The sequence below is a fragment of the Ostrea edulis genome, chromosome 7 (assembly GCF_947568905.1).
Source record: "Ostrea edulis chromosome 7, xbOstEdul1.1, whole genome shotgun sequence".
Lineage (NCBI taxonomy): Eukaryota > Metazoa > Mollusca > Bivalvia > Ostreida > Ostreidae > Ostrea > Ostrea edulis.
Window position 1 is genome coordinate 76,461,914 of NC_079170.1, and position 72,089 is coordinate 76,534,002.

A 72,089-nucleotide genomic window follows, 5' to 3' on the forward strand; every position below is an offset into this window, starting at 1 on the left:
TTAGACTGCATGTTCTAAAAATAGATTTTGCGTTGGGGGATATTTTTCTATATATCCTTGTGGGTTAGAAATTTTTTGTTGTTGTTGTTGTTTTTTATGATAATAATATCATTTTGAACATTTCTGTGAAGTTTAGACTACATGGTTTATGGGTCGAAATATAGATGACCCATAAACCACCTAAGGATCCCACAACGTGAGTCTGAGATACGCAATATATCCCACAACACGCCTCTTGTATAACTATATATATATATATATATATATATATATATATATATATATATATGAATACATGAGATGCAAGGTGAAGTTAACGAACAGTGATCAATCTCATAACTCTCATAAGCAATACAAAACAGATAGTTGGGCAAACACGGACCCCTGGACACACCAGAGGTGGGATCAGGTGCCTAGGAGGAGTAAGCATCCTCTGTTGACCGGTCACACCCGCCGTGCCGTGAGCCCTATATCCTGATCAGGTAAACGGAATTATCCGCAGTCAAAATCAGTGTACCAAGAACGGCTTAATAATCGGTATGAAACATGTCAGACAACATTTGACACAATGCGAGGTTTTATCGACGAACTAGATCGTTATAACGTCCATAGAATTTGCGAAATGCTGACTTCAATCGAGACTGTTGAAACCCCTGTACCACCAACGTGTTTGTCAGTAGCTTACCTCGATTTAAAAACTGACTATACGCAGAGCAAGCTCTTGCAGATCGAATCAGTTGAGATATATGAATACCATATGCAGGCGATAATGGAATATTGCTACATAGATATGGGAAGCTGACGATGGAGAAACTGAAATCACCCCGTTTGGCATACAGTTGAGTTGTAAGTTTAAAGTCTACTTTCAATAGAATATCCAAGTATGAAGCAGAAGTGGACGACTCTGTGGTGTCCTCTATTTCCAGCTCACAGGGATATATCAAATCGACATATGAATGAAAGCTTTTATTGTTAATAGACAAAACGTCATCGATACATCTAAATGTCGAATTGAATGCCACAGCGAGAGATTTTTTTCTTCTCGCGTAGAAGTTTTTGTATAAATTCTGCTTCATAGGAATATAGAAACAGGTCATCTAACAAAGAAGCACAATTCGTGCCCATTGAAATTCCAACAGAATGTTGGAAGACTGATCACCAAAGACCACGGAGATATTGTCAATGAGGAACTCTAGCATATTTTTTATTTCAACTTCAGAGTATTTGTGCGTGGAATCAGAGTGTGTTTAACAAAGTAAGTTTTGAATGACTGATCACTAGATATGAATATTTCCGTTTTTGTTGAAGAAGCAACTGTATATGATGTCAAAAAGTTTAGTCTTTAATTTAACGTGAGGAAATGCATTTTAATGTAATTAACACAACGAATACATAAAACAGTTCAGTGTGGTAGGCAAACAACATAGATACATAAACAATGTAATAGATGAGCAATGTGAATACATAAAACAGTTCAGTGTAATACATGACAAATGTGAATACTTAACAATTCAGTGTAATACATGAGAAATGTGAATACATAACAGTTCATTGTAATATATGAGAAATGTGAATACATAACAATTCAGTGTAATATATGAGAAATGTGAATAACGATAAACAAGTCGATGGACAAGTGAAGATAACGAAACAGTAATCCATCTAAGGACTCCTTTAAAGAATACAGAATTAAAGAAAGGATAAACACAGACCCTTGGACAAAGTTCAGAATCGGGAGCAAATGTCTGTGAGGAGAAAACATTCCCTATTGGCCATTTACTCCCACCGTACGTCATATATCTGTATCAGATAAACGGAGTAATCTGTAGTCAAAATTAGTATGGAAAGCATGACCTAACAGTTGGTATGAAACATGCCAGACAATGTTCAATCCTTGTGTTTGTATATTACATCATTATAAAGACCATTTAATTTGCTAAGTTCCAAATGTATAGTATGATACTATTGACACCCCTGTAATACCAACTTTCTTAAATAAACTTTTGTCAGTAGCCTGCTATGATTTGAAAAAAAATATTAATCATATGCATAATGTGTTCTTGCGTATCTAATCAGTTACGAGACATAAACACCATATGCAGGCGATACTGGGATATTGCTACATAAATAGGGGAAGCTGACGATAGAGAATCTGAAGTCATCCCGTTGGTCATCAAGTTGAGTTGTTAGGTTGCTGCTGAAATTTTTGTTCAATAGATATATAAATATGAAGCAAATATAGAAGACTCAAGTTCGCCGGGATATAGCGAATAGACATAATGTAAAACACAACAGAGTTCAGTGGAATACACGGGTTGAATGAATACATAAAATAATTCAGTGCAAGACGCGAGCAATGTGAGTATATAAAACGGTTCACCGTACAACATGAAATCTAGGCTTCTCATCTAAATATAAACAAAGAATGAACACATTTGAGTTTTTGAAATAATCCCGTTAGATTTTTTTTTATTTACCTAATAATAGATCAAAATATCAATATCATGTGCAGTGTATGCATGTAAGTAATATGTCATTAGAAATTGTATAACCAAGATTTATACAGCGAAACATAACGTGCAAATTGCCCATAAGGTCCACCAATCCTTTTCAGAGTTTCGCCAGAACACTTCAGAACGAGGTCAGACTTCAAGCAATTCAAAATATGGCAACAACTACACTGTCAATCAGCGTTATTCACAGACAAGCCTCGATTTTGTGTAAACTTACATGAAGGCTGGAAACACTTTCGGCCAACAGATAGAAAATTCTACACTGTTATGATTCCTTGATAGAGAAGACAGTAGAGTCTTGATAGCTTGGGTAAGAATTAGTCTTGACTTTAAGGCATACAACACGCTATTCATATTTACATATACATTTATTTTTTTTCTGAATAAGATGAAGATATTGATTAAAGTTAATTATTCATCATATAATCATAAAATACACCATAACACGTGCATATAATTATCTAAATAAAAAAAAATACATTGCTATATATACGGCAATGCTAGTCCACATCGTTCAAGTGGCACATTATTGGATTTGTAGCAACTTTGTAGGATGTTAGAAAAATCTCGTTTTAGCAGTTTATACGTCATACAGATATTTTGGACGCCCTCCCCTGTATCAGGTTCTGATCTGAGAGATTTTGGAGACTTCGACATTGCCGATAGGGGTATGTCATTTCTAAAGTTGTTAGTGAACTAAGACCCGGATGAGAAAGCCTTTTGGAGCCGTAATTTGGTTGTAGAATGTTATACACGTGGCTGTAGTCGTATTCACTGTTGCTTCTTTGATTACAATCACACGGAGGTATGTGCTCTATATCTGCATCGAGTGTAGTTTGACCTGGACTGCTCTGTTCGCGACCCTAAAACATAACACCTAAATATCACTAATGAATTATTATGACCTTTATTTTGAAATATGTACTAAGAAATACATTATATTTCTAACAGCATATATCTATATAAAGTACGGTATTTAATGCCATAAATCGGACTTCATTCTTACCTTTAATATTTCGTTTGAAGCTTCGTCAATTTCTGCGTAAAGTTGAGAAGTTAAAGATACTGATGATGTTTTAGATTTATGTCTTTTGGTCGTCTTGTCCTTTCTGAAAATTTGAAAACAACCGACACTCATATCCTGTGTTCAACATACTAGTTTATGTGGTTACTGTATTTGGAAATAATTGTATCAATGAATGGTGAAGATAAAGAACAGTGAATAATCCCATAACTCCCACAAATAATGCAAATAAAGAGTTGGGTAACAACGAGCACCTGGGATTGATTGCTTTTCTCTTTATCAAGGAACACTTTTCTAGAGTGGTGATTTTGAGAGAGTAGACAGGGGATGCTTAATCCTCCTAGGCACCTGATCCCATCTATGGTGTGTCCAGGGATCTGTGTTTGCCTAACTATGCAAGGTGAATATAACGAACAGTGATCAATCTCATAACTCCTATAACTATCTATTTTATATTGCTCATTAGAGTTATGAGTTTGATCACTGTTCGTTGTCTTCACCCTTCAGACCATATTTGAAATAGTTGCCTATTTAGCATTGATAGGAACTCGCCCGTTTCTCCAACATAGTGGTTTTAATGGGTCTGATGCCATTTTATTCCTAGATTAGTCAAAAACTCTTGTATTTCATTAAGGAATATCTGATTTCCTTACACAGGCTCAATACATGACCTACACACGATTGACCTTTCAACTTGACAAAGCCTATACATTCAAAAGAAATAATTACAGTTACAAACCATACCTGCGTTAGATAGTCGTTAAATGCATGTATAAACATTTTAGAATGATTACTATATCATGAGAAATTCTATTCTGCATCGCGATGACCTTGATGTACAGATGTACTGTATCTTTATGACTGTTAGTGATTTGTAGTGACCACCACGTTGTAATTTGGCTATAAGTAATACTAAACGGGAATGCAGTCAATATGTAAGTAATACAAAACGGGTGTGCAGTCAATATATAAGTAATACTAAAGAGGTGTATAGTCAATATGAAAGGTGAAGATAACGAACGGTGATCAATCTGATAACCCCTATCAGGAATACAAAATAGATAGTTGGGCAAACACGGATCCCTGGACACACCAGAGGTGGGATCAGGTGCCTAGGGGGAGTAAACATACCCTGTCGACCGGTCACACCCGCCTTGAGCCCTATATCCTGATCAGGTAAACGGAGTCATCCGTAGTCAAAATCAGTGTGCCAAGAACGGCCTAAAAATCTGTATGAAACACGTCAGACAGCATTGACCTAATGCTGATGTCAATCGTTATAACGACCATAAAACTTGCGAAATGCTGACTTCAATCGAGACTGTTGAAACCCCTGTAGCATTAACCTGTTTGTCAGTAGCTTGCCTCGATTTAAAATTGACCATACACAGAAGAAGCTCTTGCGTATCGAATGAGTTGAGAGATATAGACAACATATGCAGGTGATAATGGAATATTGCTACATAAATATGTGAAGTCGACGATGGAGAAGCTGAAATCATCCCGTTTGTCATACCGTTGAGTTGTCAGTTTGCCATTAATGTCTACTTTCAATAAAATATAATTATGAAGCAGAAGTGGACGACTCTGTGGTGTGTATTATTTCGAGCTCACAGGGATATATCGAATCGAGATTTGAATGAAAGTTATTGTTGCTAATAGACAAAACGTCGTCGATATTTTAAATGTCAAATTGAATACCACAGCAATATATTTTTCTTCTCACGTAGAAGGTTTGAATAAATTCTGCTTCATATGAATATAGAACTAACATAAGTAATACTCAAGATGTGTGCAGTGAATATATAAGTAATAGTATAGATGTGTACAGTCAATATAAAGGTAATACTAAATAGTTGTGCAGTCAATATAAAGGTAATACTAAAGAGGTGTATAGTCAATATAAAAGTAATATCAAATAGGTGTACAACCGATATATCAGTAATACTAAACAGGTGTACAGTCAATATGTACTTGTAAGTAATATTAAATAGGTTTACAGTCAATTTATAGGATACCAACCTCGCACACTTGCACAAAAGTTTGGAATGTTCATTCACAATTTGTATCAAAATACAATATGCGCCATGTAAATAGCAAGGAGCTAATTATCTTACATATGAATAGTTTTAAATCCGAATCTGCATACGTTAACGCGCGTTAGCATGCTTGAAAAACTTATTGATGACAACTGTGAAATAACAATGACATGACACCCATTAACAGAAACTGAATTACCAAAGCAGTGACAATCAATTGTACGGGTGAAAATTGACAACACAAAATGGAGAATATCATGGTAAGGGTGTGTTTGAAATGAAGGGTGTATTTCACTGCAGATAATAGTGTTGTAAAAAGAGAGTACGAATATGACCAATAAAATCAATGCCAACCTATATGATCTTTGTCGTGTTTTTATTAACGCTTGGAATAAACTTTCAAATGTTGGCGATCATTTGTCTATGATTAATATAGTTAATTAGTGGGAGGACCAAAGGTTAGTATTGAAGTCTATAGGAAATGAATTGTTACGATTTTCCCGTGGACGCATATTGATTAAATGACGGAAGTGGGCATTCTATTTTCCTGAGATTCTTCATTCACAGGTAGGCCCTATTTGATTCTAATCCTGCTATATACAAATTATGAATATCACAAACCTGTAGCATGAACAGCATACTCCGATCAGGAACCCCATTATTCCGCTCAACAGTAAAACCCCAGTACAGGCGAGCATGATTTCCTCTAAGAATAGATTTCACGTATTACAAGTATAGTTATACTGTGTTAATATTTAAAATCCAATTTATAAGAACAACAGAGACAGAATATTCAAAATGAAAGGTGAAGATGATGAACATTGATCAATCTCATAACTCTTATAGACAATACAAAATAGATAGTTGGGCAAATACGGATACAAAATTAAACGCCTTATATCCAAATAACTGTACTTGTTTTGAAATCATATTTAGAAAATATCTACCTTTCCAATGGTTCCAAATTGTTTCCAGTGATGTCATTGTCTCTAACGCAGGGTGTTTGTCTAGGACGTTTTCGTTAGAGTTGGGAGGGCATTTGTAAATTTGCAATTTACATTTCAGGACGACGCAAATGGACTGTTCATGTAAAATTACACATAACAGAGTACCAAACCTTCTCTGCACGTTAACGAATACTTGACAGCTTTTCCCAGCACCACACTCGTCTATGATGTCAAAAACCTTCTTTACATTCTCTGTAAAATGTGATCATTCAGCAATATATTACTGTGTTTTCTTTTACAAACTATGTAAAATCTTTTTTGTAAAGTATATTAATGATTTGCATTAAAATTGAAGATGTGTTTGCTTATATAAATTCCCCGTATATGTAGTATACACACCATTGTCTGTACTGGTGTTATATCCAACAAGTAATATTGTGATCGATTTATTCGGACTTGATATACTGCAATGTCAACTAGGGTATTAATTTATGTCAGTACGTGATAATGATAGGTAAGTAAAATATTGAGAAAAATCAGGGATCTAGTTCTGGGCTGAGTTTTACTAAACTTCGTAAGATACGAGAAAAGATACTAACGTACGAATTTCGTACACTCGTACTTAAGATAAGATGCATCTGTTTTACAAAGACATTCGTAACTCTCAACAATTTTCTTAAGATATGGAAAGATCGTAAGTTACGATATCGGAAATCTTTTCTATTGGAGGTACAAACTTTCTTAGTTACGAATGCTGCGCAAGCGCATAAACTAGTTTCGCTTTTACTTTCGCGTTATACAAAAACAATATCGTCTGCGGATAGCAATAATGGACGGGAGGGCTGTTGACGTCGTGGTGAAGAAGAGAAAGCCAAATTGGTCGGAGAGGGAGCTGATCGTACTATCAGAGGCGGTACTTCCGCGCTATCGGATGCTCAAGGCCGAGTTTTCCCCTTCAATCATATCCGAGAAGAAATCGGAGCTGTGGAAGGTGATAACGGATGAGTAAGAACCTAATATCATGTTAAAGTATAGAACTACATTTTTATACAGGAGAAAACCGTTAGATCGATTTCATTTGTTAAACAATTTTACCCCTAATGAATTCAAATAACACTGAATTATAGCATGCTATCTTGTGTTGGGTGTATGTTATGTTTATGTAGGTACAGATATATATATATAAATTTATCTCTCCTTCGTTTTGCGGGAATATAATTGTATGTTTAACATAGTAAATTGAATTCCCAATTCCATAAGTTCAATAAAACTGTTGTGCACCCCCCCCATCTTGTGCCCTTAAATTACACACATTCTGGTTTACACAAATAGATTTTCTGATTTTCAAGCTACGATACAATGCTCACTGGGGTTAAACTGTCTTTTAAAAAGTAGCATCAGTAATAAGTGTTGGTCAACTTGTAATGGGGGGAGGGGTGTGTGTGTAGAGAACATTAGGCTATAATTACTGTACAGTTGAGCTATATACATGTAGGTTGTTTATAAGTAAATATTGAATGGATATTAAAGCTAGCTTTGGAATGGTGTATTTGCTTACTTTAAAGTGAATACTGTTTAAATCCCTAACTTATAATTTTCATTTTGCCTTTATTTAAGTATTTCTTTTGTTTGTGTGCGAGTTTGACCTTATTTCAACTTTATCTCTAGAGAAATTCACTTGAATACTTATTTGTATTCTGTATATATATTTATAATGTTTATAACATACATTCTAATGCCAAATTAAAGTAAAAAAATGGCTGGATTGATAGGTGGAGCTTAGACAGATATAGATCTACATAGATCTATATCAAATACAATTATAATGGTACTTACCCCAACCTTTCAGTACTTAGTAAGTAATGCATCAGTTGATTCCAAGAATAGTTGAAACTGGTTTAGGTAGACACCAACATAAAGATTATGATATACATATATAGGGAGAGAGTTACAGATCTCCTGCAGACGACAGTTTTCTTTTTAAACAAAAACTTACCCCCCTTTGATCAGTGAGTAGGTGACATTTGAATTTATACCTTGGTTAAAAAGTTCCGGGGCAAATAATCCCAGGATTAGTTTTACTTGGGTCCAATTGAAAATGCAGGTGTGTGATCCTATACTTGTTAATCAGCCATATTGTGATTTTCAATTTGGCACATGAGTGTAAGTTGTATTAGAAAGTTTGGAAATGGTAGCCTTGAGAAATGAATTAAATATTTGTATTTTTATTGCAGGGTCAATGCAGAATCATTTATCAACAGAACGGTGGAAAAAGTAAAGAAAAAGTGGGCAGATATGCAAAGCTTGACCAAGAAGAAGGAGTCTGAGAGAAGGCGGGCAATGAAACTGACTGGTGGAGGCCCCCCTTCTGGGATCTACTTTAAGGAATGGGAGAATCTGGTAAATATTGAAATGATAAAATACCTAAATAGGAACTGGGAGTTATGTGGGTTTTTTTTTAATTCCTGAAACAGGACACTGGCAAGAGAGTTATCTTTAAAAATCATTTATAAGTGTAAAACTTGTATAATTTCAAAATTCAATTATGCAAAGTGAATTATTCTTATTGAAAGCTTTCACTCTCATTCTTGATTGGTATTCACATTTTAAAACAGGTATGATTCATAAAATAACTGCTTCTTTTAAACATTGGTAGAAATTGTTTATTTAATATATTTGGGTGTTTTTTTTAACTCAGGGATATATGGCTTGAATACATATAATTGAATAAGCATTGTTTAAATAAAATATATTATGAAATATCATAATCTGCCAAATTTTATAGACAATATTAGTTATTTAAAAGTTCATTTTTGTGGGCTGTAATGGGTATTGAATTGCAATGAGAATTCAAGATACATGTATACAACTAATACATGTACATTACAAAATCGAGGACATGCACATATAGTGATTTGTGATTGACCATGCTGTGATTTGTTTGTTGTATAATTTTTTGTTTCCTGTGTGCTATATAATACTAATAGTTATATATATTTTTTATTGAAGGTGTTGCAGTCACTTTCAGATGTGGCCATAGAGGGGATAGACAGTGGAGTTGACACTGCAGACTGTTGTAAATATCATTTATTGAATTTGGGATGTCTCTGGGCTGGGCTGGGAATTTCCCATGTCTATATTAAATCTTGATCATGGCTAGTATATGAATCCTTTTTTATTATGTAAATACAGTGTCAAAAGTCACTTGCAGTATAGCCATTACAAATGACTCGGAATTAAAGTAAACCTCTTTTTAAATTGCTTTGGTAAGAGGGACATACATATTTCATGTTACATTACCATAAGTATAATGAAACACATCTATTTGATTTGCAGCAATGAAAACATCACTACCAACTGGTCTGATAATTACAGAGATACCAGGCTGTGACGTACGTCAGTCTGCCTTGACACCGGATGAGCTCAATTCCACACCAAGTAAGTAAACTACTAGTACTCAGTCATGAATATTCATAAAAATAATTACAACTCAAAACAGCTGAGCAATTGAAGAATCAATCTGATTTGAGTGAGCAATGTGACCTCTTTTTACGATCTACAGTTAATTTTTACTGAATAATCATTATAATTTATTCCTTAACAGTAGGAAGTGGAACCTGTATAGACCTGTCAGTGGATGTTGCAAGTAAGTTTTTAATATACGTGCCAACCCACTGAACTACTCAGTAAGGCAAGAATTATTTAAATGAATAGACAAATATTGTTGATATTTATATTTTCATCCATCTTTTAAAATGAAGTCGGCCATTATGACGATGTAGAGTACTTCCTTAAACTCTTAAATTGGAACTTTAATAAATAAATGAAATATAAGAAATTTAGTCTTAATAATAAAATGCAGCATTTCCATACAACTATGATTTTCACAGTAAGCTGTATTTTCTCTAACTCACTGTGATAGATGAACACTAAAACACACATTGGTTTTGAATACCTAAATGATATCTTTCTATTTTATAACTTGTATTACAGAAGGAAATGAATGTAGACCTAGGGTGAACAAGAAAAGCACAAAGGAACAGAAACATGGTGAGTAGTTCTGAAGGAATAATGATCAAAGTTGTGTATCTTAAAAAAAATTACGTTAGAGATGATTTTCAATGAGATAGTTTTGCTTCCTCAAATACTATGTACATTGTTTGTTTTGAATTTGGCATTTAGGAGAGTACAGCCCTGAAATCCAATACTTGTCCATGGAGAAGGAGAAAATGGAGAAGCTGGAAACATACCGGAAGAGAAAGCTGGAAATCATGGAGGAAATGCTGAAACTACAACAACAAAGTACAGCAGCTCTAGAGAGAATCTCCGAGTCATTGCAGCCTGGTGGAAGATCACCACCTTTTTCATTGTCTCCTGTAATTAAGTTCTGAGTTGACCTGTCTTCATTAACATCATATGTCTCATCTTAATTTTAATCATATAATTTGATATCGTTTTATATCATTTACCGGGATAATTTATTAATTTTTATGCATTGTATGTTGTACTTTGCTGTTGTAATTTCATTACTTGCAACACACACACATTTGCCTTCAGGATTTTCTATAGTTTTCAAAGGTAATATATTGGATAAATCTTTAAAAATCTTCTTCTGAAGAACTACAATTAATATGATATTAAGCATATTAATATACAATCATTTCCAGATAGTGTGGACTTTTGTATATGTCTCTGATCATAAATGTGCTTTGTATGTTAATGCCCCATGTGGGTGAGATGGGGGCCTCGTTCGAAGATAAAAGTTTTACATAAAAATACATATAATATTTGAAACTTTTTCTATCATTAGGATCATTGATTTTATATATTGATGTGCAATCATTTCTGTGTATTTGAATAGGATCAGTCTGTTCAGGGAATACAAGCTTTACGAAATAATATGTATCAAATTACAATATATTTACTTGGCTTTAGAACACATTGCAGTCAATATTTGTGAACAGGGCAAAGACTACACCCTGTCTCTCATAATAAAATGTCATAAATCGGTTCTATTTCTTTTTAATCAAAGCTCCTGTGCTATAGATTCTAGAGTGTATTGATGCCATGTGCGGACCAAAAAGTTTAAGATCTATTCAATTTTAACGATTCTTTGAGTCCCATTGGATACTTACATCACTCAAATTTATCAACACCAGTATATCATTTTAATTCTACGATAAATAAGACCACTGACATATAAGTTTGTTCAAGAAGCAGACAATCTGAAAGTGAAAAGAAGTACCAGGAAAATGGTCAGAATGCTGTATGCGGCCCCCAGACCCCCCCAGCCTATTGTGAGTAACCTTCAGATATTAACTTCCTTTTTATCTTTTTTTCATTGCGAAATAAGGTCCGAGTATGGAGATTAGAATTACTGGAACTTTGGAAACAAGTAGTAAAACTAAGCATTTCCATGTATTAAAAAATGTCTCATGATCTCACTTGCAAAGAGTAGAGGTTGTGAAAAGTACGTAAATTATCAAGTGCTATACACCCCCCCCCCCTTGGACAAATTCCTGGATCCGCCTATATATATATATATATATATATATATATAACAAATAATTATAATCTGTGAAAAATGGTAGGGGCGGGCCACACACACACACACACACACACACACACACACACACACACACACACACACATATATATATATATATATAATTAAAGCAAGTTCATCTTCAACGTTTAAATATATATAAAGAAATCATTATAACATAATTGTATGAAAATAGTTGTTTTCTTTAATCCAATCCTCGGCAGATTCAGAAACTCCATTCCACACGATCGGAAAAATATTAAGCTTTCCTTTAAGAATGTTGATGGCCTCCGTGACATAACTGAAATAATAAGTTAGTCTTTAGGACATGGCGACGTGAATGCATTTTCTTAAACATGAATTTGGTTAATAGAATTGTAATGGTTGCGCTTTGAAATATTATTACCTTTAAAATCTCTGGACAATCCTCATTCTAACTGTGGCAGCATCACTGTTGTCATTTGCAAATTGACGATGCATGGTTGGATCCGCAGTCTCTGGTTCTGCAATTTCCATCAAGGGAACATTCCTTTCAATAGCGAGGTTGTGTAGCCGCATGGTACATTCAATTATTCTTGCGCATTTCGATGGTTTGTACGGTAAACAACCACCTGTCTTGTGTAGGCACCTTAGAGGATTCAAAATTTATATATCCTTAATTTGTGAGGTAAATAAAGTGCATGTATTCCATGAAGAAACAATGTTTGCATGTACCTGAAACGGGCTTTCAGTACACCAAATGTCCTTTCAATGACATTTCTCGTCCTGCAGTGTGCTGTATTGTACCGCTCTTCTTGGCCAGTTCTGGGGTTGTTGATTGGGGTCATCAGTCATTCCTTTAAGGGGTATCCCGAATCCCCTAATAACCAACCTCCATCAGGCAGATTGGACACGCACTCCGGCAAATAACTGTTGTTCAGGGTGTAGGCATCATGTGTCGATCCTGGAAATTTGCATACAGCATTTGTAAATCTGTAAAGAGAGCGGAAAACTTGTTACTTTATATAAAATCAAGATGCGTTTGTGAAACACTATGGCACCCCCGATGGCAACAGTATCAAACAATTTCAGACACACAGAAGCAATAACACCCCCTATAGTCACAGGAGACATAATAAAGTAGAATTGTGCGCATTAAAAAATATGTAATTCTCGGTTGATTTTATTTGTCATATAAAACATTTGTTCTGCGTATACATACCTTAAATCTGGCTTCACAACAGCCTGTACATTTATAGAATGAAAACCCTTTCTACAAATGTATAGGTGCTCATCATCTGATGTCATTCCCCGGATAGGAATCTGTGTTCCGTCAATGGCACCTGTAGTGAAATTTAAACTGAATATAAAAATTATTAAGTACCAGGAAATATTGCTGCAAAAATGGGGGACCCGTATCACAGCAGGTGTGGCATGATAAAGATACCCTCCTGCTCAAAGGCCATAAGCGCCGAGCATAGGCCTAAATTTCACCGGCTATGGTGGCGTCTCCATATGAGTGAAATATTCTCAAGGGGGCGTTAAACAATATAATCCTAGACACTAGATCCGCCAGTGAGAAGAAAGCGATTGAGAAATTAATAGTCAAGTCCTTGCTTAATTCCGAACTTGGGTGAGAAATGGTAAACTCTAAAATTTGCTATGTGCTTCCAATTGCATGCTATAAAAATACCCCGGCTACATTACACACCTACTACATTGGGGAAACCAGCGATTTTGTAAAAATCTGTCTTGATGTTCTTGATATCCTCTGAAGCAGTGGGGAGCTTGATATTTTTCAGCGTGTTGCAAATTGCATCAATTACACGATGAACAATTATACACCCTGATGACTTCGAGATTCCGTGAATATCAGCTACTTCTGAAAGGTAGTCTCCTTTTGCTAGGAATCGGAGACACGTCAACACCTGAAATGAAAGGAAGTATAAGTTATAAAACAGTTTTATCATGTTATCGTTACCCGGCCCCTACCATGCTCACTATTTAGTATTAAAACTATATGTACAAAAAATTGGAAATCATCAACAAAGTAGTTCTCTCTCTCTCTCTCTCTCTCTCTCTCTCTCTCTCTCTCTCTCTGGTGACCATAATTGATAAATGCAAATTGCATTCGATCTGTGGGCATGCCATTATTGCATTCACCGACATTCAGTCTAAATCTAGCATTTGCTTAGTTTTACTGATGTAAACACGTGAAATGTGTTATATCCAGAACATTGTAATACAGTTGTCTCAAACACCCCCCCCCCTCCCGCAACCCCCAACAATGATTTAATAATTCGAAGATCAGACAGAATTCATTTTTTCAATTTGCTACTCAACTACCAACTTCCCCCTCCCCTGACTGGTGTATGAAAACGGCTTTTAAAAAAACCCAAAACCAACAGGTAGCCTAAATATTGTTTAACATCAATAGTTTTATGCTTTATACTACTTGTATTTAAAAATGTATCAACGTAATGGACATCCCAACTATTGAAATGTAGTGATATAACGTACCCATTACCCATTATTACAGAAAAGGAACGAATTTTGCAAAAAGAAAATAAATGCGAGTTATTAAAGGCCTCTGCATATTTTAAATATTTCATGCGTATATCCATGGCGTCATCATAAAATATTACGTCATTTTCATGTAAATGGGGTTTATAAGGTGTGTAGATTAAAAACAAAATTAAGTATAGAATGAAAGTTGAAAAAGTGAAACAAAATTCAGCATTATATAGTATATAACGTCCTTCGTTCCTTCTTTTTGTAAAGAGTGGTTAACTTTTTTAGGCTTACATGAACCAAGGGAAATAACTTTCAAATCATGAATAACATAGATCTAGTTACGCCCCGTTTGTTTACTCTTCGTTTTGAATTTTGGAACAACTGTGTGACAAGGAAATTCTCTGGCGGCATATAAATTACACGTCATATCCAGGATATATTTGAAGGTTATTCAATGAATTAACTGTAAGTTAGTTGTTTCTTTATATGTATTACAGCATGTAGTGTACTTTGAAACTTATGTGGTCACTATGCAATTTCATCAGTTCATCCAGAATTGCCTCTGGTCATTGTTTTCCCCCGTTTCATATATCCCCCGCCCCCCCCCCCCAAATTTTTTTTTACCTGAATGTGAGCAGGAATAGAGTAGGATCTTCTTGTGTTAGGCTGAATAAGGTCCTTTACATCATCTGTCAGCTGGAGTATGACGAATCTCGGAAATCTATATCGTTCCACCAGTTCTATGTCTGTCAAAGTATCGAGAACTTGGCTTCTGTCCCTAAAAATGCGATTACGACGCGGCGATCTTCTCTCGTCAGCATTCAGAATATCACGAAATAATATTAAAGCAGCCATATTTATTTACATTTACAAGAATATCTTAATTTAAGAAAGCCCATAAGCTGTCGTAGAGTTACGATGATTTTTTTCAACGTAACTTAAGTTAAGAAGTTTAGTAAAACAGATTTCCATCGTATCTTACGCTTACGATCGAAATCGTATCTTACGAAGTTTAGTAAAACTTAGCCCTGAAACACAACAAATGACTGCTATAAACTACTTACTGTGTGTTTTCATCCTTATGGACAAAAACGGAACAAGAATACTTTTCGATTCCACCTATAATAGTCGGAATATATCTTTTATTGGATGATATATACATCAGCACAAAATTTATGTCTAAACAAATTTTAATCATTGAGGCAAGTGTTTTTTTTTTTTATCAATCTCACCTTTCTGAAGAATTTCAATTCTTTTACTCTTGTTGTAACCACTGGTATCGGCCTGTTGAATTTTGTTGCTATTTGTTAAGGTCCGTGAACAATCAAAATCCTTGGAAATATCATATTTACAGACTGATTTAATTCCCCGAGTTTGTGGTGACTTCTGATCGCATCCAACTGTAACACATAGTTCAGGATCATTTCTCCCTCCACACGTGCAGATATGTTGAGAATCCGGAGTGTGTTGTCCTCTTACGAACTCACATTCCCTGTTCTTTACGCATTTCCAAACATCCATTGCTTTTTGTCCTAATTTTCATAAAAATGCACAATCAAACAGCTGTGCTTAAGACTCGATTAAGAGCACGAGGCTACAATTAAGGCACACATTTTAAGAAATATGCCTTTCGCACAGTGATAATCTTCAAGATTGTGATCATAAACAAGTGTAAAATTTTCCTTTTTGATATTTTTGTAATTTATATGAATAGTTTAACATTAATTCTCTGCAAAGAACAACAAGTTAATGTAGGGGTCATCGATATGTCTATGTGATCAATTCAGTAGCATTCAAGATTTTTCAAAATGATGCTACCGATATTATTAACTCAAAATAACACAGGTTTCCTTACCAATACATCATGAAAACTAGCAGTCAACCATGTTAGGTCAGATGAATCTGATTTCACACAAATCAGTCTTATTGCATGTATAACGATTTATAATCTATCATTATTCTTATGAATTACTGTCTCTGTTATGTATCCATGACTCTGTGATGGATATTTCATACTTCCTGTTTATGTTATGTATCCATGACTCTGTGATAGATATTTCATACTTCCTGTCTCTGTTATGTATCCATGACTCTGTGATGGATATTTCATACTTACTGTCTCTGTTATGTATCCGTGACTCTGTGATGGATATTTCATACTTACTGTCTATGTTATGTATCCGTGACTCTGTGATGGATATTTCATATTTACTGTCTCTGCTATTGATCCATGACTCTGTGATGGATATTTCATACTTACTGTCTCTGCTATTGATCCATGACTCTGTGATGGATATTTCATACTTACTGTCTCTGCTATTGATCCATGACTCTGTGATGGATATTTCATACTTACTGTCTCTGTTATGTATCCGTGACTTTGTGATGGATATTTCATACTTACTGTCTCTGTTATTGATCAATGACTCTGTGATGGATATTTCATACTTACTGTCTCTGTTATGTATCCATGACTTTGTGATGGATATTTCATACTTACTGTCTCTGTTATGTATCCATGACTCTGTGATGGATATTTCATACTTTCTTCCGTGTGTATTGTCACTGCCAGATACTTCCCTGTCCGAGGATAAAATCAAACATTTTTTTTTTCTTCATTTTTTAAATAAATAAATTTAGCTGCTTACAACATCAGTCTCGGATTCTAATTATCTTCATTACCTTAGAATGATAGCCATCATTTTATACATTCATGTACATCAGAATTGTCGATGGTGGTTCAGTAACACACATGTTATTTTGTCGTATAAATTGAAAAATGGAGACAACATATACATTCTAAACAATTTTTGAAGTGAAAAATAAAATCATATTTCTGGCATGCTATGTAACAATTTCGAAGACATTAAAAAGGAACAATGTTTGGATCGAGATGATGAGAAAAATAAATGTCATAGCATATCATGGTCATTTATCGCTCAACGTCTATCGTTTCTCTGATAGAGAATACAAATTTAACAGCAGAAACAGACCCCTAAATACACCAGATCAAGCGCCTAGAAGGAGTAAACAGGTGGCAACAGAGTCGAGTTATCTACCTTGATCAAGTACATGTAGGAATCCTTAGTCAAAATAAGTAGGTAAAAATGGTCTAATAATTTTTAATAAACATGTGAGGCAGCATTCAAAATAATAACAGATTGTATTTGTAAAATAACAGTCCATTGTACCGACTGTATGATTTGCAATATTAAGAATTCAAACGGCACCCCGGTAACATCAACTTATTTGTCTGTATCTTACCTCGATTAAAAAAAATTATCATATGCAGAAGAAGCTTTTGGGAATCGAATCCGTTGAGAAACATAGATACCGTATGCAGGTGGTAATGGAATATCGTTACTTAGACATAGAAATTTGACGCTCGGGAATCTGAAGTCATCTCGTTTGCAATAAAGATGCATTGGTTACTTGCCTTTAACATTTATGCTATCCGGATTTGAAGCAGATATAGAAGACTTTGTGGCGTCTCTTATTTTGAGTTCACTGGGATATATCGAATCGACATATGTGTGTGTGTATATATATATATATATATATATATATATATATATATATATATATATATATATATATATATATCTATCTATCTATCTATAAGCACTGAAAAGGCCACGGCACTGTTGGTTATATAAAACTCAATGAACAAGGTACGAGTGTGTATATAAACAGGCCCAAAATTATTCCCGTTTTAAATTTGTCTTAAATTAAGCTTGATTTGTGTTTTAAGTAAGTTAAATATATGCCAAGTATACTGTCTCAACTTAAATCAAAGTGTTTGCTTATTTGATAGCATTATTACGTCATTAATAGCACTTTATATCAATATATATTGATATATATGTTTCGTGGCCTTTTCAGTGCTTATATATATATATATATATATATATATATATATATATATATATATATATATAACAGGGGATGCTTACTCCTCCTAGGCACCTGATTCCACCTCTGGTGTGTCCAGGGGTCCGTGTTTGCCCAACTATCTATTTTGTATTGCTTGTAGGAGTTATGAGATTGATCACTGTTCGTTATCTTCACCTTGCATATCTATCTATCTAACTATCTGTATATCTATCCATCGATCTATCGATTTATCTATCTATCTATATATCTATCTATCTATCTATCTATCTATCTATCTATCTATCTATCTATATATATATATATATATACATGTAAGTCAAGAAACACATCGATATTAGCGCTTTCGGCTTTAATGCTTCCTCAGATAATTAAAAAATGAAATACAATGGCTAAGTACCGTCAACATAATTATCATGAGGTAAGTAATTTTCGTTTGTGACGTCATAATATAATAATATATTTGTTTTCTTTTTTACGTAGATTAGAATTTTGATAGTATGACAGTAATTTCAAGAGATACTTACTTATATTCAGTTTTCCTATTTAGAAAATAACTTCGATTACAAAGTTGATCAATGAGATCGATTTTGTCACATTTGGTCATGACTGCAACAGTCGACATCAACAATAACTCCACTACAAGCATAGCGATTTTCAAAAGAATATTTCTTTCAAACATACACACAAAATGTCGCTGAAACTTTGTATTCAGTATTACTTCCGCCTTATTGAGAGTTAATTTGTTCACTCTTTTGTTGCATCGGCCCTCGTTATTTGCAGGAAATGATTGAAAGAGGAAGGATGCGAATTCTATTGAATTACCAAACTGAACGACTTCAATGGTCATTTAGATATTCAGAGGTGTTACACGAGACAACACACCATCAGTATAATTTTCTACATGAATATAACGTATTGACAAGTGCAGATTGTATTATAAGTGCATATATATATATATATATATATATATATATATATATATATATATATGAAATCATGTTTAGATAGACCAATGGTATATAATTATCTGCATTAGGGAGACCGCAGGATTAGGGGGAAAAAATCTGGTCTCCCTAATATTTTAGCATCGTGCAGGTGCCAACTCACTGTACTTTCAAGGATAAATCTTATGTAGTAGTATCTTTAGATTGTACTTTCATAGAATGCGTTATCAGGAGTAGGCGCTTTCAGGTTTTAAGGACAGAAAATAAATTTTAATTATAGACTTTGTATATTGAAAAATAAAGTAAACCTGCCTTAGGGAGACCATCAAAAATCGTTGTGAAAAATCAAAAATCGACTATATATTTTATTTTCGGTTTTTGAACATTGTTTCTATGACTAATAGGCACATATCTGGACACTTGCTTTATTTAAAATTTTATTATTTAAAAACTTTAAATTTTGTTGTTCGATGAGATTTTCATTTTCACGATTCCGAAATTAACGCTCGGGCTCGGAGTTTTGTGTTCCGTATCCAGTCACATTGAGCGGAAAATGGCGAATTTATCTTACGGGAAGCGCATGGTAAGTTTACAAGGATAAACAAATCAACTATTATTTTTTTTATAGTGCAGATTAAAACACAGCTATATTTCTGTCGGCTTTAATAAGTATCAATGCGTTCAATGATTAGCTTTTCAAAAAAGCTTGCTGTCTTTTAGCCAAATTTTAAATATGCAATCCAAAGCAACTCTTCAAGAGCAGTAATAATTATATAATGTTTTCATTATGCATAACTCCACGGTTTTTTTTTTTTTTTTTTTTTGTACGTTTCACCAAATCCAGAAATCTCAAGTTTATAGCTAGCACAGCAAGCGTTTATGGTAACGCGAGAAAATTCGGGATGAGGTCAGTACTATGACACAAAAGTTGAACATAGTCTTATATAGGAAAAGATCTCAGATGTATCTGACTGTAGATAAACACTATTGTTTCCTTTTTTATTATAATATTTTCCAAATCATTAGTTGATTAAATGAAAATTGATATTGATTAAATTCGTTATTCATTATTAAGGTTCTAAGTTCTAACTCTGCACCCAAAATAATCATACATATGTATAATACTTGAGTTACATGTATACTTAGTTATACTTACTCCATATTTAGTGTATTATTTTACATACATACATGTTAATCCTACACAATATGTATAGGAATGTTCGCCGAAGTGTACTGCGACGTCACGATTCAGGCATGTGTGTAAACTGGTTGGCAGAACCAAAGATTGATAATGGCACTTAGTATGAAGAAGTCTACCGATAACGATATTTTATCAACATATGCGAACTCTTTGTCAGAAGAAGCGAAAAGGAGATATACGGTAAAGTTGCTGTACAACCGTGGTACCTGTTCTCTGCATGATCCTTACCATTTAACGTGAATTGGAGCCAAAGCCCAGGTACCTGGCCAGATCTGACGTTCGGTGATATTTACCTGTACCTGATCGACACACCATCTTTGTTTACAAAAGAGTCTATGAAGGCCTACAAATCATTAGATGCTTACAAGTATGGGACAATATAAATGCATAATTACGATAGTTGTTCTTGTAAATAATTCCTAATGGAATTCATGACTAACGTACTAGTACAGAAGATGTCCGCTGGTTCCCATGATTTACCACTGATGTGTTGACGCTTAATTGCAGATATCCAGAGCTCTCTTCTTGATTCTTGCTTCTTGGGTATGCGGTAAAAGCTTTTCGGACTACTCTTATCAAATTTATTAGCACAGCCTATTACACAACATGACACAACCATCGTTTTGCTCGTGTTTACTCAGCATTCGGCCATTAAACTTTCAAATGTTTTGCCAACCAGTAAGTCACGTGACTGATTTCTGACGTCACGGCGAAAATCCCTATTTATAGAATATTATAATTATGTATGTCAGTTGTATATCGTATGTAGTTATGGTTATAACCTTAAGCAACTGATATCAGATTAAGGGCATACACAACAGTTTTTTCCTACAATGAGATTTTCTTTAAAATTACACCATGTATCATTGAAGATATGAACATTAGATATATGCAAAGAAAATTACCTCATAATGCGCGATTTACAGAGCTATGGGGCCGCCATAAGGGGGTGTTTTTGAAAATACATGAAAAACAGTTTAATCATGTTAATGTTAAATAAAAACTTAAATTTCTTGCAAAGTAAAAGTCAGAACTGCCTTGTTTGAGGTTCATTGTTGAGAGCATTCATTAAATTTAATTTCTTGTAAAAAAATCATTGTGAACTGAATTTCCAATTTTTATGGGGTAAAATTGCAGTTTTTATCATTATTTATACCCTTTTATACAATACATAATCATGATAATGGCAAATTAAAATTTTTCCTCATGATGACAATTTGTTCATAATTTCATATGCTGGAAATGATAATACACGTATATTTATGCTCTTTTCAAAACATGGGGTCAATGCGCTTGTTGTTTTTTTTAGATATTTGGCATTATTTAACACTTTTTTCATCTTATTTTTGCCCATGCCAATGAATGGCGCGTTATTTGGCGGACGGCAGCATTGCCATTTACATGCAATTATGATGTACGTTCCCTGCTTTTATTAAATCACTGTGACATTAAAAATGAACTATGATGTTTACCTAGATTGTTACACGCTGGCGTTTGTTTACATGCCTGTTATGGCTTTGATTGTCCATATATTGTGACGCCATGGCCTTAGTGATAGCAAAACAGAGTTATTTCCCCCTGTAACTATTGTGTATGCCTTTAAGTGGACTCATCTGTACTTTTTCAGTTAAAAGGTGGACTTGAAAGTCAAGGCATTTTGCAAAAGGTGGGTACAATCTTGCATTAAAAGATGATTCCAATGTTCAATCACTTTCATTCTTTGACACCAGAGATATTGTAACTTTTTCTGTCAACTCGTCATTATGTGGGGGTGGGGATATGGTACATGTAATGTAAACAAAGAAAGGAGGCTAACACAAATGCAGAGCCCCCCCCCCCCCACCACCACACACACACAATTCGCAACATGTTTTTCACAGTATGGATAATTAAATATGTATTACTATATATAGATCTCTTTAGCAAGGCCCTTCTTTGAAACTGTATACATGTACATCTCCTTTCAATATTCAACATTTATCTCGGGGGGGGGGGTATTGTGATTGGTCAGCAGGTTGGGCAAGTGATTTTTGACATAGCTACTTGAACTTGGGCAAGTGCATTAAAATTGTATTTGTCAGTCCTTGTGACACTTTTTTGTCAACTTTCCTATGCACTCTGACTCTGCACCCATATGAATGAAATGATACAATTCATGTCATGACCTACCCTCTAGGTCATATCTTTAAGGTCACTAGATCATTTTTTGTTAATTTCTTGTGTGTTCTATATCTCCAACTTATTTAGGATATTTAAAACTTATGTCAACACGATGTGTCATGACTTGCACTATAATCTACAGACCCTGAAACGTGCTACTACACCAGTTGCACGGTACGGTTCGGTACGCTTTATGAACGGTACGGTTCGTTTCTTGCACGGTACGGTACGCTTCTTGAACGGTACGGTTCGCTTCTTGCACGGTACAGTTTGCTAAAAATAGCTGCACGCTTTGTGAACGGTTTGCACGTTTTATTAATGAAGTGGGCGTGGCCTGAACGCTTTGACTTCGTATAAATTGTACGTTTCGATAGTTTGTTTTCACTCGATCGGTCTTATTCGGCTCTTTGATTATCGGCTGCAGGATTTGTGGTTGTGTTAGAATGTGCACATGGGGAAATGAGATGTTATTTTTGATTGCTTCGATGGAATAATTCCATATTGATAACGTACATAAAAGTTATGAATAAAAGTTTTTAGAATTTGCTTAAGTCTAAGTCTTAATGGTTGTTATTACGTTTCAGTTTGTTTTTCATTTCTCATCAGACATTTATTAATTTACGATTTTATAAGAAGTTGTTACATGAACTGCTCCCCGACATGGGCGTGCGTAAGTGTAAAAACAAAGCGTATTAAGTTTCCGGATATAAATTACAGTGCCTAAATTGGAAAAGTTTTTAAGAAGAAGTGAATTTTGTTTTGAATACACTAAAGTCGCAAATGACACAATGATTATTTTCTGCACTTCACATTTATTGTGATTTATCATCGGCATTATGAAAGATCCAGGATATCTGCACGTGAAGTTTGTACATCCTTTTTTGTCAGCATTCAGTCATTCATAATTAATAATGTTAGATATCTGTTGCATTTGTCTTTGAATCAAATAAAATGATGATAATACATATATATTCCTATCCTTTATCACGCGAAGTCCGATTTTCATTTCCCTGACTTTATTTTTGATTACTGAAAATTGAATTAAAAAAATTAACAGAAAAGTAAGGCAAGTGTATAGTTTGCAATAAAAATGTTTCATATACCTTTTCTATATATTGTTGAAATACTTGAAAATGCTGAAATGAATAATTTTTTGCGTCCGATTTGATGCTTTGCATCAATTTAACTTGTTTACATTCTTTTACACATGTATGTATCTATTTATTTCTCTGTCGATGTAATTAAAAATTGTTTATTAGTGTATTTAATAAATCCGCCAATCTACATCTATCTATATGGGTCGTTATCAATGTAGAAGAGAAAAAGATATGTCAAAATTATTGCTAATAAAGTAATGAAAATATTACAGTGTAGAACGTGACAATTTTTCTAATCGGTCTAGAAATTTCTCATATGATTCAGACACTGTACGTAGGAAAGTACATATTGAATACAACAGTAGACAACCATTCGTCTCATAGCGAATTAGAAATCTTCTAACACTTTGCCGCATAGTTTTGAAATCGTACTTTGTTTTAAGCATCTCGGTGATTTTCACAGTTGATAACCCAGCTTCGTGATGTTTGAGGATAATGCTTCGAATAGCCAGCGATAGTCTACGACCTCCTTTCCCATCGGGCGCCATTGTGAAAATAATATACTGTGGCTGAAAAAGTGGGTCACGTGACATAAATTGCACGCTTTCTGCACGATACGGTACGCTTTCGGGCTTTTGGGGGCGGGGTTTGCATAATATTATCCTGCACTCTTTCTGCACGGTACGGTACGCTTTTTGAACGATACGGTTCGTTTCTTGAACGGGACGGTACGTTTCTTGAACGGTATGGTTCGTTTCTTGCACAGAACGGTTCGGTTCGTTTTTAAGGTGTAGTAGCACGTTTCAGGGTCTGTACTTTGAGACAGTGCACACCTTTTTATATCCCAATTTATTGAGTGACTTTCTTGAGATATTAAAAGATGGTTAGATGACCAAGTGTTGACTGATATATGATGTTTTCATTTTATGTTTTTATTTGTAACAGAAAGTAAAACGCCTGAAGCCTGAGGAAGATGCCAAATGGTGGTGTCAGGCTGGTCTTGACAAAGATGGGTTCAAAGTAAAATATATATCTGACTATAAAGGTGAGTTTAAACCATATTTATATCATCTTTGCTTGCTCATTTGTTCCTATATTCCTACAAGGCTGAATTCATGCAGGAACAACTCCGCATAAGAAACAAGATCTTAGCCTCAAAATCTAATCTAACGTTCAGATACATAGATGACGTCTTATCTACATGTATTAACCAGTTTTCACGAAAAACTTTGTAAAGCACAGGCCCTTCGGGCTTCCCAGTATAATAATTGTGCAAGCCCGAACAATATTTTGCAGGCCCAAAATGTTTTTTTTCTAATTTGACCTCTTGTTATCTGATTCTACTCTATAGACACATGCACAGTTCTACTGTAGGAAAATACAGGTCAAGATGATCATAGTTAGAGAACAACTGACATTAAAAGGATTATATTATTTTTCAACATATTAATCCAGTATATGCGAAAGTTTTTGGACCACACAGGACATTCGGTCCTGTGTAATCAATGAACACACCGGACCGAACCAAATTTTGTCAGACCGAAAAACCTAATGTAAAAAAGTGAAACATGTGAAAATGCAAAACCAAGGGAATCTTATTTATTATACTAGTAATACTATACCAGGAATCCCTCCCGTATAATACTTTAGACAGTCCATGCGGTTTTAATCAATTCATTTACGTATTTGGATGTGTGCTATTTTTTTTTTACTTATAACAAACTCCGCATCAAAATAGTAAAGCTCAAAACCGGACATTGAGACATCGGACATTCTGGTCCGGTGTAAAAAATGATGCATCGGACCTGAGGCACTGCACATCGGTCAGGTCCGACGGTCCGATGTCTTTCGCATAGACTGATTAATCTCGCAGATACATCAGCAGCTTATGTTCAACTCTGTTTTGTATACACCACGTACAAAACATTTTGTTTTCTCCAGAATCATTTAAATGTTAGCCAAGGCCCACCCTCGCAGTGTTCGAAATTGGTTTAAAACTTGGTATAGACCACAGGTCTATGCCAAGATAAAATGACTTAGACCTCATCGAATTGGCATAGACCATAACATTGAAAAAATAATAACACAAATTTAAAACATTTTCATTTACTTCTAATATACTTAGAAAGTGTATTTTCTTTCCATTTCTGTAATATCCTTTCCTCATAATGTTTATCAGACATCGACTGACCATGCAAGGCCCTCTTGGATACTTTATTGCTTTAAATCTAGAAAATTGGCATAGACAATTTGGTCTATCTCAATTACAGTTGGCATAGACCAGTGCCATTTGACATAGACTCGGTCTATCGGTCTATGGTTAATTTCGAACACTGCCCTCGGTCCAATGGGGCATGAATTTTCGTTTTTTTTCTCCTCGTACGACAGGGTTTTTTTATCGGATGGTTGTGATTCTGAAATACGCTTGGGTGGTTTTGAATTTCCCGGACGAGCCCCCTCCCTATACTTCAGAAAAGGCAGCATGGTTGATAATTTTTCTATGCGAAATTTGACTACTAAGTCATGACATTTAGTCTGAGTCAATCTCACGCTTTATTTGTAATATATACAGAACATATAAGAAAACATTTACAGGCCCACCGGACTCCAGGGTTTAATATTTTAAGAAGCCTGATCCCGATTTTACTGGCCTCGGGCATCGGGCCGCTGGTTAACGTTGAAGACTGATTAACAATGATACTGTTTCTAAGTATCTGCATATCATTTATCCTCCTGAACTTGAGATTAACTCAACTACATGTATGGAGTCGCATTGTTCTGCCTCATATTTAGACCTTTTTTTTTTAATTTGACAGGCAAGGAAAATTAAACACGAAGATATATGATAAACGTGATGATTACAATTTCCCTATTGTCAACTTTCCACACTTGTCAAGCAACATTCCATCTTTTCCCGCGTACGGTGTATTTGTTTCCCAGTTGATTCGCTACGCTAGACATGCTAGAGGAAGCTCTTTGTATAAAGACTTCTTGAACAAATCTGTGTTGCTTGCCAAAAAACTGTTGACACAGGGATACCAAATGCCCAAGCTTATATCATCAATGAAAAAGTTCTATGGGCGACACCACAAACTCGTTAACAGATACAGCATCAGTGTTTCAAAATTGTCTCGTGATATACTCTGCGCTACATAACTAATTTTTCTGGTCTCTTACCTGATTTGACTTTGAGAAATGCATGACGAGTGACACATGTGGAGCACTCACTCATGAAGTGCTCACTCTTCTGGAACACCTGGCCTCACCCAGGATGATTCTAGGGTTCATGCGTTTCCTTGCTTTTTGTGTGTTTTTATGTGTCGATCGTATTTATTTTCAATTTTGTCCCTGGTCTTTCCATTTTGATTGCCACATTGGTACCTTTTCTTGAATATACTTTAAATAGAGATATTTTTAGGAGGTTTTTAGAAGGTTTGAAATAAGAATTTATGCTTGCTTGTGCTATTATAAATGCTCACCTACATGTAGTAGATTTTGAAAAATCATATTGATATTTTTTGGCACTATTGTGTGTTTGACCCATCAACTCAGACACACATAAGCTTGTAATTGCATGGTATTGTACATGTATGTGATCCTAATAAGTACTTGTATCACCAAATATTGAATCACTGAAATTGAGTGCAAATGAGAAAGAAATGTTATTGCTATACATACAGTGTACTGTTTACTTTAGGTGAACTAATGCTGAGTTGCTTGTGCTCTATTTGTATGAATGCACTTGTTCTTGCATTATGCAGGATTTGGTGTATTTGCCGAAAAAGACTTCAGAGCAGGGGATTTTCTTCTAGAATATGTTGGAGAAATAATTACTGAAGAAGAGGCATTTGAAAGGCAGAGAAAATGTGATGAAAATAATTTTTTTTTTTACAAGAACAAAGGAAAAAGTATGTGGTAAGTTTTATACATGAATGATGGTAGACATCAGAAAGTGTTTTGTTTTCAGTTTGCAAAGCTCATTGTTGTTTTCTAAATTAAACGACATGTATATGTAAGAACATTATTGATCTTTATTTGGTTAATGCATAATTGAAATAGTTTTTTGTACCGGACTTGAGAAAGTCGGGGTAATATGATACCTGTACATGTATTTGCTTTGTGCCTGACTGTCTGTCAGCGTGTGTGCCTACTTGCTTATTGCGTGTCTGCCTGATAGTTTTTTATACGCCCGTCGAAGACGGGACGTATTATGGTATGGCGTCGTCCGTCTGTCTGTCCGGACCTTGTGGGCAGGATACAGACTGAACCATAAGCCCTAGGACTTTACAACTTGGTACATTTGATCACCATGATGAGAGGAAGATGCCTATTGTTTTTCATGGTCAAAGGTCAAGGTCGTAGTATCACTTTTTAGGAAAACCTTGTGGGCAGGATACAAACCGAACCGTAAGCTCCAGGATATTATAACTTGGTATATTTGATCATCATGATGAGAGGAAGGTGCCTATTGTTTTTCAAAGTCAGAGGTCAAGGTTCTAAGGCTATCCCTCTTTATATCTTGATATCCATTTCTACAAGCATAATAATGAATTAACTCACAGAGGACAGTGCTAACTTCACTAAAATATGAATCCCACTAAAATATGTTTTCCTTGAGCAAAATCTACGGGCGTATTATGCCACATTGGCGTTGCTCTTGTTGGTTTATTTTTCCTCAACTATTTTGTGCAGGATGTTCATACTGTGTACATACTTTGTTACATGTAATACTCTGTCTCATACCAAAATTAGGTCACTGCCTTTTGTATTTTGACCTTAACCAATTAAAGAAATTGGGTTTGGGGGAAATATCTCCTCAACTAGTTCAATCAGGATATTCATATTTGGTACATGAGTAGGTGTATTGTGTAATATACCATAGTGTTCAATCTAAAGCAATTTAGCATGGCGCGGTGTCATGCCCTTTTCCTGATGCCATGCCCTTTTTTTCCGGCGCCATGCCCTTTTTCTCATTCAAACCTATTGACAACAGAGCGCCATTTATTTCTTTTTGGTAAAAGTAATCTTAAAACTACATTAGACCACTGGTCGTCTCTAACGAAAAAAGAAAGATATAACGAGTTAAGTTCATTCTATGAAATTTAAATTGAGGGAATTTTACATGACCTAAAGTTATGAAATAATGCCCCCCTCCCCCCTATATACTAGTTTTTTCTGAATCTGTGTAATTTTATTTTTGGAAGGCAAGTACATGAAGATGCATATAACACTTTCTCAAAAAGAGAAAGTATATACATGTAGGATGTATTGCAAAGTTATATATATTACTAAATATTGTTGCCTTTAAAATCAAATAATTATGATAACAAAGTGCCTTAAAAATCCGAAAATTGCATAACGTGTGCCCTTTTAAGGCAAAATTTTGTGTGCCTTTTTTCTTTCTATACCAAAAGTAGGTCACCGCCACCTATATTTCCATTGTTTTTTTTTTTTTTACAGAGTTTACAGCCCTTGACACTTAGAATATCTCCAGAATAGTAGATTAATTTTTTCATCGCAACTCCTCTTCAATGGTTTGAGGGAAAATGTTTTGAAACTTTGTAAAAAGTAAAGGCATGATATGAAGATGCACATGGAGGAGGGGCATTATGGTCCATTGTTTTTAATTTTTTTAAAGAGTTACAACCCTTACCACTTTCAATTTTAGTCAAAATATAGGTTAATCTCATAACTTTGCCATTTCTGCTGACTTGCTACCACTTTGAGATACATCTATTTGTCATTTTCAGTATTGATGCTTCAACTCAAGATCATATATGCCAGTATGTCAATGATGGGAACAAGATGGCTAATGCTGTCATGAAACTTTTGACTTTTGAGAGGCCTTGTCTATGCTTGTTTGCTGTCAGAGATATTCAAGAGAAAGAAGAAATACTGTATAACTATGGAGATACTCAGAATCTCTGGTGGAGAAATAAGGTACAGATATTGAAGAAAGCATAATAATTTCTCAATCTACTGTGATTGACTTGATCCATGATATCAAATGTTCAATGAACTGGATTAAATTTCTTTAGATATAAAGTTATATAATGATTTACCCTTGAATTGAGGCATTAATACAAATTTGAAATTTGATAACCATGAAGATGAATAGTTTCAGTTTACATTGTATTTTGAGTTTTTCACCTCTCAACCTATACTTGAAGTTTATGGCTTTTCTCATCCCATGGAAGGAAATGATATATATTATTACTCATTACTTGACTTCACCTAAGCCATGAATTGATTGCTTTGTTTTACATTCATGTCATTTCATAGAAAATTCAGTATTATGGACCATTTTATCTCACGTGGAACAGCAGTTTTATGTGAGCTTTTCTGATCACAATTTTTCCGTTGTCTGTCCTTCGTAAATTTTTTAAGTGTTAGACTTCTTCTCTGAAATTGCTAGGCAAATTTCAACCAAACATGGCAGGAAGCATTATTGCGCGGTGGGGATTCAAATTTGTTCAAATGGTGCCCTTGGCACCTAGGGTTCTGTACTTAAGGGCCAAAAAGGGTGAAAATGTACCATTTCTGAAAAAATCTTCTTTTCAGAAGGCACTGGAAAGAATGATAAGATTTTATGCATGGGGCAGCTAAAGGACCATGAGATTCAAGTTCATTCAAGAGAAAACGATCTGCAAACTTTAGGGCCCATATAGGGGGTTCAAAGTTTGACGTAGGCTTATATAGGAAATAAGATTTTAAAAATTGTGAAAGTACATGGCAGAACCACTTGATATTTTGCATGAAGCTTCCTAGCAACAAAAATTGTTAAAGTGATATTGGTTTGTCAACTTGTCGACTGCCCATAAGGGGATGGGTGGGGATGGGGTAGTGGTTTCAAATTTTACCCATGGGGGTAGGTTCAAAGTTAAACATATGCTTATATAGGTAAAGATATAAAAAAAAAAATATTCTGCGAAAGTACTAATAAGACTGGACATGAGAGGCCTCATGATTAAAAATGTGATCCCATAACCACTTTGACATGGAGGCCCCTATACAGTAAAAGATATAAAAATGTTCTTCTGTGAAAGTACATGTACTAAGCAGAATGATTAGATATTTTGCATGAACTTCCCAGCAACAAGAGGAGTCAAATTATTCAAGGGAAATCAATCCATTGACTTAAGCATGTTAAGGGCCTGCAAGTGGATGAAAGTTTAACAAAGTCTTATACTGGAAAAGATATAAATTGTCTTTAGTGGAAGTACTGAGCAGAATGACTTGGTATATTGCATAAAGCTTTCTAGCAACTTTTATGTTTAGGTGAGCATTGTGGGCCATTGGCCTCTTGTTTATATATAGCTGTATTATAGGTAGTTACAAATTGTAAATTTCCAATTTTTCTGCTGAAGTGGGGCAATGGTGTCACTTGGACATATCTAATACTATCTTTGCAGTTAGATTTCTTAATTTTTTACCCCTCTGCCAATTTTGGCCTAAGGGTATTGTCAACACAAAGTCAGATGGGAGTGTATTAGTGTTTGTGTGTGTGTGCATTAGACTATTGTTTCCAGGCCATACATCCTTTGATTTTGGAGTAAGACCACTGAATCTTACTAGGATGTTCACTTACATAGGGTAGATGTGCATTTCAGGGTCAAATGTCAGGTTGACATTTGGGGAGGTTACTATAACTTAAAATAGCAAAATTGTTTTAGGAAAATATTTCCTAAACTATAAAAGATGGATCATTGAACTTTGGTAGGATGTTTACTCAGATAGAGTAGATATGCCTTTTGGGGTCAAAGTATCAATTTGACCTTTGGGGAGGTCAATGTAAATTAAAATAGAAAAATCTTAAGTATAGGAGATGGATCATTGAAACTTGGTAGGATCTTTACTGATATAGTTTATATTTGTTTTTTGGGGTTAAAATGTAAATTTGACCTTTGGAGAGATCACTATTATTAAAAATAACAAATTTGTTTACTAAAAATAGCAAATTAGCTATCTCCTAAACTATAGAAGATGGATCATTGAACTTTCTCAGGATGTTTACTCAGATAAGGTAGATGTTGGGGTCAAAATGTGAATTTGACCTTTGGGGAGGTCACTGTTACATGTACTGAAAATATAAAAAAAAGTCTTAAATTTAGAAGATTATTGAAACTTGGTAGGATGTTAATCAGATATGGTAGATTAGCCTTTTTGTGTCAATATGTCAAAATGCTGAGGGTTAATCTGCAAGTTTGGAGAACCTATTTTTATTTTACTCATGACCGTTCATTCCTTACCATGAGTTGGCATTGTATCATTTTATACTCTTTTTCAGTGGAACATACATGTAATGGAAACACAGAAAATGATGAAAATGGACAGGGTGACTATGAGGGAAGCAGTAGCTGCAGCAACCAAAGGAACAAGTCAGGTAAAGCTGTTAATCAATTATGTCTCCCCCAGCAAAAGGAGTACAACAATATACCATGGTGTTATAAATTGTGATACAGAAGTTTCGGTTTGATTCATGATACATGTATGTTAATCCACCCAAATGATATGGCTCCATTTCATTTTTAACTCACTATAGCTGAAAGCTCATGTGAGGTTTTTTGATTAGTTTGTCTGTCATCCGTCAGTCTGTAAACTTTCCACATTTTCAATTTCTTCTCCAGGCCAATTTCAACCAAACTTGGCAAAACGTATCATTGCGCGATGGGGATTCAAGTGTGTTCAAATGGTGCCCCTAGTCACAGGGTTCTGTGCTTATGGCCCCAAATGGTTAAAAAGGTACCATTCTTAAAAAATCATCTTGTCATAAAGCACTGGAGAGAATTATTTGATATTATGCACGGGGCATATAAGCGACCATGAGATTCAAGTATATTGTTACTGGTTCTATCCTCCACCAATAAAAACTGGACACCATTGTATGATGGAAAATTGTTGAGTGTGGCAAAAAAAACAAACAAACAAAATCAGGGAATGAAAAAAGGTGTCATCAATGTAGTTAAGACAGTAAAAGATGTCTCTTGCAGATGTGAATATGGCATTTTTCCATAAAATAAAGCATCCCACATGACTATGCTATCTTCACTTGAGGGCACAAAAAGCAACATGATCATCCTTGCACTTCCAAACTTGGATTTTAACATTTTTTTGCATGAGAAGCAAAAAAAATTAACAGTAAAGAATTTAAGAATATGTGAGGTAACCATAAATGCATCAACAACTAGTGCAGATGTTGCAAATTGAATTAATTTTGGTAGATTTGGCCGTTGTGGTACTTAGGTTTAAGTATATCGGGGCACCTATTAATACTAGCTAGTGGGTTCAAACTTTTTTTTTTGGTAGGGCACTGGCTTTTAAATCTGAAGGTTGTATTTGAGACTTAGTGATACTTCCTAACAATTACACTTCATTTCTTTCACAGTAAAGTGGTAATTGGAGGACGCACAGCTTTTGCAGGAGCAATTTTAGGATTTAGCATAAATTCATTCATGCTTCGCTCAAATTTTTGCTAGGAAGAAGTTTTGCTTTTGTAGCATGATACAAAAATGATGATCAAATAGATTTTGAGTGTATTTTACAACTAATTTAATCTCCTTATGATGTTGAATGTTTGGCCGGGTTGCAGAACCTGCATTCAGCTTTGAAGTATGGTGAATGCCAGGTGATCAGCTGGCTGAGCGGACCACTTGTGCATGCAATGTACTTTGTGTAATCAAATCATCTCACACCTCTAACTTGACATCCTTCAAACTTTGTACAATTGTATGGAGACATTAAAGATGTATTTTTGACTTTTTGGAAGCGCTCTGACATTTTTCCAAAATTTACATTTAGTTGAACTTTGTCACTTTCACAACTTGTTTTGAAATAGACAGTACCTACTTTGTAAAATTGACTCCTCTCATAGCGTTTACTTTACATTGTTCAGACCTTGCTTGTACAGTTGTAATGAACACATTGAAGATATGTATGTGATTTTTAGGAAGTGTTCAGACATTTTTTGGAAAAGTTTACATGTAGTTGAACTTTGTATTTTTCTCAGTATGTTATTAACTCCTCTCACAGCTTTTATTTGATATTCTTCAGACCATGTACAGTTGTAATGGACACGAAGAAAATCTGCATGTGGCACTTTAGAAGTGTGCTACATGTTCATATCTTTGTAATTTTCCCAGCATGATATCTAAAGGCATGGCCTAAAATATTTCATTTTATGTCAGTGAATAATGTATTAAATCAACCATGCCATTTTGGCCAATTTTAGTATTTCTTGAAACCAACCCTAACCTTAACGTCTATACCTGTAGTCTGTAATGCATATTTAAATATATTTCAGGTTCTGTTCAGGAGTCCCTAAATGGTATTCAATGTTCTGCAATGCTTCCAGGTATAGTTATGCTTTCATTGTTCTTTTGAATAATTTAATCAGTGCTTTAACATGAAGATGTTTAATAAGCTCTGTTTTAATGTGATGAAACTTTGAAACTTGAACACAAGGATTGTAAAAACTGTATTCTCAGATATTTGAGTCATCTGTTTTTCTCTCTTGATCATTTCTTTTTACCTCATTTTGGGTATTGATCTACATAACATTCTAAGTTACATTTCGGGAAATATTGCCTTTTACAATTTACTGACTTCTTAATTTCCTAATGAATAAGTAGACTACTGATGAATTCCATTCAATTTTAGAGGAAACTTGTTATGTTAATGAAGAAGATACTAACGGTGATGATGAACAGGTGGAATCAGTTCAAAAGAATGTTCCTAGGACATCTAGAAAATGCTCAGGCAAGAATTAAGTTTCATATTATATTTGCTCTACTGTTCTTAAACAATTGGATTATGCAATTTAATCAACTTTTGCTTATAAACCGAAGCCATTGAGGTGTCATTCCATGTTCTGTCATCTTTTAACTGTCCATTCATCCAGAACTGTATTACTTTTGTTACTGCTTCTCAAAGGGCAAGGTCTCTGGCTTGAGTACAACTGCAGTTAACATTTTTATACGCCCGTCTTAAGACGGGACGTATTTGGTATGGCGTTCATGTCCGTCCGTCTGTTAGCTTTTTCGTGTCCGACCCGTAACTTAAATACTACAAGGCCTAGAATCATCAAACTTCGTCTGTAGATACATCTTGGGTAGAAGGTGTGTCGCACATTAAAACCAGGTCACTGTGACTTTTCATTAAGAAGATATGGCCATATATGGCAAAAACTTGTCCGGGGGGGGGGGGAGGCAGTTGATATTTTTTTGGATGGGTGGGGGTGATTTGGGAAAATGTATTTGTATGAGTAGTGGTGAGTTGGGAAAATGTATTTGTATGGGTGGGGGTGGGGGGGGGGGGTGGGGGGGGGGGGAGAGAGGCAGCTGATATTTTTTTTGGATGGGTGGGGGGTGATTTGGGAAAATGTATTTGTATGAGCAGTGGTGAGTTGGGAAAATGTATTTGTATGGGTGGTTGTCTTCTAGGTTAAAAAAAAATATGGGTGCCAGTGAATTATGATAAAAATGAAGACATAGAGTCTGTATCATGTTGTGAAATTTCTTTTATTATAAAAGAAGAGGAAGAAGAAAAACAGAGCCATCCTACATTATGTACGAAAAAAGATTGATAAATGCATGGGCAGATAACTCTATTCAAAGTAAATGTTTCAGTTTGTGTGGAAATGACAAGAATAAATGAAAACAAAATGTTTTCTGTTGGAGTGACATGATTAGAAGTAACACCATCTCCAGATATGATCTATTAAGGGATATTTTTAGCGAACTCGGAAGGGAACGAGAAAAAAATTATGTACGAGTTAACAAAGAAGTTGCAGCCATAAGCCCATCAAAACGTGTTTCACATTTCTCCCTAAACTATGCAGAAAGATAACAAATGAAGGTCCACTTAAGCCATATATTGCAAATTATATATAAGGTCCACTTAAGCCATATATTGCAAATTATATATACTGGTCTCCCTAAAGAATACGTAAGGATTACACATTATTAGGGAGACCGATTTTTTTGTATATTTTTTATGCTCACCGTTATGTGGAATTCATTGGCACAAGGGCAAATTTGGTACTCTTTTACTAAAAGAAATGCTATTTGTTTCTTGAAATGTGCAAGGATTAGAGAAATGTATATTGTCCCCTTAAGCCAGATTTTATAGGATGGTCTCCCTAATGTAGAAATCAGATATATATATATATATATATATATATATATATATATATACTAGTATATGGAGATGGTATTCAATGGTTCGTTGATGGATATAGATTTTATTTTACGAATGAGACATGGCTTTTGATAATCAAAATATATCGAAAACATCTTGTCTCCCGAATGAAATAAATTCTTTATCCAACAACAAATTTAAATTTCCTTTTATTACATTTACTTCGGTTTTTCCTTAAAGCTTTATGACCCGGTGCTCATGTATTGTTTTAAGAAATGAACAACACTTTTGAGCTGTTCATTGTCAGTATGAACGGATATGGATTTGAGGCAAATTCTGTGAATTGCAGAGAATTTGCCTCAAATCCAAACCCGTTCATATTGACCATGAACAGCTCAAAAGTGATGTTCATTTGTTATATTTATATCCATTTACTAAATCACCATTTGTTTATATTGCTTCTATTTTGTTGCATTAAACAAATAAATTTCTAGCCTCTGTCACAATCGTATTGTGACTGACGTCAACACATAGACATGACTCGTCTCACCCTGCCTTTTTATCAACATCACACAGTGTACTGTATTTTGGAGTTAGGAGACCGCACGATTGGGATGATAATCTACGTAAGTTCACAATCTTAATCCGAGGTGTGACTTGCGAGATGTTGTATTGTTTCAAATCAATACACTCTCTCAGTCGCATGCCTTAAGCTAGTTCATAATCATTTCATAGTCTACATGAAAGGATTGTGTTGCGAGCTGGAATTGGTTGGTTCATAGAGGAAAATGAGATTTGTAATATAAATATTTTGTAATGAATTACTTTAAAGCAGATTCATTAGGAATTTAAGTTTCCCTTAATTACATGCGTGAAAACAGTTGCATGAAAAAGAAAACAGTGAAAAAATTATTTAGATTGATTGAATATTGTTTAACGTTCCTCTCCGGAATATGTCACTCATATGGAGACGTGATTATTAAGAGAGTAAATACAGCGAGTATGCATAAGCTATACAATGTCTGTTAGGCGTCTAAAAGTGGCGCCGCTCCACGCACGTGAGGGGAATCCCAACATGATGTATACAACTCAGACGCATTTGTCCGACTCCAACGAGTTATTAAGAGGTCTTTGATATTTTATTTCTCTATATAAACGTATGGACTACAAAGCTCTTACGACAGCATACTCTTTATAAAGGGCGAACGCTAAATACTGTGAAGTTTTCTTTACTAAATTTTTGTACCGTTTTGTTCACATTGTAATGCGCAAATATCAAGTAAACAAGAAACCCTTTTTGACTGCATAGCACTTTGAATTTTTTTCATCACGAATAAGTCTGCATGGCACTTGTTCTATAAATGCTAAAAATAAAAATATCTTACTATACGCATCCATTTGCAGTATATCTGCTGATGTGGTATTCCAACTTATGATGTCTTGATGCAATTTAGTTCTTGCTATTACACGGATGCATAATACGATTAAGTGCATTCATCAAGACCATGTAAAACTTGTTTGTAGCTACTACTTTATGACATCCTTTACAAAAGAAGGGACCCTGTTTTTTTTTTGTTTTTTGTTTTTTTTACCAAAATCTTGGTTCCGTCTATAGACCAATCGTTGTCTGTTTGATATCTAATTAACAAATCTAGCATCGGTACAGTGTGTATGTTCCTCGAAAGAAGATAACCCCTATTGTTTAATAAGTCAAATGTCAAAGTCAAACTACTATAATATTGAAAAATATTGTCTGCTCAATATCTTGAGAAGCATTTAACAATAAGTAAACATGAGGACAGTGGTTGTTATTAAGGAGGATACTTTCCTTATCGATAGTCAGGTCACAAGATCAAAGGTCAAGATGAAGTATGATTTCGTACTAACAAATGTTTCTTCCTATCAGTACTCTCAGTACTTTGATTAAATATTAGATGGGATGTGTATCACATTAGAAATGGTTCATGCAGATGTATGTATTTTCGGACGACTGTAATCGTTCAATCATTATAATCTTTAGTCGTACAAATATTATACGAGTGTATTAAGTGTCCAAATTTTAATCCTATTCTTTATGCAATTGTATAATTATTCAAGACTGAGTATACCATAATGTGCATAAAATGGTAAGATATCAGACGGAAAATGACCACTCTGAAATCATTCAAAATATATGATAGGATCCGTATTGATAACATCGAAAATACTGCTGAACATATCCATAAGTAGATTCTTAATATCAAAGCTTAAACATTTGTTATGAAAATTTCAAGTTAATAGGTTTAATATATGTATATAAAACCCCTCTACAAATTCAACTTGTGCACGTTCTACACACATGCACACACACGCACCATCATGAAGTTCAGAGTGCTATATGAAACCATAGCAATCCGTAGCTCATGTATTATGAAAGTTAACTTCGTAAGGAGCATTTTGGTAAACATTATTAAAATCAAAGAATGAACCAGTTTTCATGATTCAAGTTCTTTGTTGTTCAGAAATGTTTGTATTTGAAAACACAAAAAGAAAAGAAAACAAACAAACATTAAAATTAGGACACAAATTGCCATTGACTGCATACATTTTCTATGATATTTGCGTTTGCGCAGGTTTTGATGAGTTGTAGCTATAATTGATTAAAGCTCATTTGATTATTGGCTTTGGAGCTTATCTGCAGACAGATAACGAGAATGTCTGGTAGATACAACTATGGCTTGATTCTTTCCATTCTATTTCACTATGTTACGACGAACAATATGTGCATAAAACCCAGCGATGATGAGATTGGCAAGAAATTACCAGTTTCCCAGTTCACGGTCTTATTTGAAATCGGTCTCTATATGTGTTTAAAAGAATGCGAAACCTACGCCATGTGTTTGTCGATCAACTTCAACCGAAAAATGTTGATGTGTGAATTAAACAGTCAGAAGAAAAATGAGAGCTTGTTATTAGTGGATGATGACGATTTTATCTATAGGGATTTACCAGGCATTGTGAGTATTATGTTTACATACTTTAGTGAAAGACATTAATTGTCAACTAAGGGGGAATAAGTTTTTGTCAATTGTTTTAAAAATATTTTTCATCCCTGATGTGTCCAGAGTTCTGCGTTTGCCCAACTATCTATTTGGTATTGCTTATAACAGTTATGAGATTGATCACTGTTTGTTATCTTCACCTTTCATTCTGAAGCACGGATAAAATGCTGGAATGTATCTGAAAGGAAGACAAATACAACCTATCATTGGGTCAAATGCTGTCTGACGTGTTTCATACCGATTGTTAGGCCGTTCTTGGCACATTGATTTTGACTACGGATAACTCCGTTTACCTGATCAAGATATATGGCTGACGACGGGTGTGACCGTTCGACAGGGGATGCTTACTCCTCCTAGGCACCTGACCCCACCTCTGGTGTGTCCAGGTGTCCGTGTTTGCCCAACTCTCTATTTTGTATTGCTTATAGGAGTTATGAGATTGATCACTGTTCGTTATCTTCGCCTTTCATATGAGAGTGAAAAAATGTGAATTTTTAGTAAATTTTGCAAAACTGATGTGAATTTTTCCATAATGAATTATTCCCTTTCTTACAATAATGTTACAACTATTGTTGCCATAGAAAGAAGATAAACCTTTATGTCAACATGACAATATTTTCTTTAAGTATATATACACAAAATGTAAAACTTTTACGGTACCAATTTTGATGCACCAGATGTGCATTTCGACAAATAATGTATCATTAGTGATGCTCAACCGAAATGTTTGAAATCCGAAATAACTATGAAGATTTAGAGCTAAATATAGCCAAAAACAGCTTGCCAAAAAAGTGGAGCCAAATTCGTCCAAGGATAAGAGCTATGCATAAGGGAGATAATCCTGAATTTTGAAATAAATTTCTAAATTTTATAACAGCAATTAAATAGACATCCGTATTTTCAAGCTAGTAACGAAGAACTTAGATACTGGGCTGTAGAGACCCTCGGGGACTAACAGTCCACCAGCAGAGGCCTAGACCCAGGGGGTGAGATATACTGAACACAACAAATTACGATTTTAACAAGAATCATGAATTTCTCATGTAAATCGTCATTAATACGTATTATAATACAACATTTGCCATACCGGTCATATTCGCCATCAATTCAAGTGGTTTGGGTATATGATTTTATTTATTTAGTCATAATTGACCAACAGTGATCTCGCAGCTTATGTCACTTGAAGTTGAACATGTTGATGTGTAGTGTATTTTATACACATGAAAGGTGAAGATAACAAACAGTGATCAACCGCATACCATATTACGATTCGGTCTCTGTCAATCTTTGCTTTCCTAGTATATCAACTCTAAAACATTTTAAATGTTTGAAGGCATATTGTATTTGTTTCTCTTTTCAGTTTGATTACAGAGACAAAAAATGTGGAAATGTATCATGCGAGCAACACTCCAAATGTGTCCAGATGAAGTTCAACAATTCCTTGTGCATCGCAATAGGTAGTGCATACTTTTAAATGCAACTATCAGGGTAATGATTTTGAAAGCTAACTATTATCCAGTTGAAGTCAATATATGTGAAGCTATAAGCTAGCAATCAATTACAGGTATGAATTTGATAATGAATGTCGTATGCTTGGACCATACAACTAGATTTCATGATTTGTTTTTGGAGGTTGTGCTGAGCCCGTTCCAGACTTAAATAATGGACGGATTGCAAATCAGTCGTTTTCACCTCCATCAGTCACATTCGAATGTAATCCTCATCACAAAGGTGTAGGCACCAACACAATCACGTGCCCACCCGGTGGGAAGTGGTCATCATTGTCATACCGATGTGAACCAGGTACAGATACTAGATTGTTTGTAATACGACACCATATATCGAAGATTAAAGATACAGTGGTAAAAAACCTTCAGAGTTCTCATTTGAAAATTTGATATGTGATGTAACATATCTCATTTGAGGTCACCTGACGTAGCTGATATAGCGTGTCTTAATTTTAATTCTGCTGATGTGTAAATGAACAGTTTCATATGCATGTGTAATAATGTTCAACTGAATTATTGAGTATAGGTATGAAGATATTAATGAAATACTTTTCCTTTTCACATATATAGATGTCACTTCGAAGTGAGGGTGGGGGTGAAAGGATGTGTAGATATGTATATGTTTTCTGAGTTGTTCATATTTCTTATATGTACCCCCGTTAAACAAGCATATTTTTATCACTTGACCATGTCAAAAATTCTAAGTACTTACTACACAGCCGAAATTAAACCAAGCATCTATAAACTATTTCGCATCTTTTAAAAAAAAATAATCATAGAACTCAACATTGACAACTAAATACTAATTCAGCAGTGATTCATTTCATATTAAAACCTGGAGGAGGAACTTGACAGATTTAGAAATTGCTAATTTACATGTTCCTAAGCAGTAAAGAATATCTGCAGGTCCATGTCACTGAATTAAATCAGTGATTATCCAGATTTGTCCCCTACAGTATACAGCTAACCCGGACACGTATTATCCAGGGGGGATAACTTAGGATACTAGATGAAAGAGAAGAAAACACTCCTGATTAGAAATATTAACGTAGTTCCACCCTCTGATGACGTCATAAGATTTCGCGAAGTCAATGATTTAATAAGAGTGATGTATGGCAGAAACATCAATTTTGTTGGAGTCTTTTTTATAGTTATTGTAAATAATCTTGTTAACCACAAAATATTTCAAAAGTTTAATTTTATATATGAATGATCAATTATATGTTTCAAAATATTGAATCCAAGGGCGATAACTCTGTTTTCATTAAAGTATTTATCGAGTCCATTATGCGGAAGATTTCCTTTAATTTTCACAAACATTTTGTATATTTTTTAAAGAAACAGTTTCATGAAATTGTTAGGAATACTATTTCATTGTTTTAACCAGTTTTCGTGAAATTTTGATAATGATGTTTAAGGAAAATTGTAATTTCTTAAAGTTGATAACAGATATATGAGTGTTATTTGATAAGAAAAAAATATCAATACCGCAACATTCTTATTTTATCATTTTGATTTGTTACTAAGATATATTATTTGAAGATTCACCAACCCTGTATAATAATGAACCTGTACTTCTAGAGAGATGTAACTAACTTAAAACAAAACAACTAAGGTGTAAGTGTTCAAGTTCACTTGTATTATTATTTAGAAGATATTCGTGTTGACTAGACGTATTCTTTTATTTTGAAAACATTTTATTGCATAAATAAACAAAGGGATAAATTACAAGTTCTAGCATCTCAGAAAATCTCTCCCGATGTAATATATATGTGTATATGCATATACCGTGCCCTTGTAGATTATCTAGCATTTACAAGAATTATTGAGAAGTGGAAAAATGGAAATATATCATTTTTTTTTTAAAAGTTCACATTCTTGTTGATATATACATCTGTAAATAGCAACCTACACAGGAAACACGGCATACACGTATAGCAAATTACCTCAAACGCACATTAGAATGTAGACATGCAGCATGTATAGAGAATCGGTGGTTGATTGTATGGAAATGTGGCTTAAAATTGAGAGCATTAAAATCAATTTATCCATACGTGCATTTGTACAAATTTTACTATAGATATACCTGTCTGTACTCATTTATGAAATTGATTAAAACATAAGTTGTACGATTTCAGCATCAACTCTCAACATAAAGTGTGCGTGTATGCACCTAACTATACTGTGCAGTAATAATGACAGTAATCTAGCAAACAACGCATACAATTTATATACTACCTCAGAGATATTGTGAAAATGTATAATACACAGTGATCATTGTCGACTTTGATTGTTGATAACTTTCGATTTAAGTTATTCATTACGTCATTACATGTATTTCAAATTTCAACATTTAAGTGCAATCTTCCTCTTCCATTCATTAGTGTAATCATTATCTTTCTGACGTGTTTCGTATCGATTGTTAAGCCATTCCTGACACACTGATTTTGATTACGGATTACTCCGTTTACTTCATTGAGGTTTAGAGGCCACAGCGGGTGTGACCGATCCAAAGGAGATGCTTATTCCTCCTAGGTACCTGATCTCACTTCAGGGCCCGTTTTACAAGAAGGTCTAGGACCAGGTGTAAGCTTAGTCGGGTGTAAAAATAGGACTAAATCTTAAAACTGGACTAAGTTGTGTTTCATAAAACAGACTACGTTTACACCCGACTAAATTTAGGGCTTAAATTTAGGCATGCTCATGACTAGGTGTAACTCTTAGGCTGTAAACAACTACACGAACAATGGCGACGGTGTTGGTTTTGAAGCAACGCAGACAGTGGTAGATAAGAAGAGAAGGGGTTTTCAGAGACTGATCAAATTGACTGTTCATCAAATTATGATTCTTTAAAAAAATGATATAAGAAATATCTAATTCCTATCATTATAAACTTTAACAATTTTGCTTAAAAGTGGAATCCATTTCATTAATTTATAGTAAAAAATAAAATGACACCTACTATTTGAAAAATTGCTATTTTGTATGAAATCTATGGTTAAAAATGTTTCTGGAAACAAACTTATGGGCAACTCCTGTACATGTATATCTGATGATAATATTGAAAGCTTTCATTTTTGAATTTTTTTTTTGACTTTCATTTATACAAAAATCATTGAATGTAATACGTTACTGTCATATTTTATAATTATTTTGCTTTACAATCAAGGATCGTTAATGGTTGCCGTGTAGATATTTATTCCTTCCAATTAATCACGTAAATTAGTTTATCGGCTTATGTTACGCCCTAATTTTACACCTTTTTGTGAAAAGGGCCCCAGGTATATCCAGGGGTCAGCGTTCGCCCAGCTACCTATTATGTATTCCCATAAATAATTTTGAGATTTATCATTGTTCGTTTTTCTTAACCTTTCAAACAGAACACGTGCTTCTAAAAAAACTAGATTATACGAAAAGAAAAAGTGTTTCATCGTGTTTGAAATGTTATAACGAGCCCGGTCGGTATTGGGATGCTGTTCTCTTTTCTATGTTACGGTCTCGTATAAAAGTGTCATTATAGAAAATAATAGCAAACAAGCTAAATGATTGATTATCAAACTTACTTCGGTTTCTAACGTTATAATTTAAAATGTTTAATCGTCCCGAGAGGTTTATAACACAAAAAGCAATATTGGTAAAAAAAACCCACCAAACAAGCCGTCGCTTTAGTGGCTATGAATTATGCATTGTGTTAATAAATCATGAAGCCAATTACAGTGTCATATTAAAGGGTTGTCCATACTGTGTTGTGGAATTTGATATGATCAATAGACTGTCCGAGGTGAAAAGGTTTAACAATGAATTAATTGCTTGTAACGGTGCAATTGGGATTTCCATTTTCTGGCTCTCTCGCCCGCAGACGATTCTCATCCTAACTTTAAATTCCCAATTGATTAATAAGTTATTACAGTGAAAATTACTGGAGAAAATCAGAAGGCCCATAAAAATGTAGAAGCCTAACATAATCAAAGCCCCTTTCACGGATGAGACACCTAAACTCTCCTAATCGTCAATCCGTGGTGGTTCTTGACAATCTGTTATCACCGTGTACAAACCGTCTATGCATTCGACGTCGTCCGAATACAGCCATAAAATCAATAACTGATCATTCAATTTCAAAAATCATAAAAAAAATGATCAATATATGTTATAAAATGAATTCATAAATGACTGAAGAACATCACCAATCATCCCTAAACAGATGATTTTGCTACTGCTTAAAAAAGTTAGAGAAGTTCTGGGAACTTGTCATTCAATATAAATCAATCGTCTACATTCGGAAATCGAAGCAAATGCAAATATATCGATGCACAGTTAATTTTCTTCAACGTACATGCATGTGTAGTTTCCTTAAACTGTGTATTCAAAGCAGTTGATATAATCTGTCAACATCAGACTAAATACTTGCAATATTTTTAAAACTAGATCTAGTATATCCCTACCATCTCACCATTTTTGTCAGCAAAAGACGTGTAGGCCTAGTCCGTTTCGAAACTGTCATGATGTCACGATGACCTAATTCGTAGCTCTGTAAACGTAAGCAATCGGCTGTATGTTTCTGAGTCGTAGTAAAATAGAAATAAAGTTCTTGCTTTTGTGGATGATACCGGATACCATCCTTCTCAAAATGTCATTTGAAATATAAATGCCCCGGCTTTTATATTTCAAACATTTCTCGACCCCAGAGGTTATCCTGCAACATGTACGAAAACACGATCCTTATTTTTTACATTTACGATGCTACCTTCAACAACAGGAGCCGCGATTGGTATCATTAAAGTGATAAATATGGATGTAATTGCATGAGCTAATTATTGCTATTTTACAATAATATTTAGAACAACTCAAATCTCCGTTGCTGTCTATGCAATGGTATTCAAAACCACAGGAGTGTCAACTGTTATATGTAGAGTTACAAATAATGTATATCCAGAATTATACGATTTGTTATCTTCTCAATGATATCTAGAAGACAACCCCCACATACTTTCAATTTCTCATTATTTAAAGTAAGTGATAATTTGATAATGCATTTCTCTCTCTCTCTCAGCTGTGGACTGTTTAGAGCTGTTTCAGAATGGACAGACACGTTCCGGGGTATACACAATATATCCAGGTGGCATTCATTCTAATGTGCTCTGTAATATGGATATATCAGGAGGAGGATGGACGGTGAGTCAATGCACACGTCAATTATCTTTCTTATCATTGGGACAATGCTAGAAACTGTACATGATATAAACGCACAGAAAGGTAATTTTGAATCAACTCGAAAACGGCCACTTAAACATCAATGGACATGTAAAGATCTGAATAGTGAAAGAGCTAAAACTAGTATACATTATATGTTTATGATACTTTTACATTTCCACGACACGAGAATTCTTTTCGTTGGGAAGAAGTTTTTCTATAGTTTATTATGACGAAGTCTAAACCTAAAAAAGATTTTCCTAATAGAAATCTCTGAAAATGAAAATTTCGTATGTATTCCTAACCGAAATACATTAAAGTAATAAAGATTTCTACAACAAGAAAGGTGGAGACAACGACAAGTGATCAATCTCATAACTCTTATAATTATACAAAATAGAGAATTGGACGGATATACCAGACTTGGGATCAGGTGCCTAGGAAGAGTAAGCATCCCCTGTCGATCGGTCACACCCGCCGTGAGCTCTATATCTTGATCAAGTAAACGGAATAATCCGTAGTCAAAATCTGAGTGGCAAGAATCGGTATGAAACATATCAGACAACATCTGTTCCAATGATAGGTTGTATTGGCAAACTAGATCGTTATAGTGATGGTAGGAATTGCGAAATGCTGAATTTAAACGAAATTGTTGAAACCCCATGTAACATCAACATGTTTGCCAGTAGCCTTCCTCGATAAAAAAAAAAGATCATATGCTGAAAAGACCTTGCGTTTCGAATCAGTTGAGACCTAAAAAACAATATGTAGATGATATGAAATATCATCTACATATGTTTATGTTCCGACGTTAGAAACATTGCCAAAGAGATATATTTTAAATGTGGCAAATAAGAATAATTGATACAGCGAAAAATACTTGTTACTGTAACATTAGCATTAAACAATCATTAGAAAAAGTAGCCTCGTAAGAAAAAGGAATATCACAATACATCATACATATTGTCACATAAAGGTTATTATTTGTAGGTAACTGAATGCATTTATAATGTAAAACTTATACGGTACCAATTTTGATGCACCAGATGCGCATTTCGACAAATAATGTCTCTTCAGTGATGCTCAACCGACATGTTTGAAATCTCTCTCTCTCTCTCTCTCTCTCTCTCTCTCTCTCTCTCTGTGTGTGTGTGCGTGTGCATTTGTTGGCATTCCACCCACTTATTCTGTCCTTAAGTGGGGGACATAAATTCCCTGTTTTAGATTCCTTTAGTAATGAAAGCACTAAAGTTCTAAACTTAAGCTGTTTCATAGTCAAATTTCAAATTTTCAGCAGCTAAATCACACTTTTTCCTCCTCTGGTGTTCTCAGGACTACTTATTTGCTCTAATCTCAATTTTGTGTTTCTATGGTATCTATGAGAAGGATTATTGTTGTTTAACTTCACTTTTGCATGATAAAAACTCGAGTTTAAGGACATTGTAAAAGATAGCGATGACAGCATTGAGTGGAAAAAAGAAAAGAAAATATAACAAATGATCCAAAGTTTGCAAAAACATTTCAATAAAGGGATTTCAAAAACTATTTGAAGGATTTTTTTAACTTGAGTATAACATCTAAATAAAACGTTCTTCTGATATATGAAGCTTTCAAACAATTGTTACCTGGCTCTTTATTTTTTAAACAATGGCATAGTCTGTTTAGTTCACCAGAATATCAAATTGAAATCACAGTTCACTGCACATAATGAAACATTTTTAAACATCGTCATAGTCCATTAAAATCGTTATAACATGAAGCTCAATACACACGTTAATTATAAGCATTAAGGACCAGCAGGTGCGCTAACACATACTTATTAATCAATCAATATACTACACGTAGTTTTACTAATACTGTTATTAATAATGAATAACAATTTCCTCTTGACTTCTATTTGTTACTTTTATTACAGAAACTATGAGAAAGAGAATTTATATGTAGATGAATAAAATATAATTGGATATAACATCAAGGTACAAAGAGACTTGCTTCATTAGTTTCATTGTCTGTGCTTAAAGCTTTTTTACATCAATGCTAATATAGGCTTCTTTCTTAAATCTCAAAATTAAAACAAAAATTAGTATGTTTTGTCACCAAGGTAAGATATTTTCAAACTTCAGTGTGTGAAATGAGTTTTTCCTCAGATTTAAGATTATTCTCTAGTGAACGTGCCACTAAAATACATTATGGCTCTGTTAAGAGAAATATTTCAGATCTCCCAATACATCTTGCGACTAAGAAAGCAAAATGATGAGGGAATACATTATAGATAAGGGATATTGAAAATAAAGTTGAAATTGCACTAGACGAATAACAAATTCCACTCGTATTTGCACATATTTCAAAATGTCAGAGTTTGGGTGGTAAATTGTCAAAGTCAACCGAAACCACTTGTAAAAGCTTTTCAGTTATTGATACAGACTGAGGAACAATGAATAACGAACCAATTGATATAGGAGAACAATGGAAAATATTCTATAATATGTTTATACAGTGTGTCATAAGCAGAATGTAAAAATGCGTTTAACTGTACCTTGATTACTATAGCGTATTTTGAGTATTTGTTTAATTCTTATTTCTAAACCAGTATCGTATATAATGTATGTGTGGTAGGTGAATCCTATATAAATGATTGGTATAGAAAATGAATTGTTTCTGACTGTCAAGGGTTTCTGATTCTGGCAGAAAATTGCTCTCTCTCCCCCCCCCCCCTCTCTCTCTCTCTCTCTCTCTCTCGCCCCTCTCTTTGTCACGAAAAATTTAGTCCCGAATTACCGTCCAACTTCTATTGTACCAAATACATTAGAATTGATAGAACAACATGTTGCAAAAAGTATACGAAATTTTAATACAAATTATGTGGAAGTAGATTATTTTTAGTGTGACTCTAAGGAATTTAGCTGGAGAACCCTGAACTAAATAAATAGATAGACAATGTATTTTATAAAGCTTAAATGATACTAGTAAGTCCCTACAAATATGGAGTAGGATTTTCGCGACTGTTAGATATGATCCATATCATAGACGTTCATCATTTAGTTGAGTTTTTAAAATAATGAAGGTAAAATGCGCATATGAGTCCTTTGAAAAACCCTCAAATACTTCTGAAAACTCAATTTGTGTGGGGTGTTTTAAAATGAAGTTGGTGGAACATGGCTTAAACGTAATTTCAGAAGAGCCACGAATCCCGTGTTTCTTAAACGTGTATGTAGCTGACGGGTTTACTGGTGACAGGGTCTATTTTGTCCCTTAAAAAAACTACCTAGGAAATTTGTGAACATATCATTAATATTTTCTTTTGAAAAGTACAAAAAGTAGTCTGCGTTGATCGACAAATATAGAATTGCTTAGGCTCCTGTGTGAGGTTCATTGAAGTATATTGGGGATGGCAAAACTTCAGCCTATAATGTATTGATGAATCCCATTCAATAATTCATAAACAGTGTACATGGATTTAAACTCATGAAATTCAGATAAGCATTCAAATGATTTAGATTAGCTCATTAGAAATAAGGTGTATTTAAGTTCGTTGATACTAAAATCGATAGAAAATTTTTGCACAATAACATCGCCACAATCTATTTTTATTATCATTTCTATGCGTTATATAACGGAGCTAGCATCCCTTATTCCGGAATTGAAAAATAAATATGTTCAAACATTATCTTATGTGGTAAATGCTATTTTGATAAGAATGAAAATTTTAATTGAATGGTAAAACAAATGGTCTTTTTATATTCCGATATACATTTTGTAAATGAAAATAAAATATGGAAATAGAAAATTAATTTCATTTCTGAAAATACATAATGGTGTGGCAGCAACGCTTCATGCCGGTATAACTTCCATGAAGCGCGTTATAAAGTACGAGTGCGAACGTAAAGGATATCTATCCATACCATTTTGTATATTTCATTAACGAAATTTATTTTTTATTTGGCGTCATTATGTTAAAGCCAAATTCAACGATATTGCCTATAAATATACATATTATAATATGATTACGGTGCTATGGGGCGAGCACAGCCAGTGTTTACTTTCATGTATGGGTTTATCCATAACAAGCACGTAGAATCTTGAAATTCCGAACCTTTCCGAACGTGAAGAAACAGTAGTCAGAACACTTTAAAATCTATAGACATTTGAGTCGCCTAATCATTCAAGGCGGTAAAAGATAAGACAGTAGATGTAAATAATGCATTCTGACGTCATCAATGCCAATGGCCAACTAATAACTGAACTTTATTACAAACAGGATGATATGAGCATTTCCATTGTCACTTTCCTATAATTATACAAGAATGTTCCATTATCGCCTACGTACGTCTATCAACTGATTCGATACACAAGTTCCGGGTAAGAATAGGTTATCAGTACCCCCTTGCTTGTCGTAAGAGGCGACTGAATAGGATGGCCATTCGGATGGGACCGCAAAAACCAAGGTCTCGTGTCACAACAGGTGTGACACGATAAAAATCCGTCCCTGCTCAAAGGTCATAAGTGCCGAGCATAAGCCTGAGTTTTGCAGCCTTTCACCGGCAGTGGTGACATCTTCATATGAGTGAAAAGGTCTCAACATTCATTCAATCAATCAATCGATACGCAAGAGCTTGCGCTGCGTATTATCACATTTTTAATCGAAGCAGGCTACTGACAAAGACGTTGATATTGAGGGGTTTCAGGGGTCAGCATTTCGCATATTCTATGGTCGTTATTACAATTTAGCTTTTTATGATAATCTGGCATTGTGTCAATGCTGTCTGATGTGTTTCATACGTATTGTTAGGTCGTTCTTTATACACTGATTTTGACTGCAGATTACTCAGCTTACATGTATCTAATCAAGATATAGACCTCATGGTGGATAAAACCGGTCTACGGGGGATTCCTACTCCTCATAGACACCTGATCGCACCTCTGGCGTGTCCAGGGATCTGTATATACCCTCCTGGTTGCCAAAGTCTTAAATTCGTATTCCTTATTGGAGTTATGAGATTGATAACTGCTCGTTATCTTCACTTTTTCATTTAGATTCCGTCAAACAATATATATCTCAAAATATTCACAAATAAAAAATTATGAATAGTTTTCTTTATTATTCTTTCTTGTACATGTACATCAAATAATTGGATTTCAATTTTAAAGTCAAACAATATAATTATGAGTAAGATCATGGTGAACAGAGGTCTTGACAAGATTCGAGAAGGTCACAACCTGCAAAGACTTTGTTTGAAGGAATAGAAATGGCGGTATCCAGAATGGAATGGAGAAAATGTTCGTGATAGTTCACGTTACCATTAGAGCTTGCTTCGCTAGCAACATGTTAGGAAGAAAATTGAGGTCTAATAACGTATTTAACACGTGTATAGGACAGAAGTTGCTCAAAATCCAAATCTTGGCTACATTGTTTTCCCTTCAGTTTACTTTGTTCGAGGCGTCAACGTAATACATCTGTATAACTCGTACTAAGAGTTTTCCATTGACTAGCGTGGAAGAACGGGGTGTTGATTCTCTTCAATCAATCCCACATTATTTAATTATCCGTGTTAAATGAAGATATAGCAATTATAGCGGGCGAAGCTCGAAGTTATCTGTAGCCAAATCATGTGCCAAGAACGGCCTAACAATCGATATTCTTACTTTGAGCATCATATAAATGAACTAAATTCAAATGTTACTTGTTAATTTCATGTGTGTATTCCAACAACCTATCATATTTTGAATTTTCCCTTCTAGTAATAGCGATTAACTTCTGATTATCCGTCTCGTCTGTGTGTGTGTGTGTGTGTATAAAATATAAAACAACCCAATATTTCTAACTTCATCTGCAGGCATCTTAACATTCGCTTGGTTTATATACGGTCGAAATAGCTGCGCAGCAAATCTACTCGGCTAAAACTACACAGAACAGTGAATAGGGATTGTCTACGATTGTTTACGATTTTGAAAATAGATATAAAGAGGTCATACAGAAATGAATGCATGGAATAACTCCTGACTTTTGTGTGCTTATCCTTGGACGAATTTGGCTCCAGTTTTTGGCACTCTAGTTTTCCTTTTAGCTCGTACAAGTTCATTGTTATTTCGAATTTCCCAAATTTTGACTTGAGCATCACTGAAGAGATATTATTTATCGAAATGCGCATCTGGTGCATCAAAATTGGTACCGTATAAGATTTACACATACATTTTACCCTACATTTTTGGCAAGTCGTAAAGACATCTTAAAGAAAGTGTAAAGTTCAACAGCCCCCAGACGTTTTGGCGGGGTTTGCTCCTCTATCGAAACGTATTTTTATTAGAAATTGTCTCTGAGATACGTTGGTTTGTTTTTAATTGTTCTGATGGATCTTTGGAATTTGTTACATGAATAAATATGTGTTATAGGAATAACTATGCATATGTTTTATAAATATCTATTTGAATTTTATTAGGTTATTCAGAATCGCTTTAATGGATCTCTGGATTTCAATAGAAACTGGACAGATTATAAAAATGGATTTGGATCACCCATCGGAGAATACTGGATAGGTGAAGTTAATCTTTTTTTGCATTTTGTTTTCAAATAATGCTAGCCACTTTCAATTTCAATCGTGAACCATTAATTTGAAAATCATTGATTTTACTGATCAAATATTTAGCAACACGTTGAATAAAAACAATAATTCAATGTTTTTGGACACATCCATTCCTCGCTCAATACCAGGGACTAATGTCTGATTGCATGTTTAGTAATCCCTTCCATGAAAGGTGAAGATAGCGAGCAGTAATCAATGAAATGTAAAGATAACGAACAGTAATCAATCTCATAACTCCTATAAGCAATGCGAAATAAATAGTTGGGCAAACACTGACCCCTGGACACACCAGATGTGAGATCAGATGCTTAAGAAGAGTAAGTATCCCCTGTCGACTGGTCACACGCACAATGAGCCCTATATCCTGATCAGGTAAACGGAGTTATCCGTAGTCAAAATCATTGTGTCAGGAACGGCCTAACAATCGGTATGAAACATGTCAGACAGCATTTGACCAAATGATAGGTTGTATTGACGAACTAGGTCGTTACAACGACCACAGAATTTGCGAAATGCTGATTTCAATCGAGACTGTTGAAAAACATATACAATCAACTTGTTTGTCAGTAGCTTGCCTCAATTTAAAAACTGACTATATACAGAACAAGCTCTTGCGTATCGAATCAGTTGAGAGATATAAACACCATATGCAGGTGATAATGGAATATTGTTACATAAATATGAGAAGTTGACGATGGAGAAGCCGAAATACTCTCGTTTGTCATACAGTTGAGTTGTCAGTTTGCCGTCTACTTTAAATAAAATATCTAAGTATGAAGCAGAAGTGGAAGACTCTGTGGTGTCTTTTATTTCGAGCTCAAATAGATAAATCGACATATGAATGATCGTTATTATTGTTAATATACAAAACGTCGTCGATATATCTAAATGTCGAATTGAAGGCCATAGTGGGAATTTTTTTCTTCTCACGTAGAATTTTTTGAATAAATTCTGCTTCATATGAATATTTAAATAGGTCAGCAAACTAAGGAGCACAATTCATGCCCATGGGGGTTGATAACTTCCATAAGCAATGCAAGAAAGATAGTTGGGCAAACACGGACCCCTAGACACACCAAAGGTGAGTTGAGGTACCCAGGAGGAGTAAGCATCCCCATATATACAGCTGCTTTACTGCGATCTCCTCTCTGTACACCTGCTTTGAAATTCCACAGGAAACGTGTCGATAAAATGATGAGAGTATACCAAACAGTTTTGTGAACACATTTTACACATACTGTGATCAGTCATCTAAACTTGGTTAAAATCATTTTTCTTCTACACCCAAGTACTCTCAATTTGAACTGCGGTTCTTAAATCACACCATTGATGTATTAGTTAGTGAATTTTCTTCCAACAGTCTATCGGAATTCCATAGTCATAATTGTTTCACCTTTATTAGCGGATTTTTCTTTCGGTGTTCTTATGAAGCAGACTTTCTACATTAGAAGAAAAACGTCATCAGATGCACCAACGCTGTGTCATTTATATCAGCATTAATAAGTCAATTCGATGTTCCCCAGTCAGCATGTAATATAATACATCTCACAGTATTCAAGATGAAAGGTGGAGATAACGAACAGTGATCAATCTCATAACTCCTATAAAGAATATAAATAGAAAATTGGGCAAAGACGGATCCCTGGATATATCTGAGGTGGGATCAGGTGCCTAGGAGGAGTAAGAATCCCCTGTCGACCGATCATACCCGCTGCGAGCCCTAACTTGATGAGGTAAACGGAGTTATCCGTAGTCAAAGTCTATGTACCTTGTGATAGCCGTATTTCTCTCATATTTACGTAAATAAGATACATATATTCCATGAAAGAAAGGTGTGAGAGATATTTCCATATTTCATATCACGTGACGTTTATATTTCATATTCCATGCCGTAATAATCAATACACAACTAGCACAGAGGCGTATTTAAGGGATCGCAGCCCCCCCCCCCCCCCCTGCAATTAGTTTTTTCCAACATAAGGACAACTTCCCCCAAGACAACTCGCCCTCAAGACAACTCGCTCCTTCATCGGGACAACTCGCCGCTAAGACAACTAGCCCTCAAGACAACTCGCCCCTCTTCGGGACAATTCGCCCCCTTCACATCATACATGTTTACAATTATTATTTTTGGTCTAAGTCCAAGAAGTGTTTTAGCAAAAATTAATGAATTTCTTATAGATAGTATATACCTCACAGACAATAAGACGTGTTCACATAAACATCGAACTTCGTGTCTTTTTATGCAAGACGAAATATTTTAGTGAAAATGCAGTCTTTGGGTTCGATAAATTCATCATCACTTTTATGTACATGTAAAATATATAATTTCAGCGGAAACAAGTTAGCGTTTGGTATAGGGAGAGTATTAGCTTGGTCTACAGCTGACGTAGTATAATTATCAATAATCTGCGTCTGTTGTTAAATCTAATTGTTTGATTTCACCAAAGCTGTTATAAATTTACTTCAAACGTTATGAGGTACTCATCATCAAATTTCTTTACACTTTGAAATCGCCGCGTAAAAAGAATAACCCCGGGTAAAAAGAATCCGTAAAGGAAAGCCGTTATAAAATTTCTAAAATGGGAATTTTATTATTTTTCAGCGGGAATTAGGTGAGAAACGCATTAAAATATAATTACATATATCAGAATATTCATGCTTCACCTTTACACTTATGCATACTATATCGATAAAAAAAAAAAAAACCACTCACCCCCCCCAAAAAATACCCCCAAACATTTCTCAGTATTTGGAGACATTTAATTAATTACCTGAAGATCAGTAAATATAATTTTCCTTGCCAATTGATTTATGAAAAATATAACTTTTTTCTGAAATGTAATAATCAAATCTGTGTATAATTCTATTAGAATTTACCATTCGTGTTAAAGTATGAAATAAAAAGACGTATCTTTATAGGGTTAAAAGTGTAAATAACACACACACACACACACACACACACACACACACACACACACACACACACACACACACACACACACAAAATAAAAATAAAATGTGATAATATATGTATATATAATATTGGGGGCGAGTTGCCTCAAGAGAAGGGGGCGACTTGTCCTGAGAGAGGGCGAGTTGTCCTAAGAGGGGTCGAGTTGTCTTGGGGGCGAGTTGTCCAGCATTCAAATCGTGGTATCTTGTTTAGAAAAATGTACAAAACGATAAAAGAGAAAATGATTTCTTCCACTCCCAAAGAAATAAATGACAAAATCTTTTGATTTCTTAAATTACTTTATTAGGAGAACTCACCCCCCCCCCCCAACCATTAAAAATTGCGTAATTTTACTAATTTCACCTCAGACCCCTGCCTCTTAAATTGGTGCCCCCCGTAACCACAATTCCTGGATCCGCCCCTGAACTAACCTGTAACTTACTTCGATTGACGATTAACGAACATTAGCGTCTGCAAAACTCTTGTAAAAAATGACAAATTTTTAATGTCCCTGATAATCTTCAGGTGTATGTGACCGGACACAAAAATAAGCATTCCTTGATAAACTACCACACACTCAACAATAGTCACTATTGCCTCATACAAAGGCTGTGGAGTACATCTATGACATCCGGTGCGTTATGTCAGTTCACAGAAACCCAGCCCACACGACATACTAGTTCTACGCCTACCTCCACATTCACTCTGCCAACGTCTACTGTTGCTATATGTGTCTCAGGTGAAACAAATGCCTCCAATGTCCATGACACTCGAATCATTGCACGCGTGAAAAACGAAAGTCTATCTATGTCCATAACTACCAACAAAAACCACTTGGAATCTCTCTTCACACACTCGACATTAAATAACTGCTCAATCAAAATTAATATTGATGCTCCTCTAAGAAAAAAACCCCGTACAGTTGTGGATTCAGATTCTGATTAGGTCTGTCAAAATGTTTCGCGCTGATGGACTGCTGAATGACGTCACGCATCACCCTGATTATTGATTTATTGTGTACTTATTCAAAGAGGAATGACTCTAATACAATTCACTTATACACTCGTCGGCCGTTTTTGTTGTTGTCAGCAACGTAGTTGCCAAAATGAAGGTTGGGAATTATCAAAATGGCGTCGTAGGCAAAATGAAAACGGGAAATTTCTAGAAATATGAGACAAAAAGACTCTCTTATGAGTTGCCATGAAATATTAAGGTGATTCCACTCACGGGGTGGTAAAAAAGCGGTAAAGCCCTCGGCAAAGGCTCGGGTTGCACAGCTTTTTTGCAAGCCTCTGGTGTAATCACCTTATATTTCATGGTTACTCATAAGAGAGTCTTATAATCTTGATCAGGTAAACAGAGTTATCCGCAGTCAATATCAATGTGTCAAGAAAGGCCTAACAATCGGTATGAAAGATGTCAGCATTGGACGCAATATCAAGTTGTATTGGCAATTTAGATCGTTATAACGACAATAGAATTTGCGAAATGTTAATTCTAAACTAAACGAGGCCGTTGAAATCATGCACGATGAACTTGTTTGTCAGTAACCTGCCTCGATTCAAGAACAAGATGTTGCGTTTCGAATCGGTTGAAATATATATATATATATATATATATATATATATATATATATATATATATATATGTAGGACTCCAAAGTGCGATGGTCATGCCAAAGTGCAATGATCTGCGCTAAACCCCGAGGGTATGACACGCCAAAGTGTGATGGTCCACACTCATGCACCAAAGTGTGATGGTCTGTTACGCCAAAGTGCGATGGTCTGACACGCCGAAAGCCATGGGTTTGTAAACGAGACAGTGTTTTGGTATAGACTGAACCAACGCCAAATTATCAGTGCAAAATCCATGCACAAAATTAAGAATAAGAACTTATTTCATTACCATTTAGTGTTTTTCCATTGTGAAATCGGATATAATGTTTTGTATTATAGCATACCCCCAGGAATTTAATGGTGTACACATCAAAGTAATTAATGATCATGAATTAATTAAAGAATGTTTGAACGAGGTAGAGAGTTCGTCAACAAATGTACTTTGCCGTTCTCACTATCCTCAACAGTTTGAACCTTGCCGTTACTGTCGTCAATGTTGCATTAATTCAGTTTTATCTTGAAAGACGTTAATAATGACGCCACAATGACGTCACGTCACAAACGTTATTGAAATTCGCACCATCGACCTTTGTCGTGACCAAACGTAACGTTAACAAACCATTGCATTATATATATCCCAATGTGACAAATTGCTTCAGTATCCGGTAATCAATAGGTAGAAAATAAAATAAAATGAAATATGACAACACGTTATAAAAGGTAAGCGCTTTCATCTAACCCCCCCCCCCCCCCCCCAGATGTTTTACATTATGAAAACATTATGAAAACAAATTATGTTGTTATGACTATAACAATAAAATGACTTCACGATACAGAGGGAGTCATTTGGAGTGTATTATTGTAACATAATACAAAGAATTTACATTAATCTATTAAACGTATGTCTAAATGAGCGAATAAATACATTTTCTCTCCTTTCCAATAAATTGTCCGTGAAAAGGTTGTAAAAAGGAAAAACGTTAAAATGTTTATTTCCACAAACGTCTAAATGTTCACTCAGTTCTATTTTACGGTATTCCAGTACTTGAATGTGTTGCTTATTTACACGAATTCTGGCTCTAAGAGTTCTTCCTGTGTCTCCGATATAGATTTGTCTACATCCGCTACATGTAATAACATATATTAAATGCTTAGAGCCACAAGATATATCCGCATTTACGATGAATTACTTTCAGTTGAAATTGAAAGTTTGTCCCCCCCCCCTTCATACATGTATATGGACAAGTTCCACAACGGGGATCTTTGCATCTGTTGACTCCGGATTCAGATTTTCTATGAAATTTGAATAGAAATAGTATTCTACGGAGATTGTTTGGTTGTCTGTTCCTGTTAATGAATATTTTCGCCGTTATGCTAAATTTGTTTGAAAATACAGCTTGCTGTTGGGTCCAATATTACTTAACGTGTTTCATACACATTTTTAATCGAATCATTTCTTTCTAATTTTGAATATGCATCACTTAATTTATCTAAGTCTATGGGGCTCATAGGGAATGTGATTGGTGTTTCAAGGGTGCCGTCTTCGTATTGTTTCCGATATTGCATTGTTTGCAGAATTAATGGGATTTATTACTATTTGTTATCCTCATCTTTTCTCATTCTATTAGTATATTGTTAATATCAGGGGAAAAAATCAATCTCCCCAGCTTCTACCAACATGTAACCTGACACCGGACTTCTTTTTCATCTGAAAATATACATGTATTTTCATTCATAGGTAATGAGATTATCTACGAATTGACGAAAAATCACACCAGCTTCTTACATGTCACTATTATGCTGACAAATGGGACCAGCTTATTTCAACAGTATGAAACGTTCTCAATTGGAAATGAACAGGACAACTATAGACTTTACCTTGTCGGAAACTCCTCTGGAACTCTGGGTAATATTTCATTAACTTCCCCATTGTATATTTTCGGTAATTTCGTCAATAACACTGTATCAAAGCAGAACATAAAACCTTTCTTGACTGCATACGAAGCTGATGACGCATTTCTATATAAATATGAGTCTGTTGTGAATCTCTACCATAATGTTTAAACAAGACTTTCACATGTGAGAACAATCCATATAGCAAAAACATTTCAGATCGCGAAACCAAAATAGGCCGTTCATACATACGGTAAGTCTAACATTTTATGAAACTGAAAAAAAGACCTAACTACACAATGCAATTCTTGTTTAAAAAAAAATAAACGTCACGACAAACAACTTGCTTCAATAATGCTCAACAAATTAATTATAGCTTTTTAAGATATTTAGAAAATACCTTTTACTCCTCTTGGCCCATTAGTTGAGGGACTGGCCCCTAAATTTTGGTATCGGCAAATAGATCTCGTCATTATCAACAACTTATATTTCTTTGCAAATTATCTTTGTATAAAGATATGCTAAAGGAAATGTATCAACAATTGCACAAAAAACTAGCATGTATGTCGAAAATCGAAAATAAACTTATCGAGCTTTTGAGAAGATCTATCATTCCTGGGAAAAACCCAAATAAATCGGACGACGCTAATCAGAGAAATCCCGTGCACAAAATTAATAAAAAAAAAAAGAAACAGAGAAAAAAGCCCTTTAATTTGGTGTTCTGTTGGAAAAGGAATGCCTTAATAATAAGAATATGTTCACAAACTTTGTAACGGGAAGTTGACAGATGCAACTTAGTAATGATAAGTCATGTAGGATGTATTTCACTAATTCAAACAATTTCATTCTTCTAGTCTAAATCAAATGTCTCAGTAAAGGGATCTCTGTTTAATCAGACCTGCACTGAGAGTAAAATATTTATGGAAATACGCAGCGTGTCTAAATAAACAATGTAAAAATCAATGAACATATGAAATCAAAAATGAATATAGCTTTCGGAATTGCCAGTGAAACGGACTACAAAGGTATCGGATGAGACAGTTTTCACTGTAATTCTATATATACTGGTCTATGTATACCGGCCGATAGGGAATAATTACTCCTCCTTGACACTTGGTACCACCTCTGGTGTGTCTAGGGGTCCGTGTTTGCCCAATTCTCTATTTTGTATTGCTTATAGGATTGATGAGATTGATCATTGTTCGTTATTTTCACCTTTCTTACAGGTGATCATGTTTGGTATTATGAAAGTGTTTATTTATATCAACAGAGATTTATAGCACACTCTATTTCTTCTAGGAGACAGGATGATAAATGTACCATCCGGTGACAAATTAAACGGCATGAAGTTTTCCACAAAAGATCGGGACAATGATAGACATCATGGCAGCTGTGCTGATAGCCATTTCGGAGGATGGTGGTATAATTCTTGTCATGACGCATATCTGAATGGCCTTTACGGGTCGTCGTCATGGATGCAGCCTTGGTATCCTAAAATTGGTGGTGGGATATTGATTAAGGAAACAGTTATGATGGTAAAAAGAAGTTAAGGGAAAACGGAAATACCAAAGTCGGTATCGAGGAATGGCAGGGGGAACCTATTGTTTTGGATTTTTCTACAAGGATTATAAAAAAAAAAAAAAACCTTTCTACGTGCCTCTTTTGTTCGTAATCAATTGTAAAACTACTTTTAGCTTTTAGCGATAGTTTGGAATAAATAATTCCTATATATTTTCCATTTGTTAATGCATCTTAATTCATCAAATATTTTGCTTCAAATATTTTGGCATTTTACGCCTTCCTAATAGTTTTATTTTCCAGAATAAGCCACTGAAATAAGGTAATAGATTAGATATGATGGAAATGGGAAACACATATATATATCTCGATGTGACAGAGCTTTCAAAGGAGATAGCTTTTTTGTCGAGGATGGGGCCATAATCTACATAACTAATAGTTTGCCCGACTATCTATTTTGTATTGCTTGTAGGAGTTATGAGATTGATCACTGTTCGTTATCTTCACCTTGCATTTCCGGAACTCACCATAACGGCTTCGTCATGCCGAAGCATGTTTCGAACTTATTTTAACACTGGCCTTCTCCCTCAAACTTCCTCAATTTCATCCACTCAGAGAGAATATCGAAGTAAAGTTTTCGTTTTCTTGATCAGTTGATAACCAGTTTGGTGTTAGGATTAGGATTTATTGTCGATAATCAGTTGTAATTCTTGTTTGATGTTAGGATTAGGATTTATTGTCGATAATCAGTTGTGATTTTTGTTTGGTGTTAGGATTTATTGTCGATGTTCAGTTGTAATTATTGTTTGGTGCAGATACTAAACCCCACTTCCACCATCATTATGATATATTATGAGGCCTGCTAACAACATTACGTTACACGTCTCACAATTTTTGGAATATGTTGCCTACTAAACAATTTGATTCATAAAGATTATTAATGAACATTTTTGTGGGGGTATTCCGAGAGAAAAAACGCTGAGTTTGCAAGTAGTCCTCAGATGGGAGGAAAAGTTCAAGGAAATTCAGTTTCATCTTATTGAATTTGTAGGTTAGGCCTAATCAGAAAGCTCTCATAGCAATATCGTGTTGTTCAATTTACAAAATATTATTTTTATTTGTTGTATATATTATTCAGTATCGATATTCTGCATCTATAAATAGAATTATTTTTACTATATGAAACTATACACCGTTCATACACACAATCACCCACGTTTTCAAAAGTGTCCTATGTAGGTGTGAAAAGTTTGTAATGATTGATGGTTAACTGCAATGTATGATGAATTTAAAAGATGAAGTTCAATGTTTCATTGTACGAGCAAAGTTTAATAACGACCCATGTATATTTACTTTAGTTAAAAAGGAATGTTGGATAATTATATACACAAAACATGTTTTAGGCATCTGAAAAGTATTGATTATTTGTACAAAATAGCAACACTTGTGTTGAGTTTCTGCCCACAACCCGTGTATTGCAACTGAAAAAAATAATAGTGTAACAAATAACATTTGGTAATGCCATTTTAAGGTGTATGTTTCATGAAATTTGTAAGGCTTGTGTACTGCTTATGACCTTAAAAACGACATGGATTGGTTTCACTGTTTAGCATGAATGAAAAAATATCTTAACCCCCTTTTTAAGCATTGTTAGTCTAAATTCAATTCTTTTGTATTGTAGTTACATGTATATGCGAATAATTGATGTTTTTGTATGTATTTGATGCTTTATATGAAATATTTATTGCAATATGACAACTATGTTTATTTAAGAGTTCATTCCAATTCCCATGCTTATTAAAATATTTCAAATTCAGTATGTGTGTTGTATGATCCTCTTACATGTGAATCTACGTCAAATGATTTCCATTCTCAATGACCGTGAAGCATGTGACAGTTTAGCAAGAATTTTGTCGTCATCGAAAGCAAGTTTTATCAACTTACCTAAATGGTAGAGCAGCCCAGCGCTCTGATCACACACTGTTAGCAGATTTGGTTTCTCAGAACATGGATTCAACCATGCATGGGAGCGGGGGTGGTTATATTAAATAGTAGGAGTATACTTTAGCCTCATGTTACTTGTAACGTGCAATTTGATTGGTTCATTTGACTTTTACAACATTATCTATATCTTAGAAACAAAACTGTTGTTTAGCGTTGCTATGTGACGTCTTAGTATTACGTCACAATGCGTTTGACTGTTCTATTTCCATTTTCCTGCACAGCAATATTAGTCATATGGAATTCAAATTTTCCTAAGAATTATTCATGGGAAGTAATATCAAATGCGATTTACTAAATTACATTATAAGTATGAAAAGTAATTTGTACTCATTTTAAAAATGATATAAAGGTAGGGTAAAATGGAACAATTTATGTTATCTTATAGACCACTTTGTGGTTTATAATCCTTATGAACTGCTTCAACTTACTTCTTATCGTATAGAATGATGAAAAATGACTTTTATTTCTTGAATGAAATACACCCCATCGTTTACAGATGCTCTGTTTATAGACAATTCATTTATAGATATACATGCAGCTTATACATTAGAAATGCAAAATTTTCTATGACGCATAGCTTTGGTAAACAAATAATCAGAAATATAATTCATAAATCGATTTTTTCTGCTAATTTCACCCCTTTTTATTACTTCAGAGCCACTCTGATTCAATACAATCATATTTATACAATCGTAGATATGTTGTTCAATTTATTCCTTTATTTTTCAATTCATTTCCCGCCAGTTGCAGCTTGTATGATGATAATTACGGAAATGTGCCACTCGAATGAAATTTTGATAATGAATTAGTTTTGAAATTCGCAGGAATGCAGTAGTAATAAATAAATTCCTACAACTCAGCATGATGTGTCATATCATTAGTATATACTCAGTTGTTTACTTATATGGTTAGGGAAATTTTAGTGTTCGTGAAAGGTGAAGCTAACGAACAGTGATCAATCTCATAACTCCTATATAAAATAGATAGTTGGGCAAACACGGACCCCTGGAAACACCAGAGGTGGGATTAGGTTCCTAGGGGGATTAAGCATCCCCTGTCGACCTGTCACACCCGCCGTGAGACCTATATCCTGATCAGGTAAACGGAATTATCTGTAGTCAAAATCAGTGTGCCAAGAACTGCCTAACAATCGTTTGTGAGAATAAATGAGGCGTATGATAGACGGGACTCTCCAGTAGGCAACGGGGAGTCTGTTTTTCTGACTCCTTCATGTACACGTTGGGCTACTCCCTTCAACTTGTGAAGCAGATTGGTCAACATATCCAATAGTCATTGGAGTTTTAGATATTTGAATTATTTCCAGGAATAGTAAAATTATTTCAATATTCCCCACTTCCTAAATCCACGGGCTGTTGCCAATAAGAGAAAACGAAACGCATACATTTTGGGTATTAATCTTATTCGAGTATCTACATCCCCACATTTGTGTCGTAGCTGAATTGGGTTAACTGTTTCAGTCAATAGTTTAAAAGTAAGAAGTCCACATCAGTTATGGGATAACTTTTGATATGATAGTAGCATTGGGGGTGTTTTTCTTAATCAATCTAATGTTTTGTTTTATGGTTATCTAATTCAACTAAGATATTATAATGTCTTTTACATAATCAAGGTCAGCAAAAATCTGTGTCATATATGGGTCAGAGGATTGTAAAACACAAAACGTGCAGGTTATTGATTGATTGATGTTTTCCGTCGCACTTAACATATTTTTCATTTATCTGGTGGCGCCAAGTTTTTATTGTTGGAAGAGAGAACCCAGTTACAATGTACCTGGAAAGAGACCACCGACCTTCCGAAAGTAAACTTGGAAACTTTCTCACTTACGCGCGCGAGCGAGATTCGAGCCTGCGCCGATAGAGGTGAGAGGCCGTGTGAATTTGAGCGCGATGCTCTATCCACTCGACCACAGAGATCTTTGCAGGTCGTTGAAGATTAAAGCCAAGAGGACCGTGGGCCCTATCGTTCGTCTAAGGGAACGGTGAAAATAATGAAAAGTGATTGATCTCATAATTTCTCTAAGCATTGCTAAATAGAGAATTGGGCTATCTTGGTCTCCTCGATTCACCAGAGATGGGGTCAGGTGCGTAGGAGGAGTAAGCATCCCATGACGACCGGTCATAACGACAGCGTGCCTAGGCCTTATATATTGATAAGGTAAACGAAATAATCCGTAGTCAAAATCAGTGTGCCAAAACTGACCTAGCAGTCGATATGAAACATGGCAGACAGCAATTACCCCATGATAAATTGCACTGCAAACTAGATCGTTATAACCACCATATAATTTGTTAAATGCTGATTTTAAACGAGATGTTTAAACCCCTGTAACATCAACTTGTTTCTCAGTAGCCTGCCTCGATTTAAAAACTGACCACCTGCAGAACAAGCTCTTGCGTATCGAATCAGTTGAGATATATAAACACCATATGAAGGTGAAACTGGAATAGTGTTACATAGATATGTGAAATTGATGATGGAAAAGCTTAAATTCAACCTTTTTGTCATAAAATTGACTAAAAGGAACACAAAACGTGATATATATGTATATCTAGTTTTTCTGAGTACGATGGAACTATTGGGTAAAGTTCTTCATTATATTATGATGAAAATATACCAGAAGAAGTTTAGGGAATTACCTAAATGAATAATATACTACGATACATGACAATGTTTATGGTCCACTTCGGTCATTGATATTGGATTTATATCAACAACATTTGGTAGTTCACACTTCCGTAACTTCAGAGAGATAATCTTGACGCCCCTTCATTCTGTATAAGATTTTGGTCTCGAGGATTCTGGAGACTTCGACATTGCTGATAGGGGTATGTCATTTCTAAGGTTGTTAGTGAACTGAGATCGGGATGAGAAAGCCTGTTGGAGCCGTAATTTGGTTGTAGAATGTTGTACACGTGACTGTAGTCGTATTCACTGTTGCTTCTTTGATTACAATCACATTTATCTGCATCGATTGTAGTTTGACTTGGACTGCTTTGTTTTGGACCCTAAAACATAACACCTAACTATCACTACATAGTCATAGTGTGCTGTAAAACGTCGGCATGATCCTAACAGAATGCAGCTATACAAAGTACGCTGTTTAATATCATAAGTCAGACTTCAGTCTTACCTTGGACGTTTCGTTTGAATCTTCGCCAATTTCTGCATAAAGTTCAGAATGTAAAGATTTTGATGATGTTTCTGACTGATGTCTATTAGTCCTCTTGACCTTTCTGAAAGTTGAATAACAACAAAAATTTATCTCTTGTGTTCAACGCATTGGTTATCGTGGTTAGTGTATTTAGAAATAGTTGTATGAATTGATTGCTTTTCCGTTGATCAAGGAACTATTTTCTGGAGTACTGATTTTGCGAAAGTATATCAATTAGTTCTTTTTTCCTTTTGTGATACAGTGCTGACTTTGGGAGACTGTATTCAAGGAATAGAATTTGCGGACGAGTGTTCCCCAAAGTCAATGAAAATTGAGCGTGTACCTTGTTTGGTTGTTGATGATGGTATACTTTCCCTAACATAACGGTCTTAATCGATCTGTTGACATTTCATTCATTTTCATAACCGTTTACCTGATCAGGATATAGGGCTCACAGCGGGTGTGACCGGTCAACAGGGGATGCTTACTCCTCCTAGGCACCTGATCCAACCTCTGGTGTGTCCAGGGGTCCGTGTTTGCCCAACTATCTATTTTGTATTGCTTATAGGAGTTTTGAGATTGATCACTGTTCGTTATCTTCACCTTGCATTCAACATATGCCAATACAGAACAGTAAAAAAGATATGCTGATATTTCATTGATGAACATGGAAATGAAGACAACGAACAGTGATCAATCTCATAACTCCTATAAGCATTACAAGATAGAGAGGTGGGCAAACAGAGACCCATGGGAGTAAGCATTCCCTGTCGACCGTGTGATTGTTTTATTCAGGCTCGATACATGACACACTATCAACCATTCCACTTGTTCAAAAAGCTCCATTTTCAAAAGAAAGTACATGTAGTTGAATTACAAACCATAGCTGAGACAGATGTACATTAAATACATGCATAGATATCTCAAAATGATAACCATATGATAAATTCACTTCAATAATTTACGATAATTTTTATGTTCAAGCGTTTATATCCTGCTTTATGAATTTCAATATAAAACTACGGATTTTATTTCAGAGCTTTGTAATGCTTTTTGATTGTTTTGACCACCATGCTGTAACTCCAAGTAAACCCAAACAGTGGTACGTTCAATATATAAAAAACCAACCTCATACAAGTGCACAGGAGTTTGAAATATTCATTCATCAAATGTAATATATGTACATGTTTACTACGCACAAATAACGAGAAAATAATCCTCTGAAATTTGAAACCTGGTAAGTCCCAATCCGCAAACGATTAACTGTAGTCGAACGTCACCATAATTGAAATACAGTTTGATGACAGCACAGCAACAATAAAGGTATGGGAGCAATTATGGTATGGGACCCATTGACAGAAAAATCAATTACCAATGTAAAGTAATTCATGCAATGAACAAAATGTTAGCAATACATGCAGAGTTTATACCCTTTAACGCGCTGGTGGTTTGTTTTGACGTCATAATGGTTTAGTGGCGGAAGTGGAAAAGCAGTTTTCTTGAGAGTTTTTTTGGACACGTATATGACCATTGACATGTTGTATACAAAGTTTGGATGCCACAAACCTGTAGCATGAAAAACACACTCCTATCAGCAACCCAATTATTCCACACAGCACTACAGCACCAGTACACACGAGCAGGATTTCCTCTATAAATAGATTTCACAAAGAGGAAGAAATATGTTATGCATGTATGACTGTACTATATTATCACTTAAAATCCAATTTATAAGAACAGCAGAGACAAAATATCTACATTGAAAATACTTTTTTCGAAATCAATCTTTTTGTTTCGAAATCGTGTTTACAAAATATATACCTTTCAACCGGTTCCAAATTGTTGTCATCAATGACCTCTCTAACGCAGAATTTTTGTCGGGGACGTTGGTGTTTGGTTTGCGATAGGTTTTGGCTTTACATTTCAGGAGGACACAAATAGACTGGTCATGTAGAAATACACACAACAGACGACTATTTTTGCTTATAAATATTGAGCAGATTTTCTCAGTGCTGCATTTGTCTAAGATGTCAAAAATCTGCTTTGAATTCGCTGTAAAATGCAATCATTCAGCAGTACATTATCGCGTTTTCTTAAAAAATCCAACTATTATTGAATTGCATTAAAATTGAAAATATGTAAATTCCCCATATATGCGGCATACATACAATTGTCTGTATTGGTGTTGTATCTATCAAGTAATATTGTGATCAATTTCTCCTGATTTGATAACCTGCAATGTCAAGTAGGGTATTGATTGATGTCAATGCATAACACTGATACTGAGGAAAATAAAGTAATTAGTTCTGAAAGACAACAAATAACTTGTATAAACCTGAATACATCACTTACCGTGTTTTTTTCATTCTCACGGAGGCCTTTCTTAGTGACGTTCACAAAAACGGAACAATGATCTTTGTTTCCAACTATAATATACAAATTATGATTTTCATTGGATGACATATACATATATAGTAAATATATATCTAAACATACTTTAATTATCAAAGTAAGACTTTTAAAATTAATTTCACCTTTCTGAAGAATTGTAATGTTGTGATTCCTGTTGTCACCACTGGTTTCGGCCTGTTGAATTTTGTTGTTATCGTATATGGTCTGTGAACAATTAAAACGCTTTGAAATGGTGTAATTACAGACTGACTTTTGATCACAGTTAATTGTAACACATAGATCACGACCACTGGCCTTTTTACACGTGCAGATCTGTGGAAATTCCTGAGTGTTTGGTCTTCTTACAATGTTACATTTATTCTTCTTTACACATCTCCAAACATCCATCGCTTTCTCTCCTAATTTCAATAAATAATGTACAATCAAACTTTTAATTATGTACTTAAGACTTGATTAAACACATGGGACTACAATTAAAGTAAACATTTTACAGTAAATAGATACTGCAGATCAAAAATAGCAAGTGATAATGACGTTCAACTGGCAAAACGCAGGATTGCGAATTTAAGCTATTTTTGTCGAAAAAAAATGAAACTAAAAGTCGTAACCAAAAACAAGTCCAAAAATGTCCTTATTGCTGTTTTTGAAATGTGTATGACGACGTTAACATTTATTCCTTGTAAAGACCAAAGAGTTATTGTGGGGCTCATCGATATATCCAGTTGATCGATCGAACAAATTCAATTATATAACATAAATGTATATGTTCAAAATGAGGCTAACAGTAGCTATTAACTGAAAATAACCGGAACACATCCAATCATGGTAAAGGTATGCAGGCCCCGTTACCAGTGCATCCTGAAAAATAACCTTCAGGTGAGGCAGGTGCATGTGCGTTTCAAAGTGGTATGAAGGATTTTGACTGGCTGATCCACCAGCGATCATATCTCGGGAAAATTATAGATATCATCCCAATATTCAATCACTTACATACTTCGTTTAAATGACTTTGACATAAAGGGTGCGAGATAGGCAAGAATCTTCTATAGGATCTTTACATGCATGTATAAATATATTGGGAAATTCGTTTTAACGATATTTTAGGAAATTTTCTCATGAACCATATTTACATTTTCTCTCACCAAGAAGAAATATATCCTTACGTAGTGTAGAATATCTTTATGTAGTGTACATTTAAGTTTATCAAGACCCCTGGGACCCGGGCAGGGTTATAATTGGAGCTAACGGATTTACAAATATCCTTAAGTTATATTCATTTGAGACAATGATTTTCTTTTAAAGATATACGGTTTCCAGGTTTAATAAATTGATGGAGTAGAATATGATGATATTACAATTAGCTGTTCAGTCATCCAGTGCCCCATAATTTTTATTTCGTGGTACACTGATTTTGACTACGGATAACTCCGTTTATCTGATCCCGATATAGGGCTCACGGTGGGTGTGACCGATCGACAGGGGATGCTTACTTCTCCTAGGCACCTAACTCCACCTTTGGTGTGTTTACCCAACTATCTAATTTGTATTGCTTATAGGATATACGAGATTGATCACTGTTCGTAATCTTCACCTTTCATAAACCAAAGAATCAATCTAATTACATGGTTTTTAAAACGTACTGTCTTTCTTATTTTGCCATAACTCTGTAATGGATATTTCATACTTCATTCTGTGTGTATCGTCACTGCCAGATACTTCACTGTTTAAAATTCAACAAATTCTTATTTTTCATTTTGAAATACACAAATTCAGATCTTTACAATATACTAATCTGATACTGATTGCTTTTCTTATCTTATGAATATCGTCCTCATTTTATGTATACATGCATGATGGCGGTTCAATTTTAAATGATTATAACATATTCCTAGCTACATTTATTCTGTTGTCTGATAAATCGGAAATTGAAGAAAACATAAACATTCCTTAAAAAGTGAAAAAAAATATAATCGTTTTCTTTGGACATGCGGAAAGAAAATGTATATTGTTAACAGATAAAACTATTATTTATATATTGAGGTGAAAGCCGCATCAAGATATTTCACACATTTTGTTTCTTGTCTTTTTTAAAACGTATATTAGGACTTTGATAGAATGTCAAAGATTTGAAGTGATACTTACTTATATTCTGTTGTCCTGTGTACAGAGGAACTTCGATTAATATGTTGATGAACAAGATCATCTTTGTCACATTTGACCATGCATGGAATACTCAACATCAAGAATATGTCTAGGAACTCCACTGCAAGCATATCAATTTTTAAAGAATATTTCATCAAACACACACTATCAATATCACAGAATGCCCGGATACTGTTGGTAATTACTTTCGCCATATTGTGCCTTACTTGTTGAAACCTTTTGTCGCACCGTCCTTCGTTGTACGTGTTAATAAGTATTGTGTTGCAGGAAATTTTTGAAAGAGGAAGGATGCGAATTTTATTCAGTTTCCAAACTCAATGACGTGTATGAACGTTTAAATATTGTGATGTTTTACATCATCGTTGAAACCTAATTTTCTTTCCGTTAAACTGCATTCAGTCCGTGTATCACATATTGTTCGTACTCATGAATTATTCCTGAGATAAATTGGAATACTTCATTGTTTCCGATAAAGTCCTCTCGGAATTACTAGCCAATCAGATGCTTCGTTATATACAACATTTGCATCGTTGTTAAAGATGGCTGCTGTAAAAAGCATGTTCAACCTGACAGGGTTAAAATAATTTCAGAGGACTCCTTTGGATCATTTATTGAAAGAGATCGACGTAATTCTGAGTTTTGAAAACAGGCGCCGGAAAGTATATCGGTAAGGATGCGGAAGAAGTCGATGGTATCAAACGAGGCGACTACAGTTTTATTTTTCCATCGCCGGAGACTGTTGTTGGCAGTTCCGAGTTGAGGGCAATGCTTCTTGGTCCCGTAGGAGAGTGTTCGTCTTCTAGTTATCGACGAGGCACATACAGTCATGCACTGCTAAGTTTTGTACAATGTACATTTGCCTATTTCTTTCAAATCATTTTAATTTGTAAACCAAAACCTCAAGATCAACTGCGATATCACTCGTCAGTCTTCAATAAATTAGCCACTGGCCCGAAGACCAAATCAAGTAAATTGGGGTTGAGCCTGTAAAATTATTACAAATACAAGACCGTCAGGCCTGTGCTTTTCAAATCATCAATACCACTGAGTGTCAAATAAAATTATAACACGGTTAACAATTTTTGAAATGGATTGAAGATGACACAGAATAATCAGAATCAATTGTGTATTGTTTTCATTGCACTAATGAATTAATCATGGCTAAAACCATAGGTCTGGAGTGGTTTAACTTATGTACTATCGTCAGAGTTCATTACAAAACTGAAACATATGTAATACTTTGTGTTTTGTTTGGTCCAGTGGATATTTCTTTGGTTTAGTAAACAGTCCTGATACAGAGGTCCGAATGGCTCAAAAACGTTTTTGTTATGACTGTATTACAGGGGATGCTCACTCCTCCTAGGCACATGATCCCACCTCTGGTGTGTCCAGGGGTCCCTGTTTGCCCAACTATACATTTTGTATTGCTTATAGGAGTTATGAGATTGATCACTGTTCGTTATTTTCACCTTTCATTTACGAATATGTGGCCTTAATGTCAACAAGTATAACCCATTCTACATGTATAAAATTTTCAGGTGAGAAAGTGATGGATATGTTAAGCTGGGTGTGTTACATTCATTACTTGAATGTCATGTTATACTGCTAACAGCAACTGCCAACAGATGAGCACGAAAGAAACTGCAAACAAAAATTCAGCATGAAAAATTGCCATGAAATCATAGACAATCTAGAGCGAGAAAATATTAAACTGTTTGTTGAAAAAGTAGAAAGTTTCACACCGCTGGATGATGTGTTTTATTTTGTTGCAAGATTACTGAAAGAAAAAAGGAATTATGTCCGAGATTTATTATATTCTGTACATCCATCAATGATTGTGGATATATCGTATAATCATTGAGACTTCCTTTACACGAAGAAATAAAATTTGTACAAATATGTCATTCTAAAACCACATAATTGATCATAGAGGAGATTAAATTAGATCTAGGCAGTCTGGATGGAATTTTCTAAGGGTTTTAGTGGCTACCAGTGTTGCTGGTGTTTATAACGTGATTAGTTATGGTCCTCCAAAAGACATGG

General features: G+C 34.8%; 4 protein-coding genes, 1 long non-coding RNA gene and 1 pseudogene across 7 annotated transcripts; 3 read left to right on the top strand and 3 right to left on the bottom strand.

Moving 5' to 3' along the window:
• Positions 1 to 1,346: 1,346 nt before the first annotated feature.
• Positions 1,347 to 6,769, bottom strand: LOC130048518 (uncharacterized). Its single transcript, XM_056145371.1, has 4 exons — positions 6,524 to 6,769; positions 6,198 to 6,282; positions 3,520 to 3,622; positions 1,347 to 3,376 (listed from the first exon to the last, which is right to left on the bottom strand). The coding sequence occupies exons 1-4, from the start codon at positions 6,558 to 6,560 to the stop codon at positions 3,101 to 3,103; spliced, it is 501 nt and encodes a 166-aa protein (XP_056001346.1). The 5' UTR covers positions 6,561 to 6,769; the 3' UTR covers positions 1,347 to 3,100.
• A 365-nt stretch (positions 6,770 to 7,134) lies between these two features.
• Positions 7,135 to 10,914, top strand: LOC125656724 (uncharacterized). The gene is made up of 7 exons (XM_056145844.1): positions 7,135 to 7,528; positions 8,758 to 8,923; positions 9,533 to 9,599; positions 9,860 to 9,961; positions 10,128 to 10,169; positions 10,517 to 10,573; positions 10,706 to 10,914. The coding sequence occupies exons 1-7, from the start codon at positions 7,353 to 7,355 to the stop codon at positions 10,912 to 10,914; spliced, it is 819 nt and encodes a 272-aa protein (XP_056001819.1). The 5' UTR covers positions 7,135 to 7,352.
• A 1,562-nt stretch (positions 10,915 to 12,476) lies between these two features.
• Positions 12,477 to 14,106, bottom strand: LOC125656725 (putative nuclease HARBI1; annotated as a pseudogene).
• Positions 14,107 to 19,443: 5,337 nt separating this feature from the next.
• LOC125652357 (N-lysine methyltransferase KMT5A-A-like) lies at positions 19,444 to 35,044 on the top strand. Of its 3 annotated transcripts, none has more exons than XR_008797308.1 (7): positions 19,444 to 19,982; positions 24,803 to 24,902; positions 27,619 to 27,772; positions 29,608 to 29,797; positions 32,145 to 32,240; positions 33,243 to 34,208; positions 34,514 to 35,044. XR_008797308.1 is itself a non-coding variant. In XM_056145370.1 (7 exons), exons 1-6 carry the CDS (start codon positions 19,953 to 19,955, stop codon positions 34,176 to 34,178), a joined length of 591 nt encoding a protein of 196 aa, XP_056001345.1. In that variant the 5' UTR covers positions 19,447 to 19,952; the 3' UTR covers positions 34,179 to 34,208; positions 34,514 to 35,044. The 3 variants fall into 3 exon arrangements, 1 of the variants encoding a protein (XP_056001345.1); XM_056145370.1 differs by having other exon boundaries at positions 19,447 to 19,982; positions 34,158 to 34,208; XR_008797307.1 differs by having other exon boundaries at positions 32,145 to 34,208.
• Positions 35,045 to 38,622: 3,578 nt separating this feature from the next.
• Positions 38,623 to 60,439, top strand: LOC125654159 (angiopoietin-1-like). Its single transcript, XM_056145845.1, has 7 exons — positions 38,623 to 38,988; positions 40,394 to 40,490; positions 40,666 to 40,836; positions 45,592 to 45,713; positions 52,169 to 52,265; positions 58,623 to 58,790; positions 60,077 to 60,439. The coding sequence occupies exons 1-7, from the start codon at positions 38,686 to 38,688 to the stop codon at positions 60,325 to 60,327; spliced, it is 1,209 nt and encodes a 402-aa protein (XP_056001820.1). The 5' UTR covers positions 38,623 to 38,685; the 3' UTR covers positions 60,328 to 60,439.
• A 4,732-nt stretch (positions 60,440 to 65,171) lies between these two features.
• LOC130048524 (uncharacterized) lies at positions 65,172 to 67,122 on the bottom strand. Its single transcript, XR_008797313.1, has 3 exons — positions 67,038 to 67,122; positions 65,451 to 65,553; positions 65,172 to 65,325 (listed from the first exon to the last, which is right to left on the bottom strand). It is a non-coding gene; the product is annotated as an uncharacterized LOC130048524 (long non-coding RNA).
• Between the last annotated feature and the right edge of the window lie 4,967 nt (positions 67,123 to 72,089).

Coding starts and splice junctions, on each gene's coding strand:
- LOC125656724 (XM_056145844.1), top strand. CDS start 7,353: ATGGACGGGAGGGCTGTTGACGTCGTGGTGAAGAAGAGAAAGCCAAAT. Junction 7,529..8,757: donor TGGAAGGTGATAACGGATGA/GTAAGAACCTAA, acceptor TTTTTATTGCAG/GGTCAATGCAGAATCATTTA. Junction 8,924..9,532: donor TTAAGGAATGGGAGAATCTG/GTAAATATTGAA, acceptor TTTTTATTGAAG/GTGTTGCAGTCACTTTCAGA.
- LOC130048518 (XM_056145371.1), bottom strand. CDS start 6,560: ATGACATCACTGGAAACAATTTGGAACCATTGGAAAG. Junction 3,623..6,197: donor GTATGCTGTTCATGCTACAG/GTTTGTGATATT, acceptor TCAAATTTTCAG/AAAGGACAAGACGACCAAAA. Junction 3,377..3,519: donor CTTCAAACGAAATATTAAAG/GTAAGAATGAAG, acceptor GTTATGTTTTAG/GGTCGCGAACAGAGCAGTCC.
- LOC125654159 (XM_056145845.1), top strand. CDS start 38,686: ATGTCTGGTAGATACAACTATGGCTTGATTCTTTCCATTCTATTTCAC. Junction 40,491..40,665: donor TTCCTTGTGCATCGCAATAG/GTAGTGCATACT, acceptor TTGTTTTTGGAG/GTTGTGCTGAGCCCGTTCCA. Junction 52,266..58,622: donor CATCGGAGAATACTGGATAG/GTGAAGTTAATC, acceptor TTTCATTCATAG/GTAATGAGATTATCTACGAA.
- LOC125652357 (XM_056145370.1), top strand. CDS start 19,953: ATGGCGAATTTATCTTACGGGAAGCGCATG. Junction 19,983..24,802: donor TATCTTACGGGAAGCGCATG/GTAAGTTTACAA, acceptor TATTTGTAACAG/AAAGTAAAACGCCTGAAGCC. Junction 27,773..29,607: donor AACAAAGGAAAAAGTATGTG/GTAAGTTTTATA, acceptor TGTCATTTTCAG/TATTGATGCTTCAACTCAAG.